This window comes from Chenopodium album, chromosome 6, assembly GCF_948465745.1.
Source record: "Chenopodium album chromosome 6, dcCheAlbu1.1, whole genome shotgun sequence".
Lineage (NCBI taxonomy): Eukaryota > Viridiplantae > Streptophyta > Magnoliopsida > Caryophyllales > Amaranthaceae > Chenopodium > Chenopodium album.
This window is the reverse complement of record NC_137839.1, coordinates 4885035-4943838: the sequence shown is the minus strand read 5'-3', so window position 1 is coordinate 4943838 and position 58804 is coordinate 4885035. Positions and strand designations below refer to the sequence as shown.

Genomic DNA, 58804 nt, shown 5'->3' with positions numbered 1-58804 from the left:
CTACATATCGAATGTTTGAAACTTTGCATATATATTGCATGCATTAGCAAGCCATTTTGCATTGTTGGGCACTTGTTATTGGCCCACCTTCTTAAGCTCGGTTGCTGGACAAATTAATTACAACCAAAATTTGTGTACAATTTTGCAGTAGTATTACTCTACCCTTCCCGCCAAAATGTTTTGGTCTATTTAATTTACATACTCCAAAATTAAGTGAATTAATTTGAAATGAATCTTGCCATCCATGATTTATTAGTATGTGTACTACTGCAAATTTTAAAACTTTGAATTCAAACATGCACTTTAGTACGACGACATCAGTAACTAAAACCTTATCGGAAAAAAAAAAATACTTATATTTTCGTTTTCGTATATTTTTACTATATATACATGTTTTGTATATCCTCAGTTCCTAGGTCCTTTTTTTTTCAAATTTTATTAATATGAAATTTGTGTTATATTCATCTAATTTTTCACCTTTTTAAACTTAATTATATGAAGTCAACTAATAAACTTATGAAATAAAATTTGTTAGAACTTATACGAAATTATATTATAGATTAAAATTAGATATATCCTTATTAATCCTAAGCTTATTAATCTATATTTATCCAACTATTTATGGCTATATATAAATATCATAGATCATATACATAGTATATTCGCTATTAGATGAACTTTATTTATTTATGTTGGGAGCAGCTTTCAACTTAATTACAAGTTAGAAGGCCACAATAAGCTAGAATTAAGGTCAAAACACGTAATAGTTGCAAATTTGTAGAGTCGAACAAGCTTATTACAAGTGTTACATGACAACAATCAATCTTTGCCATTGTCTAGCAGGTTGGCGTATGTTATTTGTTTATCCTCTTAATTAATTTATTTATCTTGCTTTATCATCACTAATTGACTATTAAGTCTATCATGAGTATCATACATATCAATAGTTTAATAGATTTGTACTATGTCTGTTTCATATTTTATGTTCACATGGAATAATTAAAGGCTGGCTTAATTAATTACAAACTAATTAAATAAACATAGTATATGTTTTATGAATTTTTATGTGCATACAAATTAAATCAAGTATTGGGTCAATAATAAAATAAATAAACATAGTCCTATGAAATTTAGGTAGTCTCTAACATACATGTGTTTAAGACTACCTAAGTATATAAGCAATGCAAAGCATCCTCCTAGCTAGCTATCGGTATTGGTCAGGGCGCGCTAGGAACAAGGCATGAGCAGCAAGCCAAGGGATAGGCCGATAGGGCATGTGTAGCAAGCCAAAGTACAATTCAATTGCACAAGGCATCATGAGCCAAAGTATGTTGTGATGGAAGTTTAGAGATGATTTCAATCACGAACTTAGACATCACAAGGTCCTATATATTAAGTTGTTGAGAATCCGTTATTGCATATGATACAACTGTTTGTTGTTTTTATTATATGACTGGTTGTTTACAGTGCTTTTGTTAGTTGATGTTGTTTATAGTGGTGTTACATCCACCATCGTTGATGTTGGTTGTATTTTATACTAGTTGTTTATAGTGAAATTTCTATAATATGGCAAACATAAGTTTGTAATCCCTCATTACTAAAACAATAAAACCTATGTATGCAGTGTCGCTTTCTCATGTTAAGTTCAATATCCATACTTTGTTGATATTAGATAAAAACTTGTATATATACAAACAACTTGTGAAAATGTGACGATAACAACATTTTACAAAAATTTGCAAAAGAAGCTAAATATAGCTAGACCAAGTTTCGATCACACAACCAGTAACTTCCTTGTCAAACTTTGGCTTTCATGTACATGTACACACACATGTTAATTGTTTGAGGTGACAATGGAAAATTCCCCACAGAAATTCGAGGTTTGATTTGGGAAACTCCTTAGTTACCGATTTGTCATTATTGTGTATAATGACACCAAATAAATACATGATTGATGTTGATGAGTTAATGGAGAGAGCCCAATTAATCATCATCATATACAAAAATCATTTATCTAATTTATCTAATGACATTAATGTAAATAAAAAAATATTGCATAATGTTATGTAAATAAATCAATATTAGATAAACATTTTTTTTTTTTTTTTTTGTTTGTTTATCATAAAGATCAATTTGTATTTTCTCAAATGTATAAATCCCAATTCCTCAAAATAAATGGAAACGAATTTAATTACTCGTATTCATATAGAAAAAGGTCAACCATCTTAAGGAATTAAATTAACAAAACCTCAATTCACATAAGCAAATGGTGAAGTACGTCCTATATTCATATGCGAAGTATTAATATTGGAAAGAGTGTTCATTTCATTAAGTATATATATATTTTTTTAAAAAAATTATTATTATTATGTAAACTTATAATTTAATTTAAACTTATCTTATTTTAATATGATTTTGTTATGAGCAATACCCAGTCAATTCCCCAGATAAACAAATATGTTTATCTAGGGGTATAATTGTCTTTTCAAGTACTAGTGGAGGGGTATATGCGTCTTTTTATGAATTAGTTAAGGGGTACATCTGTAATTTCCTCACCAAACAGTAAAAGCAAAAAGCAAACAGTAATTGGACAGCTCACCAAAAATACTGAATAAATGACCCTACTTTTTCAATCTATTTACAAAAATGCCATCATATTAACAAAAATTCGTTTATCTAGCAAATTAACTTGTATTTTCTCTTTTGTTATCTAGTTTGATTTCATTGTATTTGATCTGATTTTGTTATCTTGATTCCATTTTTTTTTTTTTTTGAAAGAAGTTATCTTGATTCCTTTTTATCTAATATAGTATATGATTTTGTTATCTAGTTTGATTTCATTGTATTTGATCTGATTTTATTATCTTGATTCATTTTCATTTAATCAGATTTTTTTTTTAATCCAATTGAATTCATATTATCTGATTTTTTTTTGCATTAGTTTATCTAACCTGATTTGACATGTAATAAATAAAAATTTCTAAAATAAGGGAAAATAAACAACTCTTACACTTCAAATTCCATTATAGTTTAGTCAAATATAACCTTGTCACACAACTCACAAGTTAAACATTTTGGTTGTTTCATGAGTTGATATCTCTTGTTTATAGTTGAACTACTAATATAAGTTTGGTGCAACCTCATATAAAAATCCAAATACCCAATCATCATCACACATTCACACCCACTCCCAAAAATTAATAATAATAAAATAAAAAAAATTATTTTATTTTTATTAATCCAATAAATTAACAATTACAATCATTCCTTTATTCAATTATTCCATAATTCATCACAACTTAGAATAAAAACTCAATAAAAATACACCCACATTTCATACAATTTCCTTCTCATTTTCTCGATTTTCCAATCAAAAAAATGGATTACCCCCACCACAACCACCACCACCCCGGCCGTTATGAAGAGAACTCCGACGAGTTTTCCCGGCCACCTTACCCACCTCCTTCTCAACCCCCTTTTGGAGCCCCTTTTTCTCACCCTCACCCCCAAACTTACCCTCCTCCGCCGCCGTCATACGGCGGATACGGCGGCGGAGTTGGTGCCGGAGACGGCGGCGGATCATACCCACATCCGGCGCCGGTGTCCGGAGTTTATCATACCTCCCATACTCCCCACTCCCACATGGAATCCCCAAACTACCCTCCACCACAAATGGGTTCAGGTTCATTTGGGTCACAATCTCATCATGAATATGGTGGGTCCCATCACTTGGAATCCCCAAATTACCCTTCATATGGTCATCAATCTTCATACAATGAACCTGAGCAACAACACCATGAAAGTGGGGGTGATGAGCATAGGTTTAAGCCTCATATGCCTGGGTTTATTGCTCAGCATTTTCATCATTCTCCAAGTGATGTGAGTAGTCATGGACATGGGTATGAGTCTAATCAAGGGAGTGATTTAGAGGGGTATTTTAGGAATAAGCCAACTTATAAGATTTATAGCAAAGCTGGTGGTGATACTTATTCTGTTGCTATTAGGGATGGCAAGGTTGTTCTTGCTTATTCTGATCCCAATGATCCTACCCAGGTTTGTGATTTTCATGATTTTTTAATTTTTGTTTTGGTGAAATTGGGTTGTAAATTGTTTGATTTGATCATACGGAATTATTATGTTAAAAAGTATGTGTATTTATTTAATTTTTAGATTAGGTGATGAAAAGTTTTAATCTTTATTGTTTTAGGGATTTGGTTGCATTTTTATTGTGTTTGAATTGTGATCTTGAGCTTGTTTTTGATAATTTTAGTTGTAGGGGTATTTGATTGTATGTGTATATAATATTAATGGATTTAATTTGCCTATTTATCTTGTGTATAAATTGTTGATGATGAGGAATTGAGAATTAGAATAGATTGTGTAGCTGTTGGGTATGGACTAATCTCGACCCTCTTGAAATCAAATTATAGGTAATAGTTTGATCAAACAATTAATTGAATTTTGAGTTTGAATGGATTGTCAAATTTCAGTTTTGTGTTCAGGAGAAGTTGATGAATAATCTGTCCTTGTGTTTTGGTTTCGACGTTGATCATGCTTGGTTTTTTGGGATATGTGGACTATAGATTTTAATGTATGATGTTGTATGAATTTTTATTTCTGGTACAGCACTGGTACAAGGATGAGAAGTTTAGCACCAAGGTGAAGGATGAAGATGGTTATCCAAGTTTTGCATTGGTGAACAGATCGACCGGGCAGGCTTTGAAACATTCAGCCTCTGCTCACCCGGTGAGTATTTTGCAGATTCTTGTGCCATTTACATTTATGTGCATAATTTAGAACCAGTAAATCAAGATTTTCAACAATTTTTTGGTACATGACAATATGACATAGCTTAATACTGATATTTTTAACATTTGCTCTATGTACGAAGTATAATATGTATTAAGTTAGTGGAAACTTAGTGTGTGTCATCTGTATTTAGTCCAATAGGCTAGGAAGAATGGGTGTTCCTTTCCTCTGTAGTTGTGAACCTGTCATGTGTGGAGACTGGCATAAACAAAAGATTTGGAAATATCTACAGAGAAACGGTCCTGATATCAACCTTTTTGGCTTGCTAGTCGACATGAATAATATATTAATAGTTGTATATCATTATTGACAAAGGCTTTTCTGTTGCTTTCGAATTGTGATATTATAAAGTGGTTCCTTTTTTTTTTTTTTTTTAATGTAAAATCCTAATTTTTGTTGTGTAATCAAATGGAAGTTATGATTTACGCCACTTTTTGCCTATGTTAATAGTTTCTTTGTAGAAACTGTTTTTCAGGTCTGTTAAATTTGATGAATATCTTTACTTGTGCATGCATACCCAATTTCATTTCCATTTTTTACTGATTCAAAGAGTCAATGTTGATATCAAACAGCAAGAGATCATATAAACCTTTAAAGAGTATGTGTTTGTATGTAATTATGCTTCCCTACAATCCTGAAAAGGGTCCCCAGTTGTGCAATGGGTCAATTTCCAAGTTGTTTGATTCTCGAGAAAGTATGGTTAACCGTTGTGCTTTGCTCTTTGCTGTCTTCCATGATATAATGTGTGGAGTCCTGTTAGCATATTCCCTTGTAGTGGGACAGAATAATTTGGTAGTGTCATTGATCTTGGAATACAAGGCCTATATGACCCCTTCCATATAGTTTTCAAACATACCTAATGTGGGGACTTTTTGTGGGTCAAATGGAGACCCGAATCTTCAAATCCAAAGAATATATTTTGTGAATGATTACTTATTCGAAATCTGTTTTACTTGGCAAACAGGATCACTGTATTGTGCATTTGAATACATGAATGTACTCAAACCTTGGACTTTCCTCTCAAAATTTACTGAAATTAAAATATTAACTGATCAAAATTGATTCACACAACTTAACTAGTGTTTTTGGCTATATGCAGTTATTTTTTTGAATATGAGTATTGTATATTTATTTTATTTTTTTAATTAAAAGAATTTGGCCTAAGCATTAACCACATGATTCTCATCTTAATGATTTGTCCAGGTGCATTTAGTCCCATACAAGCCCAATGTTTTAGACGAATCCGTCCTGTGGACTGAGAGCAGGGATTTGGGTTCTGGTTTTAGAACCATCAGGATGGTGAACAATGTTCACCTGGTTTTGGATGCTTTCAATGGCGACAAGGATCATGGTGGAATCCATGAGGGTACAATTATTGCCCTATACAAGCCCTGGAAAGGCGATAATCAGAATCAGCAATGGAAGCTATACCCTCACTGTAAGTTTCTGCTGCTATCTATTGTATGTTCACTCAAAGCTGTTGCTTAACATCCAGGTTCCCAGTGGTTGTAAAGTATTCCTTCCATCCTCCTCAAACCATTCAATCAATAATTCAGCCTGATTTCACTTAATTACGTGTTTTATGTGTTACTATCCTCTCCAGTAAGGGTGTTAGGAAATTTGATAACTAAATAAATACAAAGTTATGTAAAAGGTAACTTTCTCAGGACTAAAGTACTGAAGTATATGGGACTATTTATTCCTGTGGGAGTATACTGAAATTTTTTATTTTCCAAGGAATTGTTCAAACTGCATTGGTCTATTACATCTTACAGTAATACTACGTATACTTTAAATGAAAATTTGTCAACCATTTGTTTAACTTGTTATATTGTCTGTGCAAAATGTAGCTAATGCATAGATTTGGTATCTGATGTGAATACAGGAGCTATGCAGCTGGGAAGAATTGTGCTAGCCAAGAGTTACGGCTTTATCATATTTCGTATGCTGTGCTTGGTACAATCTATTATGTTTCTGTACAAACAATGCTGCTGTTGATAGCTTGCGTATTTCTTGTAATGTTTGTGGATTGATACTTATACAACATGCTTTTGATGTATGTGCTGTGGACATGCTTTTGACGGTTTAAAAAAGAGTGCATCTTTTTGTGAATAAAACATGAGTTTAGTATCAAACTCGAAGAGCCTTTATTATGCATCCGGGTGTAACGAGCAAGGTAATTTTGCTCAATTTGTAACGCTTTGGCATTTGTTCTATGTATTAGTCATATGACGGAGCCTCTATTATGCACTCATATATAGGTTTAGTTTGTTAGCTCAACATTTTTTCTGCACCCAGTTCTTGTTTATAGTGTTACTTTGGAGAAACTCTAATGTGGTGGTGTTATTTCCAAATCATGCCTCTATATTTAGGAAAGCCCGAATATCATGGATCCTTTTCAAATACTGGACAATAAAATCCAGTCGCGGTCATTCTACCATAGCTCTAGATAATCGGCGTGCCCTGTTGCATATTCACCCTGAGTGCAACTACTCTAGATCATCAAATTACTCTTCTTGAGTGGCTGTCTTTCGTTCTCTCAAATTCTTCTGCAATTCCTGGTGGATTTATATCTATTTCCTCCGGATTATAGTTTAATGCTCTATCATATGATCTTTCTTTGACCTTCTTAGCTTGACTTATGTCCCTTGAATCCTTGACCTTCCTTTCGTGCTGTCTTTTAGGACTTTTTCCTCAACTTTACCTTTTTCCCATTTATTGTCAATTTAGTTGTTTACGCATACACCCCTTTTCATTTACTCCGAAAAAAGTTCACAATGGGCTTTTAAGTGGTCGTCTAATGGTCGTATATGACTCCAAACAACATCATATGACCCTAGGATGCAGATCCTATGATTTAGTGAGTTTTCGATGCCGAGTCTTGAAATCTTCGAAGTTGGTCTGATTTCGTGTATTATAGCCTTTAATTTTGGATGATTTTATACTTTTTCGAATCCAGTAATAAAATAAGCCAAGGTGATTCCCCTGCAGCCCACTACATCTCAAGAGTCCATTTGGGTAGTTAGACTAGTTTATTATGCCTTTAAACTAACAATTTAGTCGTTAATGTATACATATCTTTTCATTAATTTAGGACTACTATGAGTAATTATGTGATCGACTAATGGTCATATATGATTCCAAATAACATTATACGACCCCTATATGAGTTCTCTATGATCCTGTGAGTTTTTGCGATCAAGTTCCAAAATCATTGAAATTGGTCCAGTTTGTTGTATTATAACCTTTAATTTTGTACAAATTTCCATTTTTCTTGAACATGGAAATAAACATCTTGGAGTGCTTCCTATGAATTCAAAGACACATCGGGAGGTCATTTGGGTGCTTCAAAACGTCCACTTTGCCTTCAAAAATGTCAATTTAGTGATTTATGTATACGCCACTGTTTATTGACTCAAAGGCCACCACACACTTTTATATGGTCGGCTAATGTTCATATATGCCTATATGGTTCCAAACCTCATTATATGTCATCGAGATTTGTCCCCTACGATTTCGAGAGTTTTTAATATAAGGTCTTGAAGTCTTCAAAATTAATCTGATTTCATGTATTATAACATTTACTTTTTGACAATTTTTTTTATTTTTTCCAAGAGTAAAAAAGAAAAGAGGGCAAGGTGATCCACATGGAACCCATGACTCTATGGGATATTATTTGAGTGGTTGGAACTGTTCACTTTGCCTTTAAACCATCAATTTAGTTTTTTATGCTATGGCTTTTTAAGATTCAAAGTCGCCACGAGCCTTTATGTGATTGACTAGTGGTTGTGTTTATGATTCCTAACAACATTATATGACCTTATGATGATTCCATGAGTTTGTGATATTAGGTCTTTAAGATCTCAAAAACATGTATAACCTTCAGTTTTAGACACTTTTTTACTTTTACAAAATTGGAAAAGAAAGATGTCAGGTAGTTCTTGCGAAACCCATGGCACCTCAAGAGTCCATTTGGGTGGTTACTGGTTAGACCATCTATTTCCCCTTTAAACTGAAAGTTTAGTTGTTTATGTATATGCCTCTTTCATGAGTAAAGGTCACCACATGCTTTTTTATCGACCGACTAATGGTCGTATATGATTTCAAACATTCACTATATGACCCTAAGATGCATCACCTATGAACACGTGAGTTTTTAATCTGAATGTGAAAGGCTTCATGCTGGCCGGGGAACGGACTGGGAACAAGTGAACAACTAGAAGTCAAACAATCTCAGATTTGGTAGCGACAAGGTGATGATTTATAACTTACGAAAATGATAAGTTTGATACATAATTAGAACAAAGCATTGCTATGGTTACTGCCGATGTTAATGTAATGTGATTTCTACCCACTAATCTAGATTTATAATGACTCATTTAATTAGTGATGAGCATGAATGGGTTAACGAGATTCCATTTTATACTTCGTATTATACTTTGTTAATTGTTTGTATCAATTTTGTCCAAATGTGTTGGATATTAAAGTAGTGATGTCAACTAACCTAACCTAGTTTAATAAAGTTTTTGGAATAGTACTCGAGATCCAAGATCTTTTTTTTTTTTTTTTGTAAGGAAAGATCTAAGATCAAATCTTGTTTAACTTATTTGTCATATCATCTTAAAGGATAAAGCTTAGAGTAATTACTTCTTCAAGTTCAATTTTCTCATCCAAATGAGGTTGAGAAGACGAGAAATTCTGTTTATTGAGGTGATACATTATGATTTAATGTGCATTTTGCCTTTGACCTGAACTTAATTGTTAGTAATAAAGGCAAAATGCACATTAATATCATAGAAGTTTCTCACCATTCAGATTAAGTGAAATTTAAAATTTTAAGCTAATTTTTTTTTTTTTTTTTTTTTCACCCAAGTTAATACTTCAATTTCAATTAAATTTAAAATATTATCAAGTCAGTAATTTGACTTTTTGATCCAATACCCTTTTTTGATCCAATACCGTTAATTTATGTCTACAGACTTGTATCAACAAAATTTTGCAAAAATACTCTAGTGGAGAGTATTAATTTTTTTTGCTATATATAAAATAAATAAATAAATAAATACATAAATTGTTACTTAAATTAATCTAGAGTTTAGCTTAGGCCACTAAACTTTTATAATTAAGTGTTGCCCAACTTCTTAGTGTTCAGTCCGAGAAAGGCTGTGAATCCATGCACAAATGGACCAGTTTTCTTTGATACTGCCCATATAGCTCATACGCGGCAATGACTTCTTCATTTTCCAAACTAAGCTCAGGCAAGATTGGAAGCTGGTCTTTACTGGATGATTCAGTCCCTTGTTCTGTGTCCTCCATATTAGCAATAATATCGGTATGAATTTCACGACAAGTAACAACGAACATGGCTGCTGTGTCTGGTTGTTGGGCTTCACGAAGAGCAGTTAAAGCTTCTCGAAATGCACCAGCAGCAACATACAAAATCAGAGCCCTGAAATGAACATAGCTGCGTATTAGCTCATGTAGTTGTAGGCAGGACACTATGAGAAAGATAAGATGTTTCCTGCATTTGGAGTTAGTTGTCACAAGGTCCCAACCTCTGGTCGTCATGATTAAGAAAAGGAAAAGATTTTAACAATAAATTCCCACTTTACATAATCGGTTTTTTTTTTTTTTTTTTTTTTTTTTTTTTTTTTTTTTTTTTTTTGGGTTCCTCCTTATCACAAAATCCAACAAGACAAAGTAAAATATTCCATTATAAGCCATAACTACTTTAAGAAAAGTGATGACTTTTTCCAGACAATATACGATAAGAAGAAAACCATTGCCATACCTCCAGAGATTGTGCTCTGTGTGAAGCACATGGTCAGCCCATCTTTGCAATACCCTAGTGTATCACAGAAAAGAAACAAGCAAGTGAGCATTTGTATGTAGTAAGATTTGGAAAACTTTCTTAGGCAACAACTAAAATAAAGAAGACAGTGAGTCAGTGAACTGCCAATTTTTATATATACTGCAAATGCTAGGTGATAAATGAGTCATGAGAGCTACTTTTCAGAAGAAAAAAAATTGAACTCAATCTACAATATGTCCATAGATAAGATAATAAGATACTATATCTCTACTGGAGCGAGAGGGGAGGGGTGTTTGGGGGGGGGGGGGGGGGGGGTAATCTAGTCAAACCAACACTGGTTATACAGATTATAGTTTCAGGCATTTTCTTGTCATGGTATGATGGTATAATAAATCTGTGATGTTATGACTCATCATTCCAGCTCAAGTATGGTAATAATATAGATACTTTTCTACTCCTATATACATGTATAAGTATTCTAATTGTGTGTCACGCACTCACGGCCCAATCAAATCTTTGAACAATTGTGTCTGCAAATCTTCAGAATTAGAAACATTCAAATCAAACTTAGATCCATATTTGAATCTGACACTTGAATCTGAGTCTGAGCATCATAGAATAATCATGTGATATGAGAAGAGACAGACCTTGAGTAATCTGAACCCTTTAAATGTGTTGCAGCCAAAGTTGCAGCATCAGTCCAGCATCCAGCATCTTGTAGCTGCAGTGAAGGATAAGATAAACTTCAGTGTAACAAATAATTAAATCAGTATTTCTACACCACATTGCGCCTTACAGTGTAGCTCGAGAGGATTCCCAAATTAATATCAAAACTGGTCTTACACTCCAACAGGTACAAAAAAACATTCTCAATTCAAAATGATCACAAAATGGAAAAAACTTTAAATCTTGAGTTTGAGGCATTTCTTATGGGATTAAGGATTTGATTGAGTGATTGAGTTTGAGGCATTTCTTGACATTTCTTCATTTAGACAATATATAGAGATTATAAGCTGAGAAAATGATGAGAAAACGGAGAATTTCCTGGCAAAGCACCAAAATCCCACATGAGTCATAACATAATCTTCCAATTTGGCTTAGATTTTTAGTTGATCATCACACAAATTTTAGAAGCAACGCATTATATTTCTCTGAACCAAAACTTAATAACAGCCACAGAGCACAAACAGTATTGCAATAAGCTACACTCGAGCAGCACTTGTCTCCTCTTGATTTAATGCACTTAGTATACTAGAGGTAAAATTGTTTTTGCATAAGTCCTATTGGAAATGCAGCAACAGAAGTCTATTTCATGTATTTCTGAAGCACTGCAAAATAACAGTGATAAATTGGTAATTATATTTTTAACTGCTGCACAGTAATATCATCATGGTCTCATGGGCCGCAGCCACACAGCATAGAACAGTCAGACAACCTGAGAGTCATATAGAAGCCTACAGGAACGAATATGAGGAAGCACAGCAATAAGTGGTCCTCCTACTTCCCCCATCCCACTTTTCTTGACTGAGTTTGGTTCAAATTAATTTGGGTTTATAGATGAGGAAAAAGGGACAGCATTGCATATATGAGAAAGCAGACATTATGTGCACAGGCTACAGCCATACACAGTTTTATTCCTTTTTACCCTTCTATAGCTACCCTAAGAAGGGGAGAAAATTGACCTGTGAACAAGCTTCTTGATGCCTTCCAACAGCACAAAGAAGATGAGTGCCAGACAATGATTTATCTGTCCTTACCATATTAGCTGCAACAACCTAGATAAAGGTGACAATGATTAGAGTACACATAGACCCATAGGAAACATACAGTTTAATTCAATGCGAGTCTGTTGCAATACCTTAACAGCAAGTTCAAGAAGAGACTTTGACACAGCAGAAGCAAGGGCAACTGCACGCAGCGCGTTTGCATAAAAGTAATTGCTTTCAGGGGAAGTGGATAGTAATAAACTGACTGCAGCTTCTAAATTTCCAACTGAGACAAGACTGTCCATAATACCAAAGAGATTAGAATAGATGTATGCATTATCATTGGCTTAAACCAAGTTAAATGTATCAACAAGGTACAATTGGTAGCCAGGAACGTGGTTTGAACAGTACTATATATGAAAAAAGAGAGATAGCTGGGGTAGACAGTGACAGTTGAAATTATGAAATTTCTGAAAACATAGTTGTAAGCTAGGAGCCTGAGTACTTTTCTTTTAAGTGTCTTCTCTTTTAAGAAAAAATTACAAAGCTATCACAAAGGCTTCTACAGTGCCCAAAACATTAGATCTGCCCATTAAATCTGGACTAGCTAACAGTTATTGTGTTTTGAACAACTGAGAGCTACCTTATTTAATATTTTTGATTTGTAAATAATAATAAATCTAATAAAATTAGAAACAGCAAAGACTTACTCATGTACACGGTTTTGGATAGCATCTTCTCCATTCAGTTTCTCATGCCAAAGTATTCGTTCGTTAGCAGTCTCCCACAATTCTTCTTGCTCAAAGGCCATTAATCTAAGCTGGCCTTGACTCTACAGCAAAATGAATCCAGATTACAAACATAAACTTTTTAAATAAAACAACCTCCTATAATAGTGGTAGTGCACAATATACATATGATTTACCAGTGATTCTCTTCTCTCTGACCCAGGCAATGAATTACCACCCGATTTTATTTCAGTCAGAAGGGCTGCTTCATCAACCTGTGGAGCTGGATCTGGCATAGACTTTCTCTGAGGCAGCTTAATCGGTGACTTGTTTATAAGATGGTTAAGTGCACGAGGAAGCTGTAGCCAAAAAAGTGCCTCAGATGATTCACCAAAGATCATTGCAGCAAAGGCAAGCCTCACAGCAGAACCTTTATACATTATCTTTGCATATAGTCTTGCCCTCTCGTCATCAAGAATGCACCCTATAATAAGAAAAATGAAGTTATGAATAGTCTCGTCAAAAAAAAAAAAAAAAAAAAAAAAAAAAAAGAAGCCATGAATAAACTACATTCACGCATGATTAAAAATTGTTGACAAGCCTACTTAAAACTAAAAACTGTATAGTAGCGACTGAATATATATAGAAGCACCTTCTTGACGATAGGGTTCCAACACTTTGAGAAGCATTTCTGGGATCGCAACATCACCAATAGGTGGAGTGTCAATAATGTAACTGCGGAGATCACCTGCTGATTTTGGAGTTCCTGGGATATGGTGTGGCCTTTTATCAATCATTATACTGCTTGTGTTAAACCAAGAAGGTTTCACACCCAGTTGCAAAATCATTCGCAATGCCTGAAGAGAGAATAATTAAATGAGTACATAAAATTGTTTGGATGCACTTCCATCTTCGTCATTAATGTATTACAATAAATGTCAATCTAGATTCACGGTCACTATCTTGGAAAAAGCTTGGCACTACTAGATTGAGCACTCAAACACTCAAACTAATATGAAAGACAAAATAATTTCCAGACTCTAGCTACACATTGTATAGTTCATATGTAGTGTAGTGCACTCACTGTATTTGTAGAAAGCTTTTCATAAAACAGGAGAAACTTTGCTACTATCACTTTAGATATAAGTAGCAGAGTGGCTTTGTTGCCACATCCACTAAGATTCAGCCCTATATCCCACTTCATTTTGTCCTCCCACCACCTTATTCCCTAAAAACACCTACTACCTCTGTTAAATATTAGTTGCAACTTTGGGGTATTATTAGTAGATATAAAATATTCCAAAGTTGTAATTAATATTTAAAAGAGGTAGTATATTTTGGAAAACGAGATTAGCGATGCATCTTATATGCTAAAAAATGCTAAGTACGGGATTAAAATAGGTCACAAAGCCTAAGTGTTGGGATGTTGGATGGTGCAAGGGGGCGTGTGGCATGTGGCATGTGCACAAGACATGTGCACCAAGGACAAGGCATACTTGGTTCCGGGCACTATTTATGACTCCTAAGGACCGTGCCCTTAAGACAGGATGATTAAGGATGAATGAGATGGTTCCACGCATTATTTATGACTCTCAAGGCCTTTTGGGAACCCATGGAAGTACTCGGATGCATAATCTCACCGGGTGAAAAAATGATATACGGAAGCCAAATATGAAGGCTATAATACACGAAATCGGAGAAATTTAGGAGGTGTCGGGACCCGGTGTCGGAAATTCACGGAACACTATGGGATGGACCAGGGTCATATAATATTGTTTCGACCCATATATGACCATTATTCGCCTACGTAAAGGCCCCGTAAAAGCTTATAGACAATGCAAGAGGCGTGTACGAAAACGGGTTATATTGGATGCTTAAAGACAAATTGGATGGTTCCACCCACCCAACTGGACTCCCGGAGAGTATTAGGGTCTATAGGTAGCTTTTCGACAATTTTTGTTTTCGGGTAAAAAAAAGTAAAAAATTGGCAAAATTAAAGGCTATAATACACGTTTTTGGCCAATTTCAGAGGTTTCGGGACCCGATGTCGAAAAGTCTTGAGATACTAGGTGATACATCTCGGGGTCATATAATGCCGTTTGGAACCATATATGATCATTATATGTTGTCATAAATGTCCGTGGTAGACTTGAGTTTATAAAATTGGTGTAAGTTGTAGAGAGGTAAATTGATCGTTTAAAGGCAAATTAGATGGTTGCGCCCACCCAATTAGACTCCCGGAGGTTATTAGGGACCATGGTAAACATCTCGGCAATTTTTAGTTCCTGGTCAAATATAGTGGAAAATTGTCCAAATTTGAAGGCTAATCCACGCTTTTTGAGGTTTTGGAGGTTTCGGGACCCGATGTCGAAAAAGTCTTGAAATACTTGGGGATAAATCTCGGGGTTATATAGTGTCGTTTGGAACCATAAATGACCATTATATCTTGTCATAAATGTCCGTGGTAGGCTTGAGTTTTAGAAATCGGTGTAAGTTGTAAACAGGTAAATTTACCATTTAAAGGCATATTAAAAGGTTGTATCTATCTAAATGGACTCCCGGGGTGTATTAGGATCCATGGTAAGCATCTGGGCAATATTTAGTTTCAGATCAAAAAAGTGAAAAATTGTCCAAAATTGAAGGCTAAAAAAGTGGAAAATTGTATTAAGATCCATGATTTCAGGTCAAATTTGAAAAAAATTTCAAAAAATGAACAGAATGTGTGGGGTGACTCTTGGGTCATATAAGGTAATTTGAAACTATAAGACACTGATATCGATGTCTATATAGATGTCTATAGAGTATCAAGAATGAGTTCTGACTCTATTTTGAAATTCATGAAATTTTGAAAGATGATGAAGTCATATAAGTGTAATAATGTTACGTGACTTGACTATAATGATGTCATATGAATATGTTGAAGTGATGTTACTTGACTATAATGATGTCATTAAAATGATGTGACTTGACTATAATGATATCATATTATGTAATTATATTTATAATGATGTGATATCATAATATGATGTGACTTGACAATAATGATGTCATAAAAGTATAATTATGTTATATAAGTGATGTAATATAGGTAAATTGATGTCATATATCCATAATAGTGATGTGATTTGACAATAATAATGGAAAAAAATACATGATATGATGTGATGATTGATTTGACAATAGTAACTATGGATAATCATATTACTATTCACATATGTGATGTGATGGGTTGATTGATAGATTTGAACAAACTATTCATCATGTTTGTAATGTAAGTATCATATCTTATCTCATGAAAACAATCAATTACTTCATTCCATCATCACCAGCAACACAAACTAAGGGTGAGCATAAGAGGGAAGTGGAACCGATGTACCGGTTCTCGGAAATTGGGAACCGAATCGGATAGGGGTGAAAGAAATTCGGTGTAAAACCAAACCGAACCGAATAAGGAATGTGGTTCGGTTTTTTGGGATGGTGGTTTGGTTTCGGTGTAAAAAAATATGAAATTCGGTTTTCAGTTCGGTTTCGGTTCGGGAAAATGAAAAACCGAACAAAACCGAACCAAACCGAATTAGAGGCCCAACCCTACATAACCCCTGGCCCAAAACTAAAGTACCCTAGGTATATAAAGCTAAAAAAGAAACCCTAATCACTCTCAGCCTCCCTCTCTCTCTTTCCACCCTTTCTCTCTCCTTTCCTCTTCTCCTCTTTCCCGGATTCCGCCCAATTGCCCATTCTCTCTCCTCTTCTTCGCTTTCATTGTCTCATTCTCCTCTTTTCTTTTCGTTTTTCTTGTCTCTCCTCGCAACCATTAACGAAAACATCGAGGTTTTGATTAATAAAATTCGAATTCGCTTCACCATTAACGAACACCATCAACTAAATGAAAGGTTTTGATTTCGAACACCATCAACTAAAGGTTTTTCATGTCAAATTCGACTATGAAAACTCTAGATTTAAAGTTTTCATGGTCGAATTTGACCATTAAAAACCCAAATTCGACGTTTTTTCGGTGGAATGTGAGGTTTGTCCTCTTTTTCTTTCTTTTAATTTGGTTTGTGTTTTTTTTTTCTACTAATTTTTGTCCAATTTTTTTTGATATTTCGGTGATTTTTATTCCAATTTTTAGTTCAATGAAATTAGGGTTTTATCTTAAATTTTTCGAAATTATAGCAATTCGATATTATAGTAATTATGTCTAGGAATGTTTGCGAATCTGGGTTAAAACTTGTTTAATTATGTTTGTATAAATGGGTTTGGCTTGGTTCGGTTTTAATTGGTGTGTTTTGGTTTGGATTTTTTTTGCAAAATTTAATGTTTATGATGTTTGATATGAAAATTCGGTGTGGTTCGGTTTTTTTTAAGAAAACCGAAATTTAGGTGGTTTGGTTTGGTTCGGTTTCAAAGCTAAAGTGGTGCGGTGTGGTTTGCAAAATCAAGAAACCGAATTATGGTGGTTCGGTTTCGGTTTGGGCAAAAAACCAAACGGAAAACCGAGCTTTCACCCCTAGAATCGGATCTACAGTGTTAACAAAAAGCTGGTTGGTCACTAATTTACAATGTTTACAGCTCGCAAATAAAACAAACTAATAGTATTTGTCTAACAAATTTAATACACATATTTATGATTGTAATTTTGATATTTATTATTTATAAAATAAGTTAGAATTGATGAATAATTTGAAGTTAAGTGATACTTTTATAAGACCCTCTCCAATGGTGAGACTCAAGTGAGTATTTTTAGGAGAGAGAGAGTATTTTTTGCAATGTATACCAATAAGTTGGTATCTAAACTTAAAGTTTAGATACTCAACTTTGAGTCTCATTTGAGACAAAAGTGTAAGACTGTAAGGCCCTTGTCAATATTATAATATATTTTGTAATTTGTTTAAGTTTTACTTTTTTTTTTTTAATCTTATAATATTTGATATTAAATAAGAAATGGATTTGGCGGGCCATAAATTGAAAGTGACATTTGTATATTTTTAGAAAGTCTCGCCATTGTGAAATTAGATTTCACATGAGTTGCTAAATTGAGAATTGGATGAGTTGCTAAATTGAGAATTGGAGGTAAAAAAAACAACTCATTTTGTATTTCAATACTCAAACTTGAGTCTCATCATTGGAGATAGTCTAAGGTTACAGGGCACCCTACAGTGACCGAAACCTGTTGTTCTCCATTTTGTTACCCGGAATCGGAACTTCTTGTATAGGTTCTGGTTTCGGTTCTGATTCAAGGTACCCTGATTTTTTGCTTACCCTTAACACAAACCGTCCCCCCATCACATCATCCTTTTCTGGGGGCAATCACCACATTCTCGATCCCAATCTCGAACCTCGAAAAAAGCACAATAATAGTATTGGAATATTGGATGCAATAAGTGTCAAAAACCCACTCCCTATTATTCCCAACCTTTTCCCCATCTTCAAGGCTCTTTCAGCAAATTTTCCTATTTTTCCAATTACCGCCTTTTTCCCCGTATTTCCCTTTTTGGGGCCCACAAAAATAAAAGTGGAAAAATGTAGTTTGATACCTATTCTTTGGATTCCACCCAAAAAAAATTGTTATCATCACATATTCACATTTTCACAAGTTTTGACCCATTATTGTCTTACTCTGAGTTGGGTGTTCACTAGATTTTTACAAGGGGTACAATAAAAAGCTCTATAGGGGAAGGTGGACAACTCAATGTTGAATATAAAGCTATAATATAGTTATTCAACTTTGAGGCCTTCTCACCTCATGTAGGTAGTGTGAATTGCCAGAAATGCACACAAAAATCTCACTGGGGCAAGGCGGAAAATATGACGGTGTCATAGCTTCGAGGCTAGGAATGTTAACCTGGCCATATGATTGGAACGACGCGAACGCGACGTCGAATCTATGAACTCGATATCGTTCGTCTTGCCTTCGATTAATCGTCTAACCGTTGACATTGTATTTTATGTTAGTTTAGAGTGTTGTCAACTATATTTCTGGTAATGTCTTTTGTTGTTGAAGGACTCATAGTTCGGGATTCACTCGGCGAAGCAGTGATACAACATGACAAATATCCGTTGATAGAGAACCTGTGTGAGTTTAGGGATTTCGGCCAATTTGGGGTCGGGAAACCTTAGCGAACTAATGGAACACCGTCTGTTGTCCTATTCAATCGTCTACATAGGGTATCCGTGGCCAATGAGGAAGTAGTGTTTAAAAACAGCTGATTCGAACTATAATCAGATACGGCGAGAACAAGAAGCGTGAGTAGTCCAATTCTAGGTTGTATGCTCGGATTTCTTGACATAGTGGTACAGAACACATGTGAGTGGTAATTGGTTTTTTTAATTGGCGGGCTCCATGCTTGTGCATCGAACCGCATGCAAATAAACCTCTAATGAAAAATTGAAAGAAGACAAAACACCTCCCATGGGACTAGAGCATAAACCTATCTTAAACCATTTAAATATATATATATATTTGAACATCAATGATTCGTCAACAAATAACTCTGATACCATAAGAGAAGTATGCTATGTGTTACTCGGACACGGCAAAATTGTCGTCATACCTCGGATCCGGGTATGAAATCCGTTCCGGATACTCCACTTGGCTCTCGGGTACGGCAATGTCATTTTGAAAAGGATATTCGTGGTAAGACGAAAGAGAAAACACATAATTGAAGCTCCTTGTATACTTTTCTGGCGAGGGTTGCGCGAGCAGATCTTTCGGTCTTTTGGCCAAATAAAAAGTTTTTTATTTTATATAAAAGGGGTAGGTTGGATACAACTGGATACTTTTAACCTTGAATTTGACCTTTTGATCTGACCCCACAACTTCTTTAACCCCTCTACACAATCTATCCCACGTGACCCACCTCTTTTCCCACCTCTTTTATATTTTATTTATTTTTAACAGCCTTTTCCCACTTAAAATTATTTAATTACTGCTCACATACAGTACAAGTTTACTACTACACTTCACGCGGTAAAAGATAATCTGGCTTCCCCAATTCCCAATTCCCCAATTCCCACACTACTAATTACGGAGTATCCATTTTCTTTAAAAAAAATTATTTCCATATGCCCATATCCGTAACCGTGTCCCAAGTTAAGACGGTGTCCCCGTGTCCTAAATTTTTGAAAATGACGTATCGGACACTCGGATCCGTACCAATATTGAATACCTGTACCCGTGTCAATGTAACATAGAGTATGCTTACTGATTTAACTAGAAGAAACAAAAGCCCGGGAATTAAAAAAAAAAAAATACATATATATATATGAAATATAATAAAACATCATCATAATTTACCAGGGCATGTGGTGTAGGAAGTAAGATGGGAGCACACAGAGGCATTGGCCGAAACTTCTCCCTAATTGACCCATGTGTAGATCTTTGGTCATTTCTGCAAGAGGAAAAGAAAGATTGAGGGGGGAGAACATCAATTATTTTGGGAATAATCAAAGTGAAATTATATTAATGTAGATGATGTTATAAATACAGCAAAATCTATAGCTTGGTAGGGTTTCAGCAATATCAGTCAACAAACTCTTTACTTGAGCAACAGTTAAAAAAAATGACCTACTCAAGGTAAAGGAAAGAAGAGTCCAAAGTAATGCAAATGATCAAAGAGTTCATGTCAAAAACTATTTAAGAAAAGTAATGAGCAGACTGTAAATTACGTAACATATGTATATAAAAGAAAGTTTGCCAAAAGTTTATTTAAACAAAAGGTAGCAGAGAGTTATGACAGGATTCAAAGTGAAGTTCATGCGAGGGTGCAAAAAGAACCTTACACCAAACGGATTATGATAAACAAATAGTAATTTGAGTAAGCTTACCATCTTATAGACTTTATAATTTAAAAGGAGCTCAAGTGGAAAGTATCAAACTAAACATAGAAAGAAACATACACAGTAACCTCAACAAGTCGAAAACTACTATCAGCTCCAGCAATACACAAGCCTAGTGGATCACTGTTGTTTGTTCGCAGCCAGTCAAGTTCCAATACAAGTGTTCCCGGAAATTGGGGTTGAGCAATGGAATTTGCTAATGGATCTGGCAAGTCCTGAAAATTCAACAAAGCTAATAGTTCAGTTACAGCACAGTAAGAAGAAAACACATGAATATTTTTTTAAAATATTTTCTTATCTTTGGTGTAACATGTAAAAGCAATTATAATCTTGCAATCACCAAGTGCAGCAAGAGGTACCAAAAAAAATTTGTTAAAAAGATCATAACAATTCCTAAAATTTACAATGGGACTTTAAAGACATGAGTTGTATACTTCACACATGAATTGATAATAATAACCAATTTATTAGAAAAAATTTACAATTCTTAAAAAATATATGATTAGGATCTTGATTTTCAAATTTAAGAAGATGGCGTAGGTTTGAACTTCAAAGTAAGTAGAAGCTGAACATAAATTGCTCACCACTTATCCCTTATTTCCTAATAAAGTTAGCCATAAACATTGTTGCATTGAAAGACCTTCAAATGAAACAAAAAGAGCAATACTCTCGGAGATAATATCTGTTTTCCAGTGAGTTGCCTCAGCTACACTTACAAGGTCGTATACAGCAAATGTGTTATCATAAAATAGTACAGCGACACGCCCTCGACTTCGATCTCCAGCAACGACAGGTGAAAATTTAATCCTCCTTATTCCTTCTCTATGAGTATTGAATGAGGAAGAGTGCCCAGTTGTCACGTCCCACCAACGTATGTTACCAGATCTGTCCCCCATAACCTAACAGAAAAAAAAGGTATCCATTCATAATAGTAAAATGTTTGCTTCTAAAATCATTATAGCTTGGAATATGTGTTGAATATACCACATGAGGAAGTCGGTATGCCATGGCTGTGATCAACCCATCAGATGAAACAAAGGAAGAAGAAGGCCACTTTGGTCTGACGACAAACACACCACTCATGAGAATTAAAATATCAAATACAAGATATAACAATCTAAGGCATATAAGCCAACACTTCAGTAGCAAAAAAGTTAAAATAACAGTTAAGTAATGCAATATGTTCCATTACTTGGAGCAGACATGGAAGCATAGATTTCTAACTGTGTTAAACTAGACAAGACAAAGAGAATTGAGAAGCAAGAGAACACCACAATTTCACATATCAAACCTTGAGGGACTGCATTTTTTATATATACATTTATGCATCCATGATTACTTGATTAGTAAGTTATGCTAAATATATAGTTATTATGGTGTTGCACAAAGTTTGTCATTATCAGAACCATCTCTTTTACTTCAAACCAACAATAATGCAACATTATATAACTGAATGAAACTAAACTCATGTTCGGGACTTAGTAGGCATCTTTATAGGTGTCTTATGGTTCCAAACCAAGTTATATTGACACCAGGAACCACCCCACACATTCAGTTCATTTTTTGAAAAAAAATCAAAATTGACCCGAAAACGTGGATAATAGCCTTCAATTTTGGACAATTTTTTACTTTTTTTTACCCGAAAACAAATATAGCCGAGATGCTTCCCATAGACTCAAATACACTACGGGAGTCCAATTGGGCGGGTAGAACCATCCACTATGCCTTAAAACAGTCAATTTACCAGTTTACAACTTTCGCCAATTTCATCAACTTAAGGCCACCACAATTATGACAATGTACAATGATCATATATGGTTCCGAACGTCATTATATGACCTCGGGATGTACTCCCTAGTATCTCGAGATTTTTTTACACTGGGTCCCAAAACCTCCCAAATTGCTCTGTTTTTGTGTATTATAGGCTTATAGCCTTCAATTTTAGACAATTTTGGACTTATCCAGCGAAAAGGAAAGAGGTCGAGGTGTTACCCATGGAAAGTGGTCGGAACCGTCCGCTTTGCCTTAAACTATTGTTTTGTACACATCTCTTGTATTAGCTATGGGCTTCCCCGACTCCCGAGGCCTTTATATAACCGAATAAGGGCCGTATATGGGCTTAAACAACATTATATGACCCATGGATGCATCCCATATTGTTCTGTGAATTTTTTCACCGGGTCCTAAAAGATTCAAAATTGCTCCAATTTTGTGTATTATAGCCTTTAAATTTGGCGTCCGTAGATCATTTTTCCACCCGACAAAATTATGCATCCAAGTCCTTCCTGGGGTTCTTAAATGACCTTGAGATTCCTACTTAAGGCCCCAAACCATCTCATTCTTGCCTTGTTCCATCCTTAATCACCATGTCTTAAGTAAGGCAAGGTTATTTGACATCATGTTAGATAAAGTTGGCAAGTTGCTAGTCAAATTTGTTAGATAAATATTAATGTATTGTTTAGAAAGAAGATATGTTAAGTAGCTAAGTAAGATTCACACATTCTCCCCTCCCACAAATAACAAACCATAAAATAATAGAATCGCAACTGAAATAAGTGGTTTTTTTATTCAGGTCATGGGCATGATCCACTCTAGAGTCATGAAAGCTAGTTAGGATCCACTCTAGAGTCATGAAATCCAGTTAGGATCCACGGTAGAGTCATGAAAGCCAGTTAGGATCCCACCATAGCCAACATTATCCACTCTAGAGTCATGAACGCCAATTAGGATCCCATCACACTCAAGGACTCAAGGTTTGCGTAGTGCAAGATATAGTGACACAAACAACCTTACCTGAAGATTACTAGCAGAGGCATGTACAAATGTGCTATAGACTGCAGGCTATTTTCCGCTTTCTTTATTGCTGCTCTCTTCGCCTTTAAAAGATTGGCTCATATGCTAAATATGGATGTCCTAAAAATTGCTTCATACCTTAGCTGGTACATTTTCCCACTTGCAACCCCACATACTCTTTCTCTCTCTCTCCCTCTCTTCTCATCAATAATTGTGCCCTCCCATGTGAACCAATCTGCACTAGCTTCTGAGGTTTGGGGTAATCTTGTAGCGACAGAAAGAGTATTCATCTAGAATTAACAATCAGAACATTGCACTAGCTATCCTCATATCTGTAACCACAAGCTATTTTGGTCCCTAATCCACCTACTCAGTGTCACACAATACACAACTCAGAACATTTCATCAGTACTCAACTGTCAAAGCTGCAATAATACACTGTGAATGTATTATTGTATTCTTGTAGTGCACAAAGAGGGTCCATTCTAAAGAAAGCTTGTAACGTATGGCTTCTTATGGGTGTTGTGAAATGAAGCGCAACTCACGTATATTATACTTGAAGTCTTGAAGTATGTCAGCAAATAAGTCCTGGCAAAGGTTGGTTGACCAACTTCTAGAAATGTTAAGATCCTCTTATGATCTTACCATAATGCTCCCAAATGTTTTTTCACAAAGGACAAAAGTTTAGAATGATCTAGAATGCTCTAAGTTTCTGACTCACGAGAGTAGTAAGATGGGATCATGCAAGATTTTCACAAATGATCCAGCAATTACTAGTAAACTTTAGAAGCTAGAATGGGGCTAAATGAAATTTGGGGCCGTGCAACCCAACATATAGTCAATCCAAAAGATTTTCCAAGTCCAAATGGATCAGCACATATGAGAGGCTAAGAAAATTTATAAAATGAAAACGCTAAGCATAATGCTCTTCTAGCCAGAATCTTTCTCATGAATTCTCAAAACTCTGTTCCTCATTGTTGAAAGTCATAGGTACTCTTCTAAGGGAGACCTATCAATCACTCATATCATTTGAGATCCACCCGTCAGCCTTTATCCTACAAAACCTATTTGTTTCGTCACAAGCCCAAATCTGACTTAATACTTGTTTCTCTTTATTAGATACTGATGATATAGTGATATTTCTTGCTTGCTTCCTATATCGTTCTGCTTTGATGAAATTACAAAGTAATTTAATTATTGGAGCAGCAGGAAATTCACTATTATCTCGGAACGAAAGGCCCAGCCCCACGGAATAAAAATTCCCAGAGGATATCACAGTTGGAACACATAACATCCTAGCTAGATTTTCTCTAGAAGGAAGATAGAACATTAATTCTCATATCAAGATCATCAAATTCAGTATGCTGTAAGTCGTGTTTTACAAGATGAAACCCTCAAATTCCTATGAACCTAATGCTAAATTAAAATTCCCCAAGATTGTGTCATAGCTTGGTAGAAGGATAGGCTAAAGCCAATCTCTCATACATGGTCTTCTTAGTCAGCAATAGAAAGTGAAATAAGCCACTAAATATTATGTGACTAGAACAAAACTTAGAGTCAATGATCATCAACCACAAATAACAACACCAAATATGGTAACATTATTATAAACCAAAGAAAAAGAGGAGTCTCAAATCAGACAACAAAGTTCAAAATCAATCAGATACAATTTCTGAACAGCATCGAAAAATAATATTTACCTGAAATCTTTTATCCTACGGCCTTGGACCTCAAATACTCCAAGGGCGCCATTGACAAGTGCAAAAGCAAAACTCTCAGAGCTCTCATCCTGAGATCCCTCAGAACTCCCTGGCTCTGCAAATCAGAGCAGATTTCATGAGCAAATAGCCATTAGCAGTGCATATATATTATCTTTATCTTAAATATTATGGAAATGAAGCTTACTAGATTCTTCTGAAGTATCATTTGACGGAGATGATGTCCCCGTCTGCGTGCCAACAATGCGGTCTTTCAATGATATTGAGGATTGCCTGGTTGGTGCAGCTGGTCGAGGAACTGTTGGAAGAGTCCACTCCAGTACTGTAAATGGAAGTGCTAGAGATCTAAGCTAAAATTAAAGAAATAGAGATGATAAGAATATAGACCAAATAACACCAAAATTATAGAAATGTCTGAGAAAATTAGGAATACAAAATCTGTACAGCAGAATGAATGACACACATTTAACATATTTAAAGGCATTAACTAGATCATTTTGACAAATAAACAAAGAAAAGGATCTCGAGGAATAAATTGTACCAAAATCATTTTGAAGGTCAAGAGAGTGCTAGCATTTCGAAAAGAAACACTAGACATCTTGACATGCTTCCCTTCATTCTACTAACTCTCTCCTATATACCTTGCCAATCTTCAGATTAAATTTTGTAAAAAAAAAAAAAATTTACTCTTTCACTTCCATATCAAATTTATACTACAAAAACTTAGCCAGCTTGCAATCCATAAATATATATGCCTCCCTGTCTCCCCATACTTACTCACACAAACTTACAAAAAAGTTCATATAACTCCACTCGATTTAAAGAATTGTCAATTTGTGTGGTATTTTATAATTCCAGAGCACCATGAAAAACAAACAAACTCTAGGCTCTGGTGAGGTTTTCACACAAAGAATCCAACGCCCGTAACTCCTCATCCTATAAAGAGCATGTGAACTACAGTTAAATAGCTGTGTCAAAAATGACGCAGACAAACAGCAGCATAGGGCCAGCATTAAATTTCTTGGGCAAAGCCATTAAAGCAAAGCTCACATTTACTTCATTTGTATCTGAAATATAATTTCTACTTTGGTGCCGTGTTATTAGTAATTCTTTTTTTTGTTCCTAAAGTTACAACTTTATTCACTATAGTGCTTCGCAACAAAGAGTCAAGTTTAACTAATTTCCTTTCCTACGATTTTTGTTTAATGTGTTGACTAAGCTCCAACAAAAGCAATATACAAGCTTCCTTTTTTTATTATTTAATTTTTGGTTAATTTTATAAATATGTCAAGTTATATCCTCTTTTCTAAGGTTTTAAAACAGATGTGGAGAAAGATAAAAGGAAAGAATTAATTTTTGGAAGCTTGGACAGGTTAAAGTGTGAACTTTTAGATGAATGCCAGTTGATGAACACCATAAAGGCACATGACTCAATTGCTTAAATGAAACTCTTATCAAAGGGTACTAACGTAAACAAATGTTTAAATGTCAGGACTCCAAAAAGGAATTAGTGAACACAAGGCACCAAAGTGAAATAATACCAAAGCTTCATAGCTTCATTTAGGACCTTGTACCAAAAGCTGGTATAGGCTTCTAATGAGCATTTTCTTTACTTCTCTCAAAACCTTTGTTTGGCCAAGTTTCTATCTCTCACTCCTAGGAACTGCTCTAGGAGCCTGGACAAGCACATACTTATTGGCATAGGGATAAAGAACACGTCAACCTAAATATTTGCAAGTCTTGACAGTTTTGGACACTAAACGACTAAACGTTACTAAATCCACACATTTTAATTCTTTAATTATACCGTAAACTGTTTCCTCCTTTTGTAAGGAGAAAAAACTGCTAACAATCATATAGACATATAGTTACAACTAGCTTAAAAATCAGTTCTGACATGATAAAATTAATCGGTATTTACTCATAATGTTAATGTACTCTGCAGAATTCCTGGGGTTTAGTTTGGTTTCAAACACTTGCAGGAATTTAGAGAAGAAGTGAGGTATCCAGTAAAGGGGTCACAGGCAGCAAACATGATGCTATGCTATGTTACTCGGACTCTTCATTTTACCTCAAGTACCCGTGTCGGACCCTTGACCCTCGGACATGGGTATGACACATGGACACTTCATTTCAGTTGAAAATCATAAAAAAAATTCACAAAATAGCCGAGTCGGACACTTGGATACGTACCCGTGTCAGACATGGGTACCCGAGTCCGAGTAACATAGATGCTATGATTGCTATTTACATTCATTAATTTTTCTACAGGCCCACCAACAATTATGTTCATATTCCACAAGTATAGAACTCATCCATGATCCTCAAAAGATTAATTTAAACTATGTAAATTAACTCGTCTAAAAGGCAATAAGAAATCCTGAAATATAGTTGCAAGCAATTAGGATCATACAACTCCACTAGTAAAGGCAAACAAAAACACTTTCAGGCGGAAAAGTAAAATTTAACAAAATATACATTTATCTTAGTTTCTAACATGCAGGATAATAAGAATCAAACTAGCCCAACATATATAAGAATTTAACAGCTGACCATAATTGGGTTCTTCGTCATCGCCCACACCTCTACAGGAGCATCACGAAATAGAAGTAGCAGATATCTGCAAAATTAAGCCAACGATTCAAATCAAATCATTAGCACATATTTCTTTTTCCTTTTTTTTTTTTTGGTTTTTTTTTTTGGGGGGGGGGGGACAGGGAGATTGAAATGCACTTGTCAAACAAAAGTACAAAAGCAACTTACTATTTTCAAGTTGTAAAGTACAAAAGCAACTTACTATTTTCAAAAGCAACGATTCAAATCAAATCATAATACTACAACTAACTAAGGTAGTCTTTATGCAACAAGAAATCAAATGCAATTCAAGCAATATTATGTTTGTTGTCCCTGCTTGTTCAGAGAGTATTTAAACCACAAAGGAAAAGAGTTGCACAAAAAAAGAGCAGATATCTACATAGCCAAGTCAGATTTGAGATTCAGTGTTAACCTTCCAGATGAAGATGCTCTGAGAGCTCGAATGGGTGCCCTTTCTGGCTTTTGAAGAACCCGAAATGCCCGATTAAAACCACTTCTAACACAGGTCACAACAAGCCTGTTAATGTAGCCTCCGGATTTTTCATTGGCCTGCAACCACCCAAATGCATTTTCTTTTCATTAAACAAAAATCCATGAGTGAGGACAATGATTATAAGCAGAGGCCTGCCACCTCATCTGACTAATCCAGACAGCAACAGGTATAAGCAAGGAAGTCCACAGCTTAATATATGAATATCATTATGCATTCTATTACCTGAGTGTAAGAAAATGACACCAACCGAGAATTTCCAAGCCATCTTAATCCCCTGACAATCCCATGGTGAACAGAAAAGGAAGTTGTAACTGCGTTGGCAGAAACATCAATGATCTCGATTGCACCGCTTTGGGTACCCAGAGCAATCAGAGGAACAGCCACAGCAGGATGATTACCACCACCTTCAGAGAAAACAAATGCAGAATTCAGTAATGCCAAAATATAAATAATATAATCCATTTTAAAGTAGAGAATAATCAGAAATGAAACTAACGGGCCAAAGTAGCTGTCAAAGAAGGGGATGGTACAGCAAGCGTAGTCACAGTTGAAGATATTAGATGGAGCTGTCCTACTAAGATTATCTGCATATTTCATTGTTATGTGAGTGCGTATATGAATCTATAATAAAATATTTATATCATGCATTACCAAACTACAATACTAAAAAAAAAAAAAAAAAAGAGAGAGAGAGAGAGAGAGAGAGAAATAGATAAGACCCAATTCAAGTAACTAGTAAACAATAGAGCAACCTGGAAATAAATCTACGGTTTCTGAACAACACAATTGAGCACATCCTTCTGCTTCATTCGCTGGACAAACCATCTACAGATTGATTTTTGCTTTTCAACAACCATCAATCACAAGATATAACTAATATTTAACTAATATTTGGCCAGTTACCAATAGGCTCAATTCTTGTATGAAACCAAAAGCTTATAAAGAAAAAAAAAATAATATAATACTATTATTAATTAACTCATCCGAGGAAAAAGAATAGTAAAAAAAAGTCTGACCAACCTTGAATAGTGTGTCTTCAGGATAGACAGTCAAATTAGATGAACGCTCTCTTCCCTTCGTACGTTCAGATCTTTGGCTTGTCAGAGATCCCTCAGAAGTGTCATTACCAGCACTCATATCTGAAATACGTGATCCATTTTCATTCACATGTTCTTTCAACTTTGACATATCTTTGGGAGTCACCTCAGGTCCTTCAGCAGTTAAGAGCCAGTTCCATACTTTTCCATCATCAGAAATAGAGATCAAATGAGTTTTTGAGGCAGGAAGTGACTCGTCACAAAAATCAAAAGGATTGTCAAAGTCCTCGTCACTAAAAGGAGTATGAGGCACATCAGAGTAAATTTTGCCAACATTTTGGAGAGCATAATCAGATTCACATACTACAGCAGCAAGAATGGAGGGAGAAGGAGCAGAGGAGCCAACAGAGGGCATCAACTCTTGTGTTGAACAAATCGTATATGCCTGTTCACCTCTGTGATGAAATATAAATTAGGATTCTTCCCAAATCATGAAATCACCCAAGAAAAAAAGAAGGATGTGAATACAACAAAGATGGCATGAATGAATCTGATATGTTTTTATCAAATTATGCTAGCTTAATCGGAAAAGGCTATCTTTAATCATTCACAGAAAACAAAAATTTCTATGTTTAAACTAACCAAAATTATCACTATGCAGAACACAGCCAAGTCATAACAATATCAATCGCAAAAGTCTTTCACTAGTTTACCCTTTACTAGAGCTCACATTAGCTTGAACTTGCTTCTGGTCAGTTAATTAACTTAATCTTCTGTAATCATTTTTCATATTACATTATTACCTACCAATTAGTTCCTGTATCTGTTCTCATAAATGAGTATGGTTTCCTAATAGTTGCTCACCTTTGATGCCACATCTACACTATGTGAGTCCTTCTACCGACCAAACCCAATTCTTCCCTCCTACAGTCCAATCCTATGTCTTATTTACTTTCTCCTGTGAACAAGCCATATACGATTAATTTAATAATCAATTATTGACTTGTGTAAAACTTTTGTCAAGAATGCCTAACATGGTTTCTGATCCTTGATCATCAATAAAACCAATAAGCATAACAAGTTATTCTATCCTATACTCCTTCCAACAAGAAATAGTCACATAGCCGCAATCGCTTATAATATAGGATAAGATATGATTGTACCATCTATTGAACAAAACATTATAGTATACAGAATAGGCACGTAATGTTCCTTGGGAGCCACTGGCTGCCTTAATAAGGCAATCTCTATGGCCTCAACTCCACCGAACAAGATTACATCGAAGCATAGACGAAATGTAGATATTCGACCTTAAAAATAAAATTCCATTGTCATTGGAAAGATCTCTAACCTTCCTTAAGAGTTATGAGTTATGACATGCATCAACTTTCCACTAGAACAATCTATTCCTCTCAAGCTAAAACCATTCAAAATAAAAGAAGACAATGTCCTTTTTTTTTTCACAATGTGAGACTCAAATGCAATTCCATATTCAACCTACATTGGCATTTGGCAATTTAAGAAGACAATGTTCTTTTTTTTTCGCACAAAACTTTCCAAGACAATCTATTCCCCAGCACATTCTCGATGCACATCAACCCAAAATTGACAACAAAATATGCTAAATTGCTAATGATGCTTCGTTTCTATTTTGAGGTTAGAATGCTAGTTTCACCAAATTACAGGTAACCTCCAAATTTGAAATTTCCCACATTGACAATATAACACTCCTATTCAAACAAAAAATTCTTCACACTCTATCCAAAGTATAACAATCATAATCATAATTTCACCTTGAATTACACCTAATATAAATTCCCAACCTAAACAATGAACAAACTACCAATCATGATCATATTAACAACAATATAGGAGCTTAAAAACAAGGTAAAGCTCACTCACTCTCGACGTCTCCAAGTGCTAAGCTTCCCATCAAGATGCACAGAGTACAACAATTCGCTATTCGGGTCAGGCAAGACATCAAGAAACTTCCCTCCCCGGGGCAAATTCGCGGCAAACAACGCCGTCTCATAATGCAAATCATACACCACAAGCTCCCTTGGAAACGACACAAACAATATATGCCGCCAACCGGGCGAAAACGCACATTTGGCCGGATAATTAGGGAAAATCGCCGATGTCGGAGAAGTATTAGCACTATTATTACCCCCACCACCACCATTACCACCCAAATCCTTCTCCAATTTCGCCAATTCCGACGAATCAGTCCGAATCTGAAGCTCATTCAAAACGACACCGTCTTCCGATTCTCCGGTAATTTTGACTGAAAGTAAGAATCCCTTCAACCCTAACACAACAAAGTGCCGAGAATCAAACGGATCACGGCGAATACAGGAGAGAAACTCCGAAACGGCGTCGTATTTGAAGAAGCATTTCCCAGTAGAAGATGAGAACAAACACAAAAGATGAGGTCCAGTAATGGCGGCAATTGCCCACGAATCAAGAGTAGATTTAACCCAGCAAATATCTTGAATACCCAGTTTCAGCGAGTTGTGATCTGAATCAAACCATAGAATCGGAGCTCGAGATTTGAAATCGAGAAGCGATAATCTCCCTTGACGATCACCGACAGCAAGAAGAAGGTGAGAAGAGGAGAGAGAATCGGATGAGAGGATGTCGAATTGGCGGAGAGAAAGTGGGGCCCAACGAACGGAGGTGACGAAAGGGGAGAGAGAAGGGGAGGAAGAAGAAGAGTAGGAGAGAGAAGAAGGTGGAGGAGGGAGAGGAATGACGGAGAGAAGTTGCATGGATCGAGTGTCGATGAGAGAGACTGAGCTGCCGGAGGCGAAGGCGAGGAGGCCGGAGGAGGTGACGTCGGAGGCGCCGCCATTGTTGCGGCCTGGTGGACCTGGAAGCATTGACTCCCATGGTTTTGCGTCGGAAGATGGTGAGATCGACGCCATTGTTGGTTCAATCAAGGAAATGATGAAGAAGGTGTGTTAGAATTTAGAAAGATGTAATAACATAACTGTGGTTATGTTGGGAGTTTGGACTTGAAGCGCGGGAGATACGAAAGGGCTTGTTCGACAAAACTGGCTTGTGCTTCGGACAATAAGTTCCTATACTCGTAGAATTTTATCAAGTAGCTTTGACATGCTCACGGGTTTTTTGGTTTGGTATTTACGGGTCGGACATTTAATTTCATCTCCAAGTGGTGTCATAGATGGAAGATTTAGCCTTGTGATCTCAAGGTAATAAATAAGGTGGTGAATGACTGAATTCCTCACCATAGTGATCAACTATCATCGAGGTCTTGCTTGTCTGCTTGGGACTATAAATCGAATATCAAGTTTTGGTTTTTGTGAGTACTGTAAACCAACTAACATTGCTAGTGAATAACACCGTCAGCACATCTTACATGTTAAGTTAGCCTAGCTACACATGTCAACTCTTGAGAGTGAAGGGAATCTACCAACACAAGGTTGCACTCAAGCAAATGTAATTGGTGGAACACGAATGTGTGAACTCAAAGTCACAAGGTAAATTCCCCACCAACTCCACCAAGTTATCGCTAATACTATTTTGTCACGAACTAATATATACATGGCATTACTCATAACTTAATCAATTAATTAGCTTACAAAGTTACAAATGAACAAATAAGTACCCCCATAAGCCATACCCTTAAATAGGGTAAGGTCCAAACCTATTGCCATTCCCTACTTACACGATAACTTTTCAAAATAAAAAATACAATTACTATTACTACTTAACCAATAATTATTCGAGCGAGATTATGTAATGCTCAATTCCACATTGGTTGATGAAGCTTTTCCCCTCAACGAACTCTTAACATATTGGCGTATAATGTTTGATAATAACATCTTGTTAAAAGACCAACGCCAAGATTCAGATCCATAAGTGTTCCTATGAGACTTAGTACGCACCATACGATCCAACACATATGCACTTCGCAAAAATAGGCAGCAACCGGCAACCACAACACATCAAAATAATACAATGTTATTACCTTCAAATTGGTATGGGCACAAGGAATTGGAAGTTCATAGTACTCACATTGTGAGTATCTTGGTAACTGCAACAAACATGAATAATAATATTTCTTCTCTAATTAATAAATTTCTTAGAAATTCAACTAACATCACTTTTACACCATTTCAAAATATTATTTAAACACCCCAAAAACTAGATAAAGTTTAACCATAATTACCTGTATTTCAAGCCTTTCCAGCAGTGGAAATGCTTTGAGAAGACGAGGAAGGGCTGGAACTATATTGCCATCATCTGACCTTATGTAAATGCGTAAACACAACACCGTGTGAAATATTTTGTAAGAAGGTAGTTCATGGAACTGAAAAGAAAAGGAAATTGTAAACTACTCGACATATTAACTAATATTCCCTCCGTCCCTTAATCGTAAATGCTATGAGTATGAATCTAATTAAGGGATAGAGGGAGTAGCATACAAATTTTTATAGAATTTCCACGCACCAAAGGAAATTCTGTTCGTAAATACAGAGATTTGAGGCCAGGGAGATCTGCAAGGATGTTGAAAAATCCTTCGTTTCCATCTCTGTGAAACAAATGCACGCGTTCTAGCCTAGGAACATTTAAGAAAGAGCACTTAAATGCTTCAGAACCAAACAACTCAAGGTGTTTCAGGTTCCTTGCACTGAGTTGTACTTCTCGCAAACTTGAACAACAACCGATCAATAAACAGCTCAAGCGCCGGAAACTCTCCCCAAGGCACAACTCTTGAGGAACATTACACCATCTCAACCATAAACGTTGAATAGTTGAAGAGCAAGAAAGAATTGCCTGCCATTGTGCCGTCCCCTCTAGAGTAACACGATGTAGATCAAGGGTAGTCAAATTGGTTAATAAAAAACCACTGTCAAGTTTCAGAATGCAACAATCTAGATGCAAACCTTTTAAATAAGACAATTGCGAAATCAAGGAAACATTGATAAGAAGCAACTGCTGTCTGCTCGTACTTGGGCTCAACATCTCCTATCCCCTGAAGGGTAAGAGTCTGCAAACCCTTCCACGCTGCAGCAAGATTGATCCACCTATCAACATCAGCGGCATACTTTTCATTAAAGCAACACACCAGACGAAAGGATAACATATTCTGATCCTTGTAGTTATTTAGCACCTGATCCACACTCCTCACATATGCTTGTTTACATGGTTCACATTGCTCGGAATTGGGTCTAGGAAGATTATTACCACACATTACACGGCAGTCCAGGTTAAGCACACCTTTCTCCAGTTTCTTGACAGTGTAGTCAATCTTGCAACATCGCGCAATGATAAATGTCTGAGGATACAATGTAAAACGTCATCAGGAAGCTCACTAAAACGATCTTGATCTTCTAAACTGTAAGAAAATGATAACATCTTGCCAACCAATCTGCTGCAATTTCCCTTGGAAGTATCATCAACCTACAATTTGAAAAAAATCACAGCACTCAAGCTCTTTAATTTTTCCACACTGATTCATCAATTATATATTTCCATGTTTTATCTGAGGATGTAATCTAATCTGGATGAGCCACGTAGATTCCCTCATTTCGCCACGTCACTTACGTGTTTCTTATTATGTCACGTCATCCACTCAACACCTTAATATGCCATGTCATCCACCAATAATATTCCATATATATGGATGAGAAGGTTCGAACACTTGACCTCTTTAAAGAGAGGTTATTGTTCAACCATCTAGACTAATTGTCAATTATGCTTTAATCTTACACAATAAATAATATTATAATATAAAGTATTGAATACACCTACAACATACACACTATTAGATGCTCTTAAAATTAATAATTGCACAACTATAAAAGTAGTAACCTGGGGCAACGCCCGCGCTACTCACTAGTTACATCTAAAATAAGTGAAAATATATAAGGAGAAGAGAACAGGCCCTAACAATACTTTACTCGTATATTATAACTTAAATTAAGTCTATAAGCCTAATTTATAATTTTCTTAAACTTTGAACCAACCCTTGTGATTAGTGCGAAACAGAGGGAGTAATAACAATAACAACATTATATGAAAAACGACTAACTTTTTTTTTTAATAAACTATACTATATAAATTTCAAAATTAATAATTACAGTAAAAGTGAAAATCACAGTGATACCAAACGAGTCATTACCTTGTGAGTTATGATTTGTTTACAAGCGCGATATCTTCTCCAAGTTTCAAACAATACAGCTATAGTAATTACTATGAAAGGTGCTTTAAAAGTGAACAAATCTATCCATTCACAAGCCATGCTTAAGGAAGGAAATAGGGATTAAAATTTTGATACAATTGCTTGAGTTTTGAAGTCGATAATTCAATCCCCCAATTAATCAATCTGTACACATAATTAAAACCAACAATTAAATTCGACTTTGAAATTAATTTCATATTATACAAAAAGTTTGCAACACTCAACTAAAATTTAAAATATGAATTAATGGATAAAATCCTTGGAATAATCAAACCCTAAATTGACACAAATCAAATCATAGATAATTAATTACGATGATTGAAAAACACTATGTTACCTAAGAATCTGCTTTAGTGGAAGGCTTCAGAGTATGCTTCAATGTAGGAGAGTAAGCAAATATAAATGTAAAAAATTAAACCCGATGTACGTATGTATAATTAAAATTAGAAAGAAAAAATATACAGTACCAAGTAGTAGAAGTGAAACTTTCCTTAAAAAAAAATGTGAAACTTAATTATAGAATGAAGTAGATGTTTTCTTTCTAAAAAAAAAAAGTTAGTAGTAAAAGGTTTTTTTTTTTTTTTTTTTAGAGAAGTCCATTAGTTGGAGTAACGGATTACAACTTTGGAGTAATATGGCAAGAAAAAAAATATTAAATTACTATATAGACTTCTTAGAGCCTGTTCACATCTACTGAACTGAAATGAAATATTTTATGAGAGAGGGAAATTAGGATGTGGACTGGATTGAACTGAACTGAAGTAATCTGATTGGAGCTGAACTGAACTGAAATTAAGTAAATGTGAACATCCCCTTAATTCTTACCGTATATCAAGAATTTTTTTTTTCTACTTTTACCATATTTTGAGCATATACAATTTTGAGCATATACCATATATTAACATTTTTGGTCTACTTTTACCATATTTGGAGTAGTACGGACTCCCCCCCTCCCCAGCCAAAAAAAAAAAGTAGGAAAAATGGAAATTAAAAATCTCTGAAAAATCCAACCTTAAGGTTATTCCTCAAAAATCCAACCTTTATACCCCATCTTCAACTAAATTAAAGATCCATTACATGTGTGGTGACCGGTTTTTATAAGTTATATGCCACATGTTAGCTTTTTATAGGTTATTATTATTTTAAATAATTAAATTAAAAAACTAAAAGAAAAAAAAAATCAAAGCCCTAACCCCCCTTTGACGGCCAAATGACCACCTTTACGTCGTCGTTTCGATTGGAATATCCCACCTCTTCCCCTTCCCCTCCACACCTCTCTTTCCTTGGCAACCCAACCCAACCCGACTCGATCCCCAAAACCCCAACAATTCTCCCCGATTAATTTGAAATTGCCTAAATTGGAGTTTTAATTTTTGTTGGCTGCTCTGCTTTGGCGAGGGAGATAGTGCAGTTGTCGGGGTTGAGCGAGTGAGATGGTGCAGTTGTCGGGGTTGAGCGAGGGAGATGGTGCGGTTGTCGGGGTTGAGTGAGGGAGATGGTGCAGTTGTCGGGGTTGAGTGAGGGAGATGGTGCGGTTGTCGAGGTTAAGTGAAGGAATGTGAGGGAGATGGTTGAGTGAGGGAGTGCGAGGGATATGGTTGAGTGAGGGAGATGCGAGGCAGCGTGGGTCGAGTGAGGGAAATGCGGTTGTCGGGGTTGAGATGCGGCAATTCTGGTTGCGAGGGAGATACAGAAGAGGTGTATGTTGGGGTTTCAAGGTGTAGGCTGGGTTTCAAGGCATCAAGGAGTGTTAGGGGGCGGGGTAGGAGGGTTGCAACGAGAGGTGAGGGGCCGGGCATTTCAGGTGGCAAGGTGTTTTGGGGCGGTGGACCGGTGGTTATGGTGGGCATGGAAGGGGGGTGGGGAGGTAGGAGGAGAGTGAATAATAATAATTAAAAAAAAATCCATTTTAACCTGTTTAACAAGTTTTAGGTCAAATGGATCTATTGGAGAAGGTGGGGTATAAAGGTTGGATTTTTATGGAATAAAATGAAGGTTGGATTTTTATGGAATAAAATGAAGGTTGGATTTTTAGGAGAAAAAAGTGCAAAGGTTGGATTTTTCTTTTCTATTTTTCCAAAAAATTAAGATATTACTCCGTAATTTTTTATTAAAAAAAGTAAAATATAATGTATTAATGACGGTTAATTTAACGGTAACTTTAATTAAGAAAGTTAAAATGACGGTTAATTTAAATGGTACTCCGTAACTTTAACCTGTTTTGATGAAAGTCCGTCTTAATCAAGAATTTGTGTTTACATCATGGTGACTAGTTAATTAACATCTTTTTTATAATTTTATTTTTTAATTATTATGTACTCATGATTAAACTAATTATGTTACAGAATATACTCTATTTCTAGTGTTACATAACTGTACTCTATCGTGGAATTAGTGGGTTCAATAAAGGGGAAGTCTTTTATGCTTCTCAAGAGAACCAAGTGATAAGTTATCAAAAAGCATACAGTACAAAAAAAAAAAAAAAAAAAAAAAACAATATTTTTATTTTTTATGTTCAAATCACCAAATGTCAACTCTTTGCAATTCAAATTAAATATATAGTTCGTAATAAATAAGACTAAACGAGAGGAAGTGGTCACATTTCTCACAATAACTTGCCGGCATATATAAGTGATAAGATTGACTATTAATTAAAAATTAAGAGCATAAAATTGTATCCATCTCAAGTCTTAACACAAGATTAATAAAAAACATCATTCAACTTAATTAATATTAATTCAATTTGAGGCAACCCACTCATAGTTGTATGTTCTTAGTTGTCCATGCCGCCTTCATCAAGTTAATATTTCTACATGCTATTAATATATAGTAATAGGCTAATATATATATATATATATATATATATATATATATATATATATATATATATATATATATATACATAATTTACAAACTAACGTCTAAAATTTCATTAATTTGAAGAGAAGAAAAAAGAATGGAGGAAAATAAGTCTAAGAAAGAGGTGATGTTACAAGAAAGGTATTGTTATGGAGAAGATAGAGAGTTTACAATTCACAAAACTTCAATGTTTAGCCAAGGAGATGGGTTCATAGTGTATGATACCAAAGGCGATATCATTTTTCGAGTTCACTCGTATGGTCCTATTAAGCATCCCATACTTCTCATGGATCATTTTGGGAAGCCCCTCTTCACCCTTCTACCTAAGGTAATTTAAGCCCTTTTTGTCAATATTTATTGTTGTTACACTTATATTTTATATCTTAATCTCAATATCATCGAAGGTTATGAAAACATGTCATCACTTTTACATACGTTAGAACTCAGAAGAAGCTTAGCTTATATCAATTTTGACAACTCTACGAATTTGTGTAAACTGTTTTAAAATTTGTCACTCAATATAATCTTGAAGAGTTGAATTTTAATTATTTGCTCGAGTTTTTATACTTATGTAGTTATGTATAATTTAAGGTGACTAATTTATACATCTTCTAACATCATAGTTTTTAGGGTTTAATCTATCTGAAAATTCTTATTGTCTTCAACTCTTGGCATTCATACATATTATATTAGCTTGCAAATGCTTAATTATAATTTTCAAATTTAAAGAAGCGTACTTGAAGAATGCTTAATAGCTAATTAGCTATACATAAATTTTGGTTGGTCAAATAGAAGGCCATGTCCGGCTAATAGTATATTATTACTCGATTTAATTTTAGAACCAATTGTTAACAAGTAATTAAGCTTTGTGGCTTATATTAATTAAACTTCCTTTTCTTCAAGTATTTGTTTATGAGGTCATTACGCGTAGTTATTGATAAAAGACAATATAAACAAACTCTTAAAGTTGTGATATACTCGGTATATTATTATACAATTTAATACACTTCTTGCGGAATGCATGCTTTGTATATGATAGAGTATTAAACATATTCCTGGGCCTCAACCATCAGTTTAAGCTTTTGGTTGAGTTGGTCCACTAACATGGTATCTAAACCAGCGTGACATATAGGTCACGGGTTCGAATCTCATCCACCCAAGCGCTGGGTATGAGGAGGGCCCATGCTGCATCCACACTTCTAGCCCAAACGGGCTCTCGTGTGAGGGGGCGTGATAGAGTATTAAACATATTCCTGGGCCTCAACCATCAGTTTATGCTTTTGGTTGAGATGGTCCTCTAACATGGTATCGGAGCCAGCGTGACACAAAGGTCACGGGTTCGAATCTCATCCACCCCCACTTTCAAGTGGAATATTAAGCGCTGGGTATGAGGAGAGCCCATGCTGCATCCACACTTCTAGCCCAAACGAGCTCTCGTGTGAGGGGGAGTGATAGAGTATAAAACATATTCCTGGGCCTCAACCATAAGTTTAAGCTTTTGGTTGAGATGGTCCTCTAACATGGTATCGGAGCCAGCATGACACAAAGGTCACGGGTTCGAATCTCATCCACCCCCACTTTCAAGTGCAATATTAAGTGTTGGGTATGGGTATTGGTATGAGGAGTTTTCCCCAGTATAAAATAATGTATGATACATGTCGTACATCTAGGATTCATCTTTGTAATTGTCACTTTATTTTAATAATTTATAATGTTACCTTTTAAAAGATGTTGTCAAACAACAATTGACTTGAAAAAAAGCTACTTAGCACCTTTTTTTTTTTTAATTACTTATAAATTGTATTAATATATATATTTTTTTTCTCTCTAAATAGAGGCCAACACTTCATCAAAGGTGGGAAGGATTCATGGGTGAGAAATTAGGGCATAATGATCAACAACCACCCATCTTTAGCATATGGAAATCAACAATGATCGGACGGTCGAAATTCATGGTAGAAGTACACGATGGATCTCATGCAACGTACCAAATTGAAGGGTGTTTCAGTGAGAGAAGGTGCACCATATATTATATGTCCACTTCATCAGATCATGCCACATTTAGAATATTAGTGGCTCAGATCGAACGAAAAGTGGAGCCCACTAGAAAAATTTTATTAGGAAGAGAAGTTTTTAGTCTTAGTATTAAGGGTGGTTTTGATGCTGCTTTTGGTATGGCCTTAGTTTTAGCACTTGATAGAATTGATGGTGATGATGTTGTTGAGGTTGCACCCATGGAATCTCATTAGTCATCACTAGGATTTTTTGTACATAGGAGATTAGGAGGGTGATGGCGGAACGGTTGTACAAAATTAACAGTTATACATACATGAATAGTACATTTAACGATGAAAATTTTAATTATTTTAAGCAAAAGAGAATGGTAACTTCGGTATTTTATTGATTACTGGAGAAAAAGAGAATAGTGTATCTGTGATAAATTATGAAAATGTCATGGTATTTGCTCTATTTACAATAAAACAGTTAAATTATTTATTTTAGATTATCACAATTTGGAGTGGTACAACTGTATAGTGTGAAATATGACTCAGGGCATTTAGTGCATTTTTTTCATGTAAGTTTCATGAATCTGTTTTTATTTTTCTCTTCAATGTACAAGACTCACACACGACCTCAAGTTTAGCACTAGAATTTTAATTTTTGTTCTATCCAACCAGTGCACTATTTTTGTATAGTGACCACTTTTGTAAGTACATCAATTTCGGAAATATCTACATTTTTATATTAAATTAGTCCTTATATTAATTATATTATGGTCCCTTTTACAATTTTTTTTAAATATAAAATGAATGTCCTCTTATATCCTTTACTTTCAAATAACTATTAAACCATTGTCTATTTTTTACAATTATTTAAAAACCTCGCCTGCACTTCTTACGCCAATTAACGCGTATATTTGCCATAAATTCTCAAACTTATACCATTTCATGATATATGTTCTAAGTTTATATATGCAATCTAAGGTTGCATATATCATTAGTTCATTGCCGTTAATTTAACTTCATTTGCACTAATTCCCCGTTACTTCTCTCATCTCCTACAAACAATTAAAATCACCCTTTTAAATTCACTCATGCACACATTACTTTATCAAATAATATCCATGTGATAATTACGACTCACAAGGCCTCCAATAATTACATACAAACAGGACTATTGTCAACATTTAGGAACGAAGAGAGTAATATTTTTAGCACGGCCAAATAATAACAACGTACTTGATTATTACTAGTACATTCCATTAAAACGACCGACTTCCTTGACTTCTTCCTATAAGACTCCAACCCCATACCACAACCCCCACAACAACGACTTGTAGGCCTAATTAGGCCCAAAGTGATAAGATTGATTGAAGATTCATTTATAGCAAAAACCACACCATTTCAACCACCTCAACAAAGCAAATTAAAACCTCCTTTAATTCCTTAAACACTTACAACAACAATATATACTTCTATTAGTTACTATTATTGTTCATTATTTCTTTTTATTAGCACTTTTGTAGTACTTGTAATAGGAGAAAGAAATTCACAAAAAAAAAAAAAAAAGAATGTGTGATAATAATGAAGTGAAGAAAGAAGTGGTGGTAGAAGAAAAATATTGTTATGAGGAAGAAATAGAGTTAACCGTGCACAAAACTTCAATGTTTAACCAAGGAGATGGGTTCATAGTGTATGACTCCAAGGGTGATATCGTCTTTCGAGTCGACACGTACTCTCCGACTAAGAATCGCCTCCTTCTCATGGATGCCTTTGGCAAGCCCCTCCTCACTCTCCTCCCTAAGGTGATCATTTCATGCTTTTTTATATTCTTATTATTCATGGTGTTGTGGTTGTGCTATTTCATTTATTCATAATAATTTTCTTGATCATGCAACATAATACCAAGTAATGGTTATTGTAGAAATAGTATTATAAAAAATGGTACATGTGTGGAGGTTATAATCTCTAATCCTCGTCTTTAATTTATATACATCCTCCGTTCTCTTTTAGTTATAACATTTTGACTTTTGCGTACACGTCAAAGTTGCCAATGCATAGTTTTAACTAGTACGCAAAGGAAATTGCGTATATAATTGGTGAAGCTCTTCCAATTTCCTTTCTAACAAATTGTGGGCTCAACATTTATGGGCTAAACGTGGATCTTCTGGCATTGGGCCTACAAAAAATAAACAATATTACCTATTTTATAAAAGATGTCCACTTTTGAAAAAACTTTGAGAGTTGAGCCTTTTTATAACTAAACTTGTTTTACTAATATGTTCATAAACTTATACTAAGGGCCTGTTCTGTTCCGTTGAAATTCAGTTCAGTTCAGTTCAGTTCAGCTCAGTTCAGTTCAGTTCAGTTCAGCTCAGTTCAGTTCAGTTCAGTTCAGTTCAGTTCAGTTCAGCTCAGTTCAGCTCAGCTCCTAATTTCCTTCTCTTATAAAATATTCATTTCAGTTCAGTTCAGTTCAGTTCAGTTCAGTTCAGTTCAGCTGAGTTCAGTTCAGTTCAGTTCAGTTCAGTTCAGTTCAGTTCAGTTCAGTTCAGCTGAGTTCAGTCAATCGGAACAGGCCCTAAGTATATTTGTGTTAATGGACATCCTTTAGAAATTGATTGATAATATTTGTGTAAATGGACATTCAATCGTTTGCTGTTGATGGTATCTTGTAACATAAAGTACGGAGTATGTTACTAGGATATGATATCGTATGGTTGTTGAGTGTGAATACATAAACAAATGTCACATGTGTTTAAGTTAAGAATTTCAAACACAGACTTGATATGAATGAACACTTTTTTTATTTCATAAACATACATTTTAGGCTAAACCTATGTTAACTCTTGTTGAAACTAATCTCAATTATCGAGCACATTTAATACGGAGTAGCACATATCATGCATGCAGGGGCGTAGAAGGGGGTGTGCAAGAAGTTCTCTTGCACAGGGCCCCAATTTTTAGAGGGCCCAATTTTAATTTATTTTATTATTATTATTATTATTATTATTTGGTAATAAAAGCTGATATTGTTTTTAAAATTAGTAAAACTTTAAAAGCTGATATTTTTCTACAGTTTTACATTTAGGTTAAGAAATTAATTAAGTCAACATTAATGCATTATTCTCATGCCTAGTTATTTTCCAATTCCTATGCATATTTCATCTCCCTTATTCAAGTTTCCATTTCATCAACTTTCAATATTATTCCAATTAAATTTTCAAAATTACCAAATTTAAAACAAACTAGAAAAAAAAAAATTTCTATTTCTCCATTGACGTAAGATAGACATGTAAAGAAAAATAATTATTAGGAATACTACAAACCCTCATATAACAATATACTCAAATTGTTTTGTGAATTGTTTATTTAAGACTTTGAGTGATTTCGATAACTTCATAGACTTTCTTGCTTATTCATCCGTCGTTTGATTTACTGTAAGGTAATTTTCTTATTTTAACATTGTCAACTAGTTTCTTTATTATTTTTTTCTTCTAAATATACTACGACTCTATGAGTATCTATTGCAAATAATGTGTATTAATTGTCGCTTCGATTAGTAAAAAAAAAATGCATATTACCTAAATGTAAGTACCTCATTAAAAATTAAAAATTTGTATAATTTTGAAATTAAGGGCCCTTTTTTTTTAGAACAGGCCCCCTAAAATCAATGAGACGGCCTTGCATGCATGCGAGTGATGCTACACATACAATGGTTGTATGTGGGCTACCACATACAATACCATTCTATGTATGCCACATCAGAAGGGAGGAAAAAAAATAAAAGAGAAAAAATAGGGGAAAAAATGGACCCTAAAATGCTAACCAATTAAATGCTGCCAACAATGGTTTTATGTGGGTGGCCCACATACAACCATTGTATGTGTAGCCTTTTCCCATGCCACACAGTGACATGGTTACACACTTATTTTTGGTCCATATTTCGGAAATATAAGTTTATTATTGACTTGAAAACCTCAAAGGTGGACTCCAAAAAAAAAATAAAAAAAATAAAAAAAAATAAATAAAAAAAAAAACAACTCATGGGTGGATGAAATTTGACTAGAGAGTAAAAGTGACACACAAAACCCTTTCAAGTTTACGTCTGCAATATTCTAGCTTTTTGCATATCACCAACTCTATTAATTATCATCTATAAATGATTGATTGACACACAATAGCAACTTAGGGATTGTTCTCATACGTTGAAATTCAGTCCAGTTCAGTTCAGCTCATAATTTCCTTCTCTTATAAAATATTCAGTTCAGCTGAGTTCAGTCAATTGATGAGAACAGACCCTTAAAATAAAGTTTTTTTTTTTCCTTTTGTTGACATCCTAATTTTAACTAGTTTAGGTCACGGTCACTACTTACTAGGTACGGTGTCACTGAATTAATATTATCTTTCCTAACTTTTAGAGGATTCGAGATTGTAGTGTTACATTGTACCTACAGCGTGTGTGTGATCAATGTAGACAAAATTATACTTGTTAACATAAACAAGCTCACTTTGTTATTTTTTCGTTGAAGATCATTATTATTATTGTTATTTTTTCATCTAATCCATATATAATATTTGGCATGTAAATAGAGGCCTACACTTCATCATAGGTGGGAAGGATTCTTAGGGGAGAAATCCAACGATCAACAACAACAACTACAACCAATTTTCAACATATGGAAGTCAACCTTAATCGGACGGTCGAGCTTAAATGTGGAAATCAACGGTGGATCTAATGCAATGTACCAAATTGAGGGCTGTTTCAGTGAGAGAAATTGCACCATATATCATGTAACATCATCAGATCATGGTGATGCATTGAAAGAATCAGTGGCTACGATTAAACGAAAAGTGGAGCCCACAAGAAAAATAGTGTTAGGAAGAGATGTATTTAGTCTTGTTCTTAAGGCTGGTTATGATGCTGCTTTTGTTATGGGCTTAGTTTTGGCACTTGATAGAATTGATGGTGATGATGTTGTTGCTCCCATTGAATGTCACAAGGACATTGATGCATAGCATTGGTAAAATTGTTTGTTACGCCCTAGGGGAATTTTTATTTTTCCGTCGGATGCACATGTGAAAATCTTATTCGTTTTATTTACTACTTTTTGATTTCAATCAATTTACTAGTGTCATCAAATAAGACCTAATTGTTCATAAAGATATTGTGTATTATCAATTGAGTTTTTTTTTTTTCCTTTGCCTGACAAAGTTAGCCAAAAAGCTATTATATCCTATTACAACCCAAAAAAAAAAAAAATGGTTGTTGGCCAATGTATGATAAATAAGAGTACAAATTCATTAAAAATTTCCGCCAAAAATACTGTCTTATACTAAATGGATTGCACAACACATAGTGTAATTTATTTGTTATAAAAACCTAAATTGGGATATTAGATAAGACTATAAGAGATTTAAGGCTTATAGAGTTACAGACTTACAAAGTATAGCTTAGGTTAGTATCACAATAGTCAAGGCCGGCAGAACCAAGGGGGGTTGGGTTGGGCCTTGGTCTCACCTTTGGTGTGTGTGTGTGTGTTTTTGGTTGGAAAGCTTCACCCTAAGTTTTGCTTATCTATTAGAGCAAGTTTAGCCCTAAGTCTTAAGACTTGAATGTGACATCATTTTTGGTGATCCCCATTGAAAATGATGTCATCAAATTCTTGTTAAGATTCACTAAGACTTACAAAAATTTATCACTTTAGCCCTAAAACTTAAATATTTGACATATTATATGTAGAAAAGTGTAAGAAAAAAAAAGGATAATAAAAATAAAAGTGAGGTGGAAGTAGTGGGTCCCAATCTCAAGTCTTAAGTTGAGTCTTGAAATTTCAAGACTCAATTTGAGACTTGAAATTTCAAGACTCAATTTGAGACTTGCTTGAGATTTTTGAAGGAAAATGGGAAAAGTTTTTTTTTTTTTTTTTTTTTTTTTTTTTTTTTTTTTTTTTTTATTGACAACATGGGAAAAGTCTTAAGCATAAGTCTTAATACCTAAAATGATGATGTCACCCTAAGTCTACTTGGGGCTAAACATGCTCTTAAATGTTTCATTTCATAATGTTAGTAATATTATACTTGAGTTGATTTTGGGTGAAAATTGGGTTTATTTTCAAACTCCCAAATTCCGCCACTGACAAAATTCAGATAGTGAGATCGACAAAAACAAAACATCACAAGGGTGAATGAAATAATTATATTTAATTGTGTAAAATTAAATAATTAAAACATTTAAACACATTCAAGCATTAATAATAACATCGATCTTGTAATTTTGCCATGCATAATTAGAAAATGTACAAGTATTAAATTGTATGTTTGCTCTTAAATGTACATCGTACTATAGATCAGATTCGAGCCAAAAATTGGATTGGATTGGTGTCTTCTAGTGTGGTGAAAAAGCAATCAAATAAATGGGATGATTAATTAAGTAAAATTTAGATGGTCAAAAATAGTGTTGGCACTTGGCAGAGACCTACGAAGTATATACTAGTAATAATGAAGCAGAAATAATAAGTTTGATGTCTGACCTTTACTATCACTAACCAACATGCATTAATTCCAAGAATTGAAGGCATTACACTACAAAGTATGGTGGTCCAATTCTAGGTTGTTTTTTTTTTTTGACAACAAATTCTAGGTTTTTATGGATCATCATCTTTATACTATGTTATTATTTATGGTTCGTTTGAATATATAATCGTATGTTTAGTGTAATTTTAATTGTGATATGAGATGGGATCGATGAAAGACTTACGTAGACCTAATCCTACATCAGCTACATGCATGGTTTCATGATCGGGAATTCAGATCAACGAAACTTTAACGATTAGAATATTGTTGACAAGAAAAAAGCTAGGAAATAAAAAATTATACATACTCCGTAGATAATTTTATGATGAGCAAGATAAGAAATTTAAAGGAAGTATTATCTAGCTAATTATTATATGTAAATGTCTATATATTTAAGGTTTGACTTTAAACCATAAAATTATACTCCGTATTTCATATTAGGCCCCGTTCATTTCACCTTATTTTTGCTGAACTGGAATTATTTTTACTGAACTGAAATTATTTTTGTTGAACTTAAATTTACTGAACTGAAATTTTTTTTATTGATTTTATGTTATATTTCCTCTTTGAAGTTACTGCTTTTTACTGAACATAAATTATTTTTTCTAAACTGAACTGAACTTATTTTTGCTGGACTGAAATTATTTTTAATGAATATTATTTTTTAAGATGAAGTGAACAGGGTATTCCTTATAATTTTATTGATTATACAAAAGAATTGAAAAAAATCACTATTTTCTTAAGATGATTGATTTGTGCCACGCCCTTATTATACTGTGTTTTTTTATAAGACATTCTTAAATTATTGACAATGAAGCCAACAACATGTTAAATCAAAAAAATTTGCTCTGTAGGTTAAAATTAGTACAAATGTAGTATGTCTGTATGTAATATATTATACCAACCCGGCCAAATGAAGACAAAATTTGTTCATTAAATCTACAGACAATGCATTTATAATGAAGACATATATGTTTCATGCACTCTTGATGTATACCATCTATTTACCTATATTTTACTTTATTAGTTAGTTTAGTCGGTTAAAATCTTGAACAATTATACCTAAAAATTGTGATTAAGTCGTGTCATCTCCATCATTGCCTTTTGCACTTACCATACACTCATTTGAGTAAAATCTACTACTAATGAAGTCTTCGCCTACTATTATATTGTATAAATTCATTAATTATGCTACGTATATATCCCCTTTAAACTTTGAATGTCATTATTATAAATTCTACGATGAATCCTGGTAAGGCACAATGAAACCTAGGTGTACGTCCTTTTGAGTTTCGACCCTATGAAAAATATGGTTGTAGTCTTGTTGATGGATCGGAGTATATTTGCTTCAAATTTTGAAATCTAAGATGAATCCCTAGACACAACCTAAGTGTCCTTTCATATGTGACCCCCAACAATGCAACAACCACAACCTTATGGCTCCACTTATGTGACATGCCCAAAAATCCCAACATCAAGTGGGAACGAATAGATTAATAGGGTGTTGTTTTTGCACAAACACTAATAAAAGCAAGCACTTCAAAAAGTCACATAAATGGAAATTATTGATTATATGATTATTATCCTCCATCAAAAATATTATAGATCAACCAAAAAAAAAAAAATCAATCAATCAAGTAGAAGTTAGCTAATTAATTGTGGCTTCAATTAAAAAAAAAAAAAAAAGCTAATTAATTGTCTAAGTTAAAAGTGGAGACATGGCAGCATAGGGATAGATCAAACAAACATAATTAAAATAATTACTATCAACCAACAAACAAAGTTATTTATTTATTTTTAAACAATAAATTATACCTAACCATGTACAATTGAGTTATGATCTCTTGTATGATTTTCTTTTTTTTGTGAAAATGACATCTTCTTTATCACAGATTCACAGTACAAAATTGTCCCCAATAGCTAGCTATATATGTACATGTAAATTTGGGTTGTCACATGATTTAAGTTACAACCTCTACAACGACAAGCTACTTTCTTTTGTAATAAAAAAAACCATAAAAGAAAAAAAAAAAAAAAAAAAAACCGAAGTATTAAACAAATTAATACTATGGTATATGTGCAAATGAGTGCAATGCAACTCCGTATAATGCTAATATAGTTAAGAAAATGTACATAAAACTTAATAAATTCTTAAGCTTATTCCAATTTTATCAACTTGCATGTATAATGAAAACTAAACTTGCTCTTGATGGCCAAAAGCATGAATTGATTTTAGAAAAGAAAAAAAATCAAAGAGTTTAATTTATTCATCGATTTATTTGTCTGAACATGTCAGAATGTCTGATTCAAAATTATCTCAACCTAGGTGTTATTTTGATGAAATTATTTAGACTATTTTTTTGAATTGAATTTACCAGAAAACAGTACATAAGACATACTTCGTACAAGTTATCAAAATGAATTTGTCATGTAACTTCATATATAAAAGCAAAATATCTTTGTATGAGTTTTTAGTAATTGTAATACAAGTCATTTTCAAGTTTGTGGGGGCATCGTTTCGACTATACATTTTAGTTATACACGGATAAAATACTACGTCGTGCTTTTTGTGTGGAAGAGGAGGGGGAGTTCAACTATCATTATAACTTGTTATGATATATGATCTCTTCCCCTTAAATTCAAAACTCTTCTTGTCTGTCTTTGTACAATTAAGTCCATTCAACCTTTTCAATTATTTAGCATATCTATATTAGTGATAAGAGATAATCCTTCAGGGTTTTTCAAAGTCAAGATCATGATAAAAGTTTGCTCCTCTATTAAGTACAATCTTAATGATAAAGTTTGTAGTTTAGTCAGCAACAAATTGTTCTATAACATTAGGTTTGCTTCTCTAATTAGTAATTGCTTTTGCTGAATATTATAATAGAATTTGTTGTATACATACGGGTGTACCGTACATCCAACTTATCTAAGTTAGTTTAGTTTTTGTTCTTCATTTGATGATAAAATGTAAGACAATCATCAAAATAAGAACAAATACTCATAGATGTACAGTAAACCCGGGTGTATATAACAACTTCCCAGATTTTGATGGTGTTACAAATTTACAATGACACTATAAGAACTTGCATATGACATTTTAAAAAAGAAAATCCAAAATTGCCAATTATGTTGGTGTTGTATAGTTCTAGTATAGTTGATATTTTTCCATTGAAAAGGTAGTTTGTTGACCTACTATTCTTCACAAACTTATTTCTCAATCCAAGTTTTTTGAATGGATTGTTGAAATTATTTTGAAAAATAACATGTAAGCTAAGATTTTTTTTATCAGCATTTTATCAGTATAAGGCACTAAGGTGTAACAACCATAATGTATGATCTTTGTTGATTAGTTGTACTTGATTACTTATCTATTAGCTAAAGATGCATAATTTAACATTCAACATACACATAGCGATAGTTGAGAATAAACTCCATAACAAAGACATATAATAGCGGAACACCTATATTATATGATCACTTCGCTCTCAAGCCCTTGTCTGTTATAACCAAAGCCAAAGAGGATTGAAAGCAACAAGAGATCGAACATACAACCGATTATTTTAAAAAATAAAAAAAACACAAACTTTTAAATAAAACGGATGTTCAGTAAATTACTGAACATCCATTATAAAGTGACAATAAAATGTGCAAAAGTTACACTTAAACGCACAAAAGTTACCCTGACATATATAAGTGTTATTTATACTTCATTGATAAATTTGACAAAAGTGACACTAAATTTGACAAAAGTGACACTAAATCTGACAAAAGTATACCCAATTTACAGTAAATTACTGAAAACCGGGTGTATACAAAAGTTTTTCTAAAAAAAATACTCCGTAGTTGGGATTATTTTGAGATAACCTATATGAGTATCGAAAATTCCGAGAGCGATACGATCGATATGCCAAGTTTACCCCCCATAGAGGCTCTTGTCTGCTAGGCAAAAAAGCACGAAAGCAACAGGAGATTGAAGTGGAGAGGAGGAGAGAGAGGAGGAGAAGGTGCGCCAAAAGGGGAACCCCCAACCCCATGTACAGAATAACTTCCTTATCAGTCTTCTCTTTTCTCTATTTCTTTCTCTCTCTTCTCACTCTTTTCACCCCAACAAAGAAATTCAATTCAATTGAAATTCAATTCAATTGAGACTCAACAAGATGCCTAGACCAGGCCCAAGACCATATGAGTGTGTTCGAAGAGCTTGGCATAGTGATAGACATCAACCCATCAGAGGTTCAATCATTCAACAGATTTTCAGGTTTCTGGGTTTTTCTTATTTTTTGTTTTCCATTGATAATTCAGCTCAATTTCTGTGAATTTTGGTTCCTTTTTTGTAATGCCCACCATGTGTTTGTTCAGAGTTGTCACTGAAGCTCATAGCTCTGTTACTAGAAAGAATAGAGAATGGCAAGAGAAGTTGCCTCGTGTTGTGCTAAAAGCTGAAGAAATCATGTATTCTAAAGCTAATTCTGAGGTATTTTTGTGTTTTTAATTTCTGGGTTTTTGTGGGTTTTGAGCATTTGTTTGGTTTTTTGAGCTTATTGGGTGTACATTGTTTGATTGATTAGGCTGAGTATGTGGATCCTGAAACACTTTGGGAGCGCCTTAATGAAGCTATTGATACTATAATTAGAAGAGATGAAAGTACTGAAACTGGTCAATTTCTTCAGCCATGTATTGAAGGTATCAATTTTTCTGAGTTCTGGTAATAATTTGTTGTAGTTGGATCTCAATTTCTTGAAAAAGTTGTTTCTTTGAGGTAATTTGGTGATTGTTAGGTTGTGCATTGTAATGGGTATTGAAAATTTTGATGATTTTGTAGTGATTTTTGTTGTCAATTTCATTTGATTTTTAGCATCATGCAAAAGCTTAGGGTTAGGTTTTAGCTGAAGGGTTTATTTCTCTCTCATTTTTGGCAGTATGTTATCATAGGCTTGTCAGAGTGCCCAATTCATTATGTGATGAGGTGTGTATGGATAGCAGTAAGCAAAGATTAATCCTTCCCCGTGTAATTCTGTTGTTCAGCTGCCCTTGTTCTGGGATGTCATCCTGTTAGAGCATCACGTAGCCAGCGGAACAGTAATCCAAGGAGTTATCTCAACCCAAGATTCCAAGAACCTGCTCAGGCAGCTCCAGCCGTTCCCGATGAAACTAGTTACCCCAGACCACCCCCTCAGCCACCAAACCTCGTGGGAAGTCCGTTGAGTATTTCAAGGTCAACAATGGGAAACCAGGCTAGTACATCTTCGCTTTCTAGCAGCCAAATGGCGCCCAATACTAGCTACATTGCTACTCACCCTAATCCCTATCCTCAATCCAGCTTCCCAAGACCTATGCCCTCTGTGGCTATTGAACCGAACTCCTTGTTGAATTTTGGTTCTATTTATCCATTGTACTATGGTAGTAATTTTCAAAATGTTGACCCGCAGACTGGGTTCCGGTCACCTCAAAGTTCAAATTCTAGGAATGTAATTGTTGGCACACCAGTGGGTTGGCATGGAACACAGCCTCCTTGTTTTACCAGCACGAGGAATCTATTACCTGGTGGGAGTGTAGAAACTGCAGCAGATAAACATGGGCAAGAAAATTCAGTTGACTACCGTGGAAAGGCAGCTGAAATGGAATGTGATTTGTCTTTACGATTGGGTCCTTCCTGCCCTGGTCCAAGTGTGGAAAAAGGTCTTGGTCATCTGACCAGCGATGGTGGTTCAAGTAGTCATCGAGAGATCAGCATGTACTCAGAGCCATGTTCTCAGAATCTCGAGTTTTGTTTCTTCCCCAGGCAAAGTGGGAATGATCTCTCTGAATCACGTGACAACAGACCGGAACAGGAGGGTCAGGTTCTTGAAAGAAATGCAATTCTAAGAAAGCGTAAAGCCCCAGATCATATTGAGTTAGATGATGAGCGTGCTCAATGGCTTCCGGAGTTCCAACCTAACCAGTTTCATGGTCAATATAGATGGCCAGGTTTGTAACACATTTTTTGAATGAGTGAAATGCAATGGTCTAATTTTGTCTTGGCCCTGATGCTAACTTTTCCATAGTACTGTTAGGTTGCTAATAGCAATGTTGCAAGTTAGCTAATACTCCCTCTGTCCCCAATTGTTTGCCCCAAACCATAAATTCACTTTAATAAGGCTTTGGGCAAAAAATAGTGCACATGGGTTGACACAAATATCAATGAGGAGAGAGATAGAGAGAGTGCAAGTGGGAAAACATGCCAAAAATAGTATGGGGCAATCTTTTGGGGACACCTTAAAAAGGAAAGTGGAGCAAACAATTAGGGACAGAGGGAGTAAGTTTTAAAAGAACACTTTTATGTGAGTAACGTAATTGTGACTCAATATTGCAAGATAGGGCTGCTTTTCCAACTAAGACTGTTAGATAAAAATGCCATAACTTAGATCATATCTTTATGAAGATTGGCTAAAACGATAAGAGGGCCGTATATTGACAAATGATGAAGATCTCTGGTTGGGAGGTGCATGAATTGCCATACCATGACAGCTTCCCACCCAATGATACTGTGTTGAAATTTCAAAGTTTTTTGATTGAAAGTCTATGTGAAGGGATCATTTATGTTGCAAATATCGAACAATATTGGCGGTACTAGTGAAGATTCATCGACACCAGATGACAGCTAATGATTTGTTTTTCAGATGGCCCAAAATTGTATATTTTATTGAGTGTAAATATCTACCTTTGGCCACCCAAAAGGAACTCCTTCAAGTTAGATGGTATTATGCAAAGTAATAGCTTGAAGCCATTTAATAATAGGATAACGTTATTTAAAAGAAGTTGAGGAGCTCTTGATTTCAGGCTAGGCTAGAAATTCTAGTGGTAAGATTGCATATCTCTCAATTGTGTTTTTATGAGGCATTCTAAAGGTTTGTTGTCAAATTGTGGTAGGAGGTAGCATGAAAAATGTCAGTCCAAAGAACAAGAAATAGCAAAAAGTCATTTAAAATGATAATGTGCTATGAGTGAAGACTTTGAAACCTGTACAGGGGGGAGATCTCTTTAGGAGGAGTCATTTACAAATTTTAGAACTTCTCCACTGTTAGTGGACTCTTCATTTTGCACGGGTAAAGTTTAGAATGTGGTGAAGAACCCACTGCTCTTGCACGTTTTTGCAGAAAACAATTCACAAATGAAACTAGAGCTCCCTTGCACTAAGGAGAAATGCAACAAGGTCAATATTCTTCAATTTCTATTTCAGTTAATCATTTTTGGTGCTTTTTTGATAATGCTATCCTCAGAATTGTACTTTTGTTGTCTCTATTGCAGGTGATTGATGCTGTTTTTGTAGGATGTGAAAAAATTGTTGTTAGCCAAAGCTATATTCCAGGACAAGCAGTTGTGCTATATTAAAAGAAGCAACAGTATAGCTTGCATTCAGTGAATTATTGGTTCTGAACTGGTTATTTGCTCTGCGCATTCTAAGATCATACACTCCCAGCCCCTAATCACAGATAGAGGGTGTGAGAGGGAGGGCTGTATGGAGATAAAATTGTAAGTTTACTATCTGCACCTGGGCGTTGTGATAATCATGTATGTTGCTTAAGGAGTTTGAAATTTTGTACAATCGGCAAGTCCAGTATTTGACAGTACAAGGTTTTGTTGGCTACGTATCTAATTGTTGAATGGGCAGAGAGTTTGGAAGAAAGAAGATGATCCCACTTTCTGGTCCAAGATCATAAGCTATGGTTCATGCTTGCCAAAGTATGCAGGGCAGGCAGCAAAATTTTGTTTAGTTGTTGAGACTAGTTCTTAGAGCATTATGCCAGACTACATTGTTGCAGTAACAGATGAGAATTGACAACATACTTGTGTCCTTGTATGTGGGGAAAATGCTGAAGAATTGACTGAATAAGCGGCTGTCATCGGTAAAGCTAAAGGATTGTCTTTGCCTGGCAAGCATTGCTTTCAATTACAGCAGAAACTGATACTTGCCAAACAACAATCCCCATTTTGGATTCAATGACTCGCTGTATATTTTGTCAGTCTCCACACGTTGTAGTATGCCCTAAATTTCTAACAGGTTCGGCCATTAGCTGCATGGCTTTGGATGCATCTACTGATGTAGAGGTGGACTCTCTTTTAGAACAAAGGAGATAAGCACTCTGTTGCATTGCTGCAGTATAATGTTTGTTACTTTGTTGATAACATTCAATCATGTTATTTCAACATGAATATCATTTAACCCTATATATATATATCTCTGACATATAGAGGACTTATAGTTATAGGTCATTATAGCTGTTGAATTTTGAGTCTAATTGCAGTAGAATTTCCTGTGTAGTGGCCCAAATATACTGTAATGGTCACAATATGCTTCCAAAACATATGTTATCCAGGTATATATGTTAGCATGTTTTCTTGTTGCTTTAACGTCATCTTTTGTACCATTGAGCTTTTCTGCCGGTTGTTCTATGGCTGCTTGTATTATTGTTGTGATGAACTTTCTTTGCATATCATGACTCTTACGACTGGATGATTCAGCGACATTGATTCTGTAATGTCGATTTGAGGATCTTACCGGCCACCATCAAAGGAAAAAACGAACAGATTAGAGAAAATCATTTCAATTGTTACCCAACTGTATTTTATGTATAATTGAAATTTAGTAGGATTGTTTTGCTCAAGTACAATTAAGTAGCTGTTTACATCTTTGTCAACCAGCTAATTTGATGAGAACGTCTCACATTAATTTATTCCTCGATGTAAAAAAATACCCCTAAAAGGATGTACAAGATCTTATCCTTATTTGAAGACTGATGCATGATTAAGGGATGTAGTGAGACAAGGTGAAGTGACAACTCGGTTATTTATAACATGGAGTTGAGAATTCTGTGGGGCATAAGAAAATGGCAAATTAGGCATGACAGTGACCTTAAAAATATGGTACCAATAATTAACAACGGCATTTATTCCCATTCAATTGGGCCGAGCTAGTATCTTTTGAAGCCCAATAACAATTAATGACATGGGCCTTCGTAGGTCCAAAATATTTGATTGGCATTATGGCATTGGACACTTGGGAAAAATTATACCAAGCTTCTATTTATCTTTAGACTTAGCAAAACCAACTCATACTTAATTGAGCGATTTCCACAAATAATGATATATTGTAAAGTAAAATAATTACGTATATACGTTGGTTCAAAAAATAGTTCCCACCGTATCGTCCACATAGGCTCAGTTATTAGCTTCGTTTTTTTTTTTTTTTTAATTATTATTTTTATTATTATTATTATTATTTTTTTTTTAATCCTAGCTAATATTAAACCGCTAATATTGAAATTGGTTGACACAATTTGCCTTAAACCAACCCGACCCAAATTAATGTTCCTTTTTTTTTTTAATTATTAAAATAAACGTTTTAGCAATAGAATTGAAATGACTATCTTGAATTCAAAATCAACCCGAACGAGTCTTAGTATCCCCGAATTGACTCAATTTGAGCGATTCGATTGTCATCTCTATACATCTATTATTTCAGTAAACGTTACACCTTTAAGGACATGTTTAGTTCACAAACTGAGAAGCGTTTAGAATCAAGGATGATAGTAGGGTAAGATGTAATAAGAACTTGATTATTGAAGCACACAATAATATGTGTTTAGTTCTTTCAGGATTAGACTTTTCTCTTATAAACTTGAAGGTTCTGCATGAGACAAACTTGTCCGTAATTTCTTAAACCATAACATACGTTAAAGTTTGATGTGTGAATTTACAATTATGAAACTTCAAAAATTCATCACTTTTTAATAGAAGCTTACCTGAAAGTGCACAAAGGACCCCACCAAGTCAATAATTATGATACTTAATATGTTTAATTACTATCATTATATATTATAAACTAATAAAAGGAAGACAAGACCATTCCATTAGTTGACAAAATAACCTAGAATAACAAAGAAAAAGGGGTAAGCAAAGAAAATGGGAAGAAGCTAAGAAAACATGTTATTAGAAAAAGGCATGACAAGTCTCACATGGGTGAGTAGGTGTAACTTGAGCCGTGTGACATTTTCTACAAATATAAAAGAAAATTCAAAATATGTAAATAATGTACAAATTTTCATGGTAAACGCATTACAGTTGTACTTGTATTCTAAAATATATATGAAGCTCTATACTATGTGACAATTTTTGTGGGTCTAAGATGGATTTCTACAATTATACCATGTGAAAGGATCCTTTTCAATGAACATACATGTTTACTTGTTAAGGTTCCATCATTAATATTTTACTCGATATTAAAACAAAAAGTAAAATTTTCTAGTTCTTCCATCGTCCCTATTTCATCCTGTAACATTTGATTACGAGTCATTCTATATAAATCGCGTTAAGATTTATGTATGCTAAAGCACTTGATTATGAGTCATTTTAAAAAATGTGCTAAGATTAGTATGAAAAATGATGTTATAATTAAAACTTTGGAATAGAGAACGAGCGATTAAAGTTAAGGTAGGGTATTGTTTAACTTTATGAAACTTGAGTTTGAACTTGAATGATCATGGATTAGGTCACTTCCAGCATTTGAGTTGGAGTGGAACCGATCATAATTAGTGGGCTAGTTCCTAGTGGCTAGTAATTTTATTTAAGAAAAAGAGTTGTTGCATTCTTTTTCATTTTATATAAATAATTAGTTGTCAATTTCAATTCGTATGTTGTGTAACATATCATATTATACAAACATATTCCTATGTATGGATAGTGGTGACTGGTGAGTGGTCCTAATGGATTGTTCAAGTTCTAACTATACTAAGGGTTTGTTCTCTTCGGTTTAATTTCAATTCAGTTCATTTTAGTTCACTTCAATTCAGTTCATTTTAGTTCACTTCAATTCAATCCAATTCAGCTCCTAATTTCCTTCTCGCATAAACAATTCATTTCAGCTCTACTCAGTTCAATTCAATTCAGTTATGCTCCAATCAGTTCAGTTCAACTAAATTTAGAAAATCAGAACACACCCTATGATGATGTATATTAATATTGTGAAATTAATATCATAAATTGAAAATAAATGAACAAAAAAGTAAAATACACAATTGCTTTGATCAAGGTTCAACTCATTTCGATTCAAAAATAAAAAATAAAAAATAAAAAAAATAAAAATAAAAAATTCAACTAATTTGTTTTGTTTTATTTTAATCAAAAGCTAATACGAGGGACTTCAGGGTCAATTTTTTTTTCCCCATTAATTTAAATTAAATAAAGTAACTAGTAGACCCTTAAAAAAAAAAGTTTATTTATAAAAATGTGTTGTAATTGGACAACAATGTCTAAAACAAAGGTAAAATTTTGATTATCGGTACTCAAGTACAAGCATTTTTTTTTTTTTGAAAAAAAATTTCCCCATGATTGCTTCTTGCTACTTCAGTTGTAATGTTGTATTACTGCTTTTGGCATTTTAATACTTTCCTCGCTCGTACGGCCTTTTACACTAAGGGTCTGTTCTCATTGACTGAAATGAGCTGAACTGAACTGATTTTCAACGTATGAGAACATGCCCTAATATTGTATACGTAGATTACAAAGTGGTAATTATTGTTCTAGTTTTTTGAATTGACATATAGTCTAGGTTTTATAAATAAAAGAAATACGTTGAACATGCCCTAATAT

General features: G+C 34.5%; 5 protein-coding genes across 5 annotated transcripts; 4 read left to right on the top strand and 1 right to left on the bottom strand.

Annotated features, from left to right (window-relative positions):
* The first annotated feature begins 3260 nt into the window (after positions 1-3260).
* Positions 3261-6944, top strand: LOC145635671 (uncharacterized). The gene is made up of 4 exons (XM_081686997.1): positions 3261-4053; positions 4627-4746; positions 6013-6247; positions 6695-6944. Coding segments are annotated over exons 1-4 (1032 nt in total). The 5' UTR covers positions 3261-3378; the 3' UTR covers positions 6697-6944.
* A 2479-nt stretch (positions 6945-9423) lies between these two features.
* LOC145635670 (uncharacterized) lies at positions 9424-32578 on the bottom strand. Its single transcript, XM_081686996.1, has 20 exons — positions 31433-32578; positions 29514-29985; positions 28990-29077; positions 28716-28897; positions 28413-28549; positions 27959-28025; positions 25593-25755; positions 25388-25502; positions 21879-21954; positions 21611-21793; positions 20955-21109; positions 20353-20446; positions 13708-13912; positions 13253-13539; positions 13038-13159; positions 12480-12624; positions 12304-12396; positions 11269-11342; positions 10601-10654; positions 9424-10258 (listed from the first exon to the last, which is right to left on the bottom strand). Exons 1-20 carry the CDS (start codon positions 32452-32454, stop codon positions 9958-9960), a joined length of 4035 nt encoding a protein of 1344 aa, XP_081543122.1. The 5' UTR covers positions 32455-32578; the 3' UTR covers positions 9424-9957.
* A 6073-nt stretch (positions 32579-38651) lies between these two features.
* LOC145634376 (protein LURP-one-related 12-like) lies at positions 38652-40936 on the top strand. The gene is made up of 2 exons (XM_081685794.1): positions 38652-38925; positions 40433-40936. Exons 1-2 carry the CDS (start codon positions 38695-38697, stop codon positions 40844-40846), a joined length of 645 nt encoding a protein of 214 aa, XP_081541920.1. The 5' UTR covers positions 38652-38694; the 3' UTR covers positions 40847-40936.
* Positions 40937-41919: 983 nt separating this feature from the next.
* LOC145635669 (protein LURP-one-related 12-like) lies at positions 41920-45704 on the top strand. The gene is made up of 2 exons (XM_081686995.1): positions 41920-42402; positions 45191-45704. Exons 1-2 carry the CDS (start codon positions 42169-42171, stop codon positions 45614-45616), a joined length of 660 nt encoding a protein of 219 aa, XP_081543121.1. The 5' UTR covers positions 41920-42168; the 3' UTR covers positions 45617-45704.
* A 5396-nt stretch (positions 45705-51100) lies between these two features.
* On the top strand, positions 51101-55582 carry LOC145634375 (uncharacterized). The gene is made up of 6 exons (XM_081685793.1): positions 51101-51434; positions 51536-51650; positions 51745-51859; positions 52202-53143; positions 54086-54368; positions 54464-55582. The coding sequence occupies exons 1-5, from the start codon at positions 51334-51336 to the stop codon at positions 54124-54126; spliced, it is 1314 nt and encodes a 437-aa protein (XP_081541919.1). The 5' UTR covers positions 51101-51333; the 3' UTR covers positions 54127-54368; positions 54464-55582.
* Positions 55583-58804: the final 3222 nt, after the last annotated feature.

Excerpts from the sequence above, each read along its gene's own strand:
- LOC145634376 (XM_081685794.1), top strand. The coding sequence starts at position 38,695 with ATGGAGGAAAATAAGTCTAAGAAAGAGGTGATGTTACAAGAAAGGTAT. Across the intron at positions 38,926-40,432 it reads TCTTCACCCTTCTACCTAAG|AGGCCAACACTTCATCAAAG; the intron begins GTAATTTAAGCC and ends CTCTCTAAATAG.
- LOC145635669 (XM_081686995.1), top strand. The coding sequence starts at position 42,169 with ATGTGTGATAATAATGAAGTGAAGAAAGAAGTGGTGGTAGAAGAAAAA. Across the intron at positions 42,403-45,190 it reads TCCTCACTCTCCTCCCTAAG|AGGCCTACACTTCATCATAG; the intron begins GTGATCATTTCA and ends GCATGTAAATAG.
- LOC145635670 (XM_081686996.1), bottom strand. The coding sequence starts at position 32,454 with ATGGCGTCGATCTCACCATCTTCCGACGCAAAACCATGGGAGTCAATG. Across the intron at positions 29,078-29,513 it reads CTGAAGACACACTATTCAAG|ATAATCTTAGTAGGACAGCT; the intron begins GTTGGTCAGACT and ends TGAAATATGCAG. Across the intron at positions 21,794-21,878 it reads CATACCGACTTCCTCATGTG|GTTATGGGGGACAGATCTGG; the intron begins GTATATTCAACA and ends TTTTTCTGTTAG.
- LOC145635671 (XM_081686997.1), top strand. The coding sequence starts at position 3,379 with ATGGATTACCCCCACCACAACCACCACCACCCCGGCCGTTATGAAGAG. Across the intron at positions 4,054-4,626 it reads ATCCCAATGATCCTACCCAG|CACTGGTACAAGGATGAGAA; the intron begins GTTTGTGATTTT and ends TTTCTGGTACAG. Across the intron at positions 4,747-6,012 it reads ATTCAGCCTCTGCTCACCCG|GTGCATTTAGTCCCATACAA; the intron begins GTGAGTATTTTG and ends TGATTTGTCCAG.
- LOC145634375 (XM_081685793.1), top strand. The coding sequence starts at position 51,334 with ATGCCTAGACCAGGCCCAAGACCATATGAGTGTGTTCGAAGAGCTTGG. Across the intron at positions 51,651-51,744 it reads ATTCTAAAGCTAATTCTGAG|GCTGAGTATGTGGATCCTGA; the intron begins GTATTTTTGTGT and ends TTGATTGATTAG. Across the intron at positions 51,860-52,201 it reads TCTTCAGCCATGTATTGAAG|CTGCCCTTGTTCTGGGATGT; the intron begins GTATCAATTTTT and ends TCTGTTGTTCAG.